We start from the raw sequence: 72,089 nt of genomic DNA, 5'->3' as shown, positions 1-72,089 counted from the left end.
TTGCATGGAGCTATGCAAATAAGGTCAGCGATAGTTAGAACTATAAACTATAATTGACAAAGACTTTGGTTGAACAGAAGGTCTTCTGTTTGCCAAGCATTTTGTTAGATGCTTGAGACAGAAAATTCAGTCAAGTGTGAATTTTTTTAAACTCAGAGTCTGAGAATTCTTCAGTAATAAAGTTACTGATACAAGGGACTAATCAGTTCAAATGGGAGAACCAAAATAAAAATCAGGGGCCACAAAGAACTAAGAAGACAGGGGCCTGTCAAGAGTTATGTGACTTCCTTGCTGAAGAGAGATTAGAGGTTCAGTTAACACCATCATGATGTCTGTTTTAGACTTTTCTCTAATATAATTACAATATTCATTTTGAGTAACCTCTACTTTCAATTAATTCTCATTCCATGGGGTGGGTTCTATTATTCTTAGTATTTCCAATAACTATAGAAATTGTAATTGTAAAACATTTATACAGAAATATGTATGTCAAACTATTTTAGTTGCTTGAAGTGAAAGTGAAGTCTCTCAGTCATGCCCGACTCTTAGCGATCCCATGGACTGCAGCCTACCAGGCTCCTCCGTCCATGGGATTTTCCAGGCAAGAGTACTGGAGTGGGTTGCCATTGCCTTCTCTTTAGTTGCTTAGTTGTGTCCAACTCTGTAGCCCCATGAACTGTAGCCTGCCAGGCTCCTCTATCCACGAAATTCTCCAGGCAAGAACACTGGAGTGGGTACCCATTCCCTTCTCCAGGGGATCTTCCCAACCCAGGGATTGAACACGGGTCTCCTACATTACAGGCAGATTCTTTACCATCTGAGCCACCAGGGAAGCCCACTATAGTTAATTTTTTAAACCTTTAGAACTAAAAAAAAAAAAAATTTTAAGAACTAATTTAGTAAATGTACATGCCCTGAACCTACTAATCTCTCTCCTAAGGAGATATCTTAAAGGAAAACTTTCCACATATGCACAAGAAGAAAATATATTTGGCTGTGTTGTTTATAATAGGCAATACTCGAAAGTTTAATGGGGTATTAAAGTATAATTTCTTTCATTGCTTTTCATTTTAGAGTTTGCCTAGTTGTTCTCACTTGTTTATTTTTCAAATTATCTTTAGATTCTATTTGTTTAGCTCTAGGGGAAAAGTTCATTGGCATCTTTATTTGGTTTTGCCTTAAATGTATATACTAACTTGAGAGAGCTGACATTTCTACGAGGTTAAGCTATTCCAGCCAAGAGCAAAGAATATCTTTCCATTTGTTTAAGTTATCTGGGTTTTTTTCTTTCATATAGTTTGTAGAGGCATCCCTCTCTTACTCTTAGATCATTGGCATGGGTGGCATCAAGCCTAATCAGACTGAGGACACAGAGTGGGCACACGGCCCAAGTTCTATCCACCAGAGCAAATGTCAGGTTCAGGACCAGATATATGACCCGACCTGGACCCAAGAGCATCATCAACTGGAGAACTGTTTCTGTATCTGTAAGGAAAAAGAGACTCTGCTAGGTTTGCTGAGGTGATAGAATGTAAAGCTCCAGTTGTTTGGAAAGAGCCTAAGAACAAAGTCAAAACCAAGGAAAAAACAAGACAAGGGATGGAATGAATCAGGTGGCTGACAACAATCCTTGCACACCAGGATCCGTGTATCTTGGAGTCAATACATTTATTTTTCTTTAAAACAATTCAACTTTAATTTTTATTCCATGTAACTGAAAGAGACATCATGACTAATATAAGACATTTAAAAATTTTATTTTGGAAGTAAATGTAGAGCATGATTCCATTGTTATCAAATCATGTCTGTTTTCTCCCTTCTTCACCCTCATTTAACTTTATCTGGATCAAAGTCTTGAGGTAGGGGAAAGACATAGAGGGAGATGACCAAGCCCCTTTCTCCTTCGAGAGAGCTCAGATGAGCGGTCCACACACATCATTTTCTCTGCAAACTCTTTTGTCTCTACAGCTGGACAAGAAAGTCTTTGCTTGTGTGTGTGTTCAGGCACTCAGTCATGTCTGACTCTTTGTGACCCCATGGACTGTAGCCCACCAGGGTCCTCTGCTCATAGAATTTTCTAGGCAAGAATATTGGAGTGGGTTGCCATACCCTCCTCCAGGGGATCTTCCTGACCCAGAGATTAAACCCATGTCTCCTGCATTGCAGGCGGATTCTTTAACACTGAGCCACTGGGAAGCCCCTCTTTGCTTAGAGATATGTAGTTAAACTTGCAGTAAAGATTTCAGCTCTGGAAGAAACAGCCCGATCCTTTACAGCTATGGGACACTGTCACACACATAAGACACCTGATAACAATGTCTGCCACATCTTTTTTTTTTTTCTGAACATAAAAATCACTCTTCTGGTTATCATTTTATAAAGCAAAGATATGCTTTGTATTAAACACATACAAAGGACAGAAGGTATGAACCTGGAGCTACTGTGTCTAAGTAGTTTAAATGCATGCAACCCAAAGCTACAAGAGATCTTTAATATAACTGTCCTCGTTTCACATATTCTGCTGCTTCTGACTTATACCACAAAACACAAAAGAGCCCAGCAACATAAGAAATCCAGCAAATGTGCAGACAGCATTTCCCAGCAGGGGCCTCAGCCTCTCACAGCATGGGGCTCTGCCTCTCATTGATGTGGAAAGCCTGTCACAGACTAACTTTCCAGCTGATGCTGCAGCCTTCTTACATTCTGAATAAGCACTTTCAATACTCTTATTTTCTCACATGAATTTCACAAGTGGTTCATATGAATCTGGCATAACCTGAAATTTTCAAAGAAATAACATTTCTATCTCTGGAAATATGAAGTAAATGTGTAGATGTATTTGAGGATTTTGCCTTAAATATTATGCTACATATTCCAGTTACATTGTATCTTGTCAATCATAACCTTGTTTCTCTTTATAACTTCTAGATTATATAACATGTACTCTGAAAAATATTTAACTTATATGCAGAGTAAATCATGAGAAACACTGGGCTGGAAGAAGCACAAGCTGGAATCAAGATTGCTGGGAGAAATATCAATAACCTTATGCAGATGACACCACCCTTATGGCAGAAAGTGAAGAGGAACTAAAAAGCCTCCTGATGAAAGTGAAAGAGGAGAGTGAAAAAGTTGGCTAAAAGCTCAACATTCAGAAAATGAAGATCATGGCATCTGGTCTCATCACTTCATGAGAAATAGATGGGGAAACAGGGAAACAGTGGCAGACTATATTTTTGGGGGGCTCCAAAATCACTGCAGATGGTGACTGCAGCCATGAAATTAAAAGACGCTTACTCCATAGAAGGAAAGTTATGACCAACCTAGATAGCATATTAAAAAGCAGAGACATTACTTTTCCAACAAAGGTCCATCTAGTCAAGGCTATGGTTTTTCCAGTGGTCATGTATGGATGTTGGACTGTGAAGAAAGCTGAGCACCAAAGAATTGATGCTTTTGAACTGTGGTGTTGGAGAAGACTCTTGAGAGTCCCTTGGACTGCAAGAAGATCCAACCAGTCCATTCTAAAGGAGATTAGTCCTGGGTGTTCATTGGAAGGAATGATGCTAAAGCTAAAACTCCAATACTTTGGCCACCTCATGCGAAGAGCTGACTCATTGGAAAAGACTCTGATGCTGGGAGGGATTAGGGGCAGGAGAAGAAGGGGACGACAGAGGATGAGATGGCTGGATGGCATCACTGACTCAATGGACGTGAGTCTGAGTGAACTCCGGGAGTTGGTGATGGACAGGGAGGCCGGGCGTGCTGCAATTCATGGGGTTGCAAAGAGTCAGACATGACTGAATGACCGAATTGAACTGAACTCTAAAAAATGTATCAGAATCATTAAAATTTGCTTCCATCCATTCCTATTTTAAATTATTAAGGATTTATGATGTACTCAATTTCTTGAATCTGCACTAGAACTATCTGTATTCCATTCTTCCTTTTTTTTTTCCTCCTCTTTGATTTTCCTCCCATTTTTATCCCCTCCATCTAGTAGTCCTTCCTTCTCATTATGCAAGTTCCTTCACTAGGCCCTGGATTACTGTTCCATATATGTGAGTGTGTGTGTGTGTGTGTGTGTGTGTATGTATGTACTTGTGTGTGTGTGTGTGTGTGTGTGTGTGTGTAGGTGATAGAGTTTAATCAATTTATCAAAGGTACATAATCTGTTTTATCAACCTACCCTAAGGTAGGTTTGCTTACTCAGAGATTTAGGGTGTCTTCATACATCTGGAGGGATTGTGGAATAGGCAAATCAGGAGTCTATTTGCAGCAGGAAAAAAAAAAGAATTTGTTTAAGAAAAAACTCATTCTAAGGGGAGAGTAGCAGTAGCAGTGAAGTCGCTCAGTTGTGTCTGACTCTTTGCGACCCCGTGGACTGTAGCCCACCAGGCTCCTCTGTCCATGGGATTCTCCAGGCAAGAATACTGGAATGGGTTGCCATTTTAGTGGTAGGGGTGAGGGTGATGAGTCCTAGAAAAAAAAAGGCTACAAGAAAAGAGTGAGAAAGCAGGTGAAGTCACCATCACAGTTGAGTAGGAGACTCAAGTTTCCACCCTCCCCCCAACAAAGATCAACAATTAAACAATGATCTGTGAACAAAAATAGCCCTGGGGGAGCTTGGAAGTCCACTGAAGAAACTCCAGCAACACAGTGGGACAAAATATCTTCTGAGAACAACCACACACACAAGAGGAAGAAAGAATAGCTTCATTTTCCCTGTATCATCCCATTCTCTGGGCCTACACTTCAGAGTACCAAGAGGGAACTCCCTGGTTCAAAAGAGTGCCTCCCACCAGGAAAGCAGGAACAAGGTGAGTGACCGGCTTCTGCAGACTTCCCTCTTTTGTAAGAGGGTCATACAAGACCCTCTTAGGTCTCGCTTCAGCTAGAGCCTAACAAAGCTAAGATATCTAGAAAGTGAAAGTGAAAGTTACTCAGTCATGTCTGACTCTTTGCAACTTCATGGACTATATAGTCCATGGAATTCTCCAGGCCAGAATACTGGAGTGGGTAGTGTTCTCTTCTCTGAGGGATCTTCCCAACCCAGGGATCAAACCCAGGTCTCCTACACTGCAGCCAGATTCTTTACCAGCTGAGCCACCAGGGAAGCCCAAGAATACTGGAGTGGATAGCCTATCCCTTCTCCAGTGGATCTTCCTGACCCAGGAATCACCCCAGGGTCTCCTGCATTGCAGCCGGATTCTTTACCAACTGAGCTCCTAGGGAAGACTGAGACAGCTAGGGACAGCTAGAAATAAGGAAGAAGAGCAAAGGCTAACAGAACCAGACATGCAGTAGCATCCATGAAGAAGGGGGCAACCATGCAGAGCAGGTTTCCAGCAGCCGGTTCTGCAGAAAACCCCAGCAGCTTTCACTGCTGAAGAAACCAGGGCCTTAAGACTGCACAGGCCCCCTACATATGTCATCACTGAGGTTCCCCAACAGGTTTTTCCACTTGCAGACACCAGCTTTTTCCCTGCTCCCTCCCCAGTCCTTCCCTCTCCCTTCCCCAACAGAGCTGGGACCTGTACAGGTGGCCACACTGGTCTCTGCTGCTTTGTGAGTGTGAGACACCAGCCTAGACACCAGCCATTGCCCCCTACTACAGGATTGCTTTGGGACTACCCTCCCCTGCCCCACTACAAGCTGTGCACCTGCAAGACCCTGGTTCAACTCCTGTCACCAGTCTCCAGTGCCATACACATGCCCCTGGGAGACACCAAAGCCACAGGAGTTTACACACTGACCGCCAGGGTCCCCAACTCTGATTGTGGGCCCAGATCTGGCCACAGTCTCCTGTCGCTGGCCTGCACTGCTGGCTCACCTGTAGCTAACCCCTCCAGCTGTGCACCTGCATGCCCCGGCCCAACTCCCATCACAGGCCTTCACTACTGTATGCATACCCATGGGGATACCTACAGCCATATGGCCACCAGGGCCCTCACAGCTACTAGAATACCCACAGTTAGCACCAGTACTTACTATTGGCCCTGGCCCTGATTACTATGTATATGTCTGCATCCAGCCCCTACCACTATATGGGCTGAAATGAGCCCGCATGGTCAAATATATGCATACCACCAGCGCTGACCGCCACTGATGCCCTGTCCTGATAACTGGAGGCCCTGCTAAAGACCCCAATGGGCCTTATAGCCACTGTAGAACTCCTGCAATGCTTGCCAGGGACCAAACAGTTGTCAATGCCATGGACCCCAGCATACTAAGCCAACAAGACATGATAGCCCCCACTGACCCAGAATCACCACAAGCACCCACATGTGGTGATCTGTACCACAAGGCCCTGGTTTACAGCATGCTCCAGCATGCACCCACCCTGAGGTGAAGTTCTTTCCATACCAAAGTTAGTCTATAAAGTCCTAAAGAGATGACTGCTTCTTCAAATGTGCAAATACCTATGCAAGGCCTTGGGATCATGAAGAACTAGGTAAACATGGCACCACCAAAGGAACCCAGCAAACTTCCGGTAACTGACCCCTCCCCCAGTGGAGATACATTAGTTTCCTGACAAAAGATTTTAAAAAAATGGCTGTAAAGATACTCAGAGACCTATAAATGAACAGAGGTAAACAATTTAACAATTGTCCATTTCAAATTATCATTTGAAAGTTGCCAGTCAGATGAGGCAAGAGGAAAAAGAGTCAAAAGAAATGAAAAAGTATATGGGACCTATGGAACACAATAAAAAGAAATAATCCATGCATTACAGGCATGTCTGTGGAAAAAGAGAGAGAAAGGACAGAAAGCTATTTTAAAAAATAATGGCTGAGAATTTCCCAAAACTGGGGTAAGATCTGGACATACAAGTTCATAAAGCTCATAAATTCTCCCAAAACGTAAACCCCAAATGATTTCCTCCAAGAAACATTATAATAAAACTGTCTAAAATAAAAGACAAAGAGAGAACTTTGAAACCAGCAAGAGAAAAGAAACTTGTCACTTATAAGAGAACCCCCATAAGTCTATGAACAAATTTCTCAGCAGAAACTTACAGGTCTGGAAAGAGTGAAATGATATATTTAAAGTGCTAGAAGAAAATAATTCCAACTAAGAACACTTTACCCAGCAGGCACTGTCCTTCAGAATGAGAGATAAAGCTTCCAAACAAAAGCTGAGGGAATTCATTACATTAGACTTGCCTTACAAGAAATGTTGAAAGGAGTTCTTCAAGTTGTAATGAAAGGATGCTGATTAGTAACATGAAAACATATGAACATATAAAACACACTGGTAATGGTAAATATATAGAATACTTTAGTATTGTAATATGGTGGTATGCTAATCACTTAACTCTAATATAGAGGACAGAAGTATTAAAAATAGCTTTAATGACAATAATTTCTCAATAGGTACACAACATAAGAACACATAAATTGTGACATCAAAAACATTAAACAGACTATCATACTTGTAAGATGTAAACCTCAGAGTAACCACAAAACAAAACCCTATAGTTGATACAAAGAAGATAAAGAGAAGGGAACCATAGTATACCACTCTGGAAAATATTCAATTCACATTGGAGACAGAAGGATAGGAAGAAAGGAACAGAGAAATTAAAAACGGTCAAAAAAAATTAACAAGATGTCATAAGCAACTCCTTACTTATCAAAAACTTAAAAGTAAACTAAAGTATCGAATCAAAAGGCACAGTGTGGCTATATGAATTAAAAACAAACTGCTGCCTACAAGAAGCTCAAGTCAGAACTTCGGCTTTAAGGACACACACAGGCTCAAAGTAAAGGGATGGAAAAAGATTTTCCATGCAAATAGAAACCAAAAGAGAGTGAATATAGCAAAAGCTATACTTAGATAAAACAGACTTTAAGTCAAAGACTGTAACAACAGAAGAGAGAGTTATTATATATTGATAAGGGGTAATTTTATCAAAATGTATTATAATAAACTATATAAATGGTATGGACCTACAGGAGAAGATATTAAGAAGAAGTGGCAAGAATACACAGAAGAACTGTACAAAAAGGATCTCCATGACCCAGAAAATCACAGTGGTATGATCACTCACCTAGAGCTAGACATTCTGGAATGTGAACTCAAATGGGCCTTAGAAAAAATCACTATAAACAAAGCTAGTGGAGGTGATGGAATTCTAGTTGAGCTATTTGAAATCCTGAAAGATGATGCTGTGGAAGTGCTGCATTCAATATGCCAGCAAATTTAGAAAACTCAGCAGTGGCCACAGGACTGGGAAAGGTCAGTTTTCATTCCAATTCCAAAGAAAGGCAATGCCAAAGAATGCTCAAACTACCACACAATTGCACTCATCTCACAAGCTAGTAAAGTAATGCTCAAAATTCTCCAAGCCAGGCTTCACCAATACATGAACCGTGAACTTCCAGATGTTCAAGCTGGTTTTAGAAAAGGCAGAGGAACCAGAGATCAAATTGCCAACATCCGCTGGATCATGGAAAAAGCAAGAGAGTTCCAGAAAAACATCTATTTCTGCTTTATTGACTATGCCAAATCCTTTGACTGTGTGCATCACAATAAACTGTGGAAAATTCTGAAAGAGATGGGAATACAGGACCACCTGACCTGCCTCTTGAGAAACCTATATGCAGGTCAGGAAGCAACAGTTAGAACTGGACATGGAACAACAGACTGGTTCCAAATAGGAAAAGGAGTACATCAAGGCTGTATATTGTCACCCTGCTTATTTAACTTCTATGCAGAGTACATCATGAGAAACGCTGGGCTGGAAGAAGCACAAGCTGGAATCAAGATTGCTGGGAGAAATATCAATAACCTCAGATATGCAGATGACACCACCCTTATGGCAGAAAGTGAAGAAGAACTAAAAAGCCTCTTGATGAAAGTGAAAGAGAAGAATGAAAAAGTTGGCTTAAAGCTCAACATTCAGAAAACGAAGATCATGGCATCTGGTCCCATCACTTCATGGCAAATAGATGGGGATACAGTGGAAACAGTGTCAGACTGTATTTTGGGGGGCTCCAAAATCACTGCAGATGGTGATTGCAGCCATGAAATTAAAAGATGCTTACTCCTTGAAAGGAAAGTTATGACCAACCTAGATAACATATTAAAAAGCAGAGACATTACTTTGCCAGCAAAGGTCCATCTAGTCAAGGCTATGGTTTTTCCTGTGGTCATGTATGGATATGAGAGTTGGACTGTGAAGAAAGCTGAGCACCAAAGAATTGATGCGTTTGAACTGTGGTGCTGGAGAAGACTCTTGAGCATCCCTTGGACTGCAAGGAGATCCAACCAGTCCATTCTGAAGGAGATCAGTCCTGGGTATTCTTTGGAAGGACTGATGCTAAAGCTGAAACTCCAATACTTTGGCCACCTTAGGTGAAGAGTTGACTCATTGGAAAAGACTCTGATGCTGGGAGGGATTGGGGGCAGGAGGAGAAGGGGACAACAGAGGATGAGATGGCTAGATGGCATCACTGACTCAATGGACATGAGTCTGAGTTAAATTCGGGAGTTGGTGATGGACAGGGAGGCCTGGCGTGCTGATTCATGGGGTCGCAAAGAGTCAGACACGACTGAGCAACTGATCTGAACTGAACTGAACTGATAGAAATATATATGTAACCAATGTCAGTTCAGTCAGTCAGTTCAGTCGCTCAATCATGTCTGACTCTTTGCGACCTCGTGAATCGCAGCACACCAGGCATCCCTGTCCCTGTCAGATTACCTAAATATATTGAGCAAATATCCAACATATCTAAAGGGAGTAATGGAAAACAATACAATAAGAGTAGGGGACTCCCCTACCTCATTTTTAACTATGGATACATCATCCAGACAGAAAATCAGTAAGTAAATATTGCACATGAACTGTACTTTAAACCAAATGAACCTAACAGACAGGTACAGAACTTTCCATCCAACAGTATCAGAATACACACTCTTCTCAACCACACACTGAACATTCTCCATGACAGATCATATATTAGGATACTAAACAAACCTTAGCAAACTTACAAAGACTATCCTCATGCTGAGTATATTTTCTGACCACAATGATATGAAACTAAAAATCAATAATAAAAGAATTATTGAAAATTTTCAGAAATATGTAGAAATTAAACAGCATACCCCTAAACAACCAAGGTGTCAAAGAGAAAATTAAACAGATCTTGAAACAAAAGAAAATGGAAACATACATATCAGAACTTAAGGGACACAGCAAAAGCAGTTTTAGGTAGAACTCGTCAGAAGCTGAGAAAGGCCAAAGAGTGCCTGTATTATTATCCCAACATCCAACACAATACCTGACACATAGTAGGGGTACATTGAACATTTATGGAATGAATGAGTGAATAAATGGATGAGAAATGAATAAATGAACAAACTAGAAAATATCAAAGTCACTGAATACACATTTTCAACTATGGAATAAACTTCAAAGGCTGTCTTTAAAAATGTATGAGGGGAATGTTTGTGAACATTTAAAATGCCAATCAAGGTGAGAGAACAGTCTCAAGGAGGCAGAATTGGCATTTGATTGTAAGTAGAATTCTAATTAAGTATATCAGGCTCATGTTTGAAAGAAAACCACATGAATAGAAGTTGATCAACCACATGAGCAGGGGGAAAAAACAGGATCCCAGAGGAAGAAACATAGAGGAAAAGGAATTCTGACTGAACACTACAATTCTGAATTTCTGGCAACATCATCCCCAGTGTACCTCAATCTGTTCCAGCTGCGGTACATTTCTTGAATCAAATCACTCCTAATATTTTCAGTCCTTGCTCACCAATCTTCTGCCAATCCAGGCATTTTTTCTTGACAGTTACAATGCTTCCTAAAATTTGACAAATTCATGCATAGGAGACAAGATTCTCAGAGCCAGGTTAATGGCACTGTCTCAGGGTGCTGGCAAAATGAGATTTCTGAGCCCCAGGGTTGAGGAGCAGCAACACCCTGATAGTAGTGAAACCCACAGAGTGAACGCCACAAGCTGTGGAAAGTGGTTGGTGGTAGGCTAATCTTCTAGAAGTGTCTTCTCTTCCCTGCTAGTGCATTTGCCAATATCATCTGTCCCCTTAGAGAGCCAGAAGAGCACAAGAGGAAAATGGTGAACATTTAGCAACCAGTTGTTTGTAATAAACACACAAAAAACACCCTGGGGTCCCTTAGAAATGTACAAAGAATTAAATCTCTGGATTTTTCTAAAAAGAAAATAGACATAGAACCAAAGAAAATCCATTTTGTATCTATTCCTACGATATGACTCTATACTTTGTTGGGCCCGTGTCTCTGGGGAATTTTGTTTACACCATACTTAGCCCAAATCTAATAAAATTCAAAGTCACTTACTATTTGTTTCAGTGCATCTCACCAAGTCACCAATTACCTCCAAATCACCAAGGTCACCTTGCCCATTGATTATCTGGCTATCTCTGAAACATTTGACATTGTAGATTACCAGCTCTTCACGGCAATTTTTTTCTCATTAAGCACAATGATAGGACAACATGCTGTCTCTCTCCCTAGCTCTTCAGGGGCTCTTTCACTAATTCCAGTTTTTCCTCCTTGTGCTCAGTGGAATTTGAGTCTTCCAGACCTCTACTCTATCTTTACTTCTGCTGAGCCCTGACCCATTCTGACTTACTCCACCACATTCAACCAATATCAAGCTATTGAGCAGTCCCTATGTGGTATGCTATCTTCTTCCTCACTGTGACTCAAGCTTCACCCTGACTGTCTGAAACATTAGATGCATGCCCTTAAACAGAATTTCTTGACCTTTCTGTGTCGATGGCCTACCTTCACCTCCAACAAGGCACAGTAGTGAATATGCAAATCAAAATAACTTAAATATAAATGAATAGCATTTGTTCAAGCCCAGGTGTAGAATGAATTTCAGAATTCTGGCTTCTCTTCTCTCTCTGCCTCAATTCTGGCTTGTATCATAGGCTACATTAATACTCAGACAGGCTATTGGCCTTACCACCCTCTTCTTTTAGAAACCTCCACACCATGAAAGCCAAGTGGAAGAAGCAAATGTGCAGGCTGAAGCCCAAAGGGGGAAAAAAAAAGATGAGTCAGAGGTCCAAGTAAATCACTATCTTGTACACCCGTTGGGACTACAAGAGCAGAAATATTGAAGGCAGGAGGCTGGGCAAACTGGCACAAGCTGTGAGACCCCACGCTATGGCCTGAATCTTATTTCAGTGGATCTAGAACTTCCATAGCCATTCTGTTGTCAGCCACACTGACAGCCCCACTTGCTCATACCAAAACAGGCTCTCTTGGTCCTGTGATGTTCTGCACTAGCCCTGTTCTCAGTTGTGGCTGAGTGTATCACATGTACAACAAATCATCCCTCTTGCTGGAAAATCCTCAGGTGGACTTTCTCATGGTAACAAATGGTTGCAGCAGTCCCAGGACTCAAGTGTACATCTCAGATTACGGAAGAAGATAACCTCTCTTCCACAGCCACTAAACAGAAGTAAGGGCTTTATCCTGACTGAAGAACAGGGTCAGCATCTACCTCTGAATGGTCACTGTGGCCAGAGAAATGCTTTGGCTGTTGGTTAGGCCATAGCTCTAGGCTCCTTCCTGAATCAGTTAGTGGGGCAAAGGGAAGTGATTATCATGATTCTGTTCAGTTCAGCTAAGTCGCTCCATCATGTCTGACTCTGCGACCCCATGGAATGGAGCATGCCAGGCTTCCCTGTCCATCACCAACTCCCGGAGCCTGCGCAAACTCATGTCCATCAAGTCAGTGATGCCATCCAGCCATCTCATCCTCTGTTGTCCCCTTCTCCTCCTGCCTTCAATCTTTCCCAGCATCAGGGTTTTTTCTGATGATTATCATGATTAGCTTAGGTGAAGCAGAGCCTTTCTCTGAAGCAAGCAGTAAGTCAGTCCCTCCAAGAGAATGGCTGCCAACTGATGGGAGAAGGGTAGAATGGATGCCAGAGACCAGTCAAGAGTTTTAGCTACATCTTGTCTATCTGGAACCCATAGAAAAAGAAGAATTCCGTATAGTCACGTTTCCAGACAGCTACAGGTTTACTGTATGCCTTATACATATTAACTGACTTGAATGACATAGTTCAAAAGTATATTCTTTATATTTGCTACTATTAACAGAAGTATACTGAACATAAATTAACCATTTGATGATGATTTGAGGTACTGATGTTGAAAATTTATTGTTGTACCAATTACATACAGGGAGTGATCCCAGGAATTACTGAACTGTGCATTACAGTCCATGAAATGATCCAGAGCACTACACACTTGAATAAGCTGTATCTGCTTTTTACGACTTTTCTTTCTCTTCCTTTTCTTTCAATTGCTGCTTCTAATCTATAGTGGAATTGGGAACCACATAACGAAGGTTTTAAAATTGCATATAATTTAAAGTAAAAAGAAATCGCCCAGGTAGAACTGTGCCAGAATGCAAACCATGGTTGCCTGTGGGTAGGGGCATTAACTTGTTTTATGCATCTTTGTTTCCTCATTTTTTCCATAATGATTAAGCATGACTTTTATGATCTCTCTCTGTCACACACACACACAAACGCACATACCACATACACACCCCATACACAAGCAAAGCTAAAAGTAAATAGGATATAGATGTTGCCTTAAAATTCCCCAAGTGGAAAAATGTCCCAGCTACTAATTCTTCCAGCCTGTGACAGATCATCTAGTAGATTTCAGGCCTTGTTGTTGATTTTCTGTTGCCTGGTGTGTTCTGGGTCAGGGAATATATACGCTTGAGAAGAAGAGATTATAGAAATGTCAAAACATACCAAGGGGAAGGTCAGCTACCTACCCACTGTGAGGCTTTGACCCAGCAGCTCACCACCAGGCAAAGACTGGCCCTCAGCCTCAAAGACGGGGAAAACCAGTTTTCCCTGTGCCTCGGGGTTGCACAGTTCAAGAGGGTGATGACTCAACACTGTGGAGACTCATAATTGACATGTGTGCTTCTTGCCCAGAATATCAATTTAATGACAGACAATGAAAAAAGATCTGCTACTCAAAAGGAATTTTTCTCCTGGCATAGAAACCATATGGGGAGCCAAAGTATATTTAGAAAATTGATTTGGTGAGCATAAAATTAGAACAAATTATGAAGTGCCATAAGGTTAAAAAAGGCTGGTACATCCATCCACCAACAGGCTGGGATCACAGCTGCCAATCACACCAGACTGTCTAAGGCCTCAGACCATTCCAAACAATGCTTTTGGGACACTGCCAAATTTTGTCTTCATGGCTCACCATTTTATTTATTTCATTACCAAATAACCCCCTTTCTAATGAGCCATTCTTTCTTTAGATGAGCTAATAGAGTCACAAGCTATGGACAAAGATTATTGTTCTTAAAGTTACTCTTCATACTTCCCTCTAAATATAGCTCTGAGAGTAGTTTTCAACTTCCAGGGCTACCTCATAGTTATCCCCCACTCTACATACTACATTCAGCTTCTCAGAGAACTGAAATCCAAATCAAAAAGAATTCAAATAAACATAAAACCAAACTTACTGTCTTACCCATAGCTCCTCCACCAAACCAAATCAGTTCTCAAAACTAACTTATCTTTTTAAAAAATAAAAGCTCTTCTTTGACTCTTCTTTCCCCGTTGCCCCTTATTCTTGAGGTGACAAGTCTTGTTTACTCCTCCTTCTCAAAGTTTCCCCTGTCCATTGCTTATTACCATTCCCATCACCCCACTTTTTTTGAAAAAAAAAAAAACAAAAAACTCAACCTGAATTACTGGCAACAGTCCAGTAATTCCTTTCCTTGCTTCCTGTTTCCTCTCTTTTCCTCTCATCTGCATATTATCACCCTATTAATCTTCTAGAAACTGTCTCAAAATATTTAAGAGCTCTTCATGACACAAAGAATGAAGTGCAAATGCTCTGGACTGGTGGTCAAAGTTCTCCCAAGTTTGGTCTTTATGTTCTGTTTGGCTTCGCTTTCAAGAAGGGTTTCCATTTCAGCCTTTGTACACTCACTGTGGACAAATGAAAAAGTCAGATACACACAGTGCTTATGTTTTACAAGGCAAACCTATAGCAAAGAAGTCTTAGAAATAAACACCAGTAGATACGGTTTGCAGATTTTCATTTTAGCAACTTATTCAATTTTTTAAAAATATTTCCTGTGTTTATGTTCACAGACACATACACACTTTCATAGAACCATGGCAAGTTACCAGGTGATCAACGAGTGTCCATAGCTGCAGTCATGCTTTTGAAGGAAACCTAAACTTGTCCAGTGTAGGCCTTAATACAATGACAACTTCAGGCAAGAATTGCTTAACTCGTATTGTCTTGTGACCTACCATCATTCAGAAATATTGTGGAATGTAACTATTTCAGACATTTCACATGATAGAAATTCTGCTTATTTCTAATGTAGATGTGACCTTGAGGGACATAATACGATCTGTCAGGTTTGATCACCTTTCAATAAGAACCCAATACAAAGTAATTTGAGCAATAAAGGGGATATTTTGACTCATGTAACTCAAAACATGGCAGGGTTATACCCAAGTATTCCAATATGAACACAGCTCAACTCTGCATTTCTTCGTGCTTTATTCCCCCGTAGATCCTTTCCAGATAGAAGGAAAGATAGTCACCAGCAGCTCCAGCCTTCGCAACCCCAGCAAAAAGATGGTGTCACTTTCCCAACAGTGTCAATAAACATGCTAGGGTGGGTTCTTATCAGGCCAGCCTGTGTCCATTAATGAACCAGGCACTGTGGCAGGGGGATACATTGTCTTGATTACCCAGGACTGTCTCCCATACTTCCGCTTCCTGCTGAAGACACAGGCTAGAGTCAGCCCCACTGTACTACGTGGATTGAAAACAGAGGAAATGTGGTTCTCCCAAGGAAAATCAAGACGCTGTTGTCAGAAGAAGTGAGAACAGATATGAAACACACAGGTGAATACTAGGAGTAGATTCTTGCATTCATGGGCATGCTTATTATCTGCTACTATCATATATTCATTAATGAGTCCTGAAACCTTATAATCAGATTTTAAGATTAACTTTAGCAATTTGCATCAACATTTTTAATATACATACCCTTAATCTGGCAATTCTATTTCTAGGAATAATAGCTATGCTCGGAAGTGTTTTCCTACATGCCCTCCGCTGGCCTGTATATATTACAAATGTTATTTCTTTTATTAATACAGAACTCTAAGATGGAGTGGTATTATCTCTGTCTTCGAGCTGAAGAAATTGGGCTGTTAAGGGACTTACACAAAGTTGCACAGCTAATAAGAGATAAAGCCAGAAGTCTGCCTTCAAATTCTTTACCACTATTAGTTATTTCTCAGCAGTCTCTGTGGCATATAGTCTCATGAATTTATTCTAAACAAAAATATGACAGGTGAGAAAAGATGAATATCCCAGGAGATTATTTATAAATATTTGTCCACAGAACTCAAATGTGAAATAAAGTTTCAATAAATTATATCAACCTACATGTGTCCCCCTCATTATCTGTAAATATATACTAAGTTTCTACTCTATAAAATGATAAAAGATTGATGACTTTTGGGGGGATGGCTGTGAAAGGACAATTTTGTTCAAACTAGCTATCTAAGCCATGGCAGCACTCACAGTCAAGGTTAATCAAACACAATAAGGCCTTATGCACTGTTCATATCTATCACCGTGTCAGTTTACCATTTAGGAAGAAGTTGGATACTTAATCTCTACAACAACTCAAAATATATCTTTATATATTATAGCTGTCTACTGTCAGGCCACAGAGAGTTTTAGGCTAAATTATTTAACCTTGATGACACTCAACACTGGAACGTTCCATCACATGGGAAAGTGAGTGGCTTGGAAACCCACAGAGCTACTGGTTTTATCTCTTGCACCAAAGAATGAGAAGCTTCTGTTAGCAGTCAGAAATGTTCACTCTGCCCTAGTCCTCAAATCAGGGCAAAAGATAGGGCAGGACAGCAATGACCCTGAAGCTCACAAAGAGCCTAGACCACTCTAAGGATGGCTGGAAATGTTGCCACACTGATCGAGGTTTCTGACAGCTGCCTGGACTAGCTGGCATGAGGGAGGAAACTGAATACTTAGAACTCTGTAACACACAGAAATTTCTGATGATCAATTAGCTTATAATGCCCCCTCTTCTTTTTACCGTGCCTCTTATTTCTCATTATCCTCAGGAATATATCCTCGGTAAATACAGCCCTAAAACACTCCGGAAAAGCACATGAAGGAGAAGCTCATTTGCACAAGAGTAATGATTTAGTCCTGTGAACTTTTAATTTGCATAATCCCCTTTCCTCCCCTCTTCCACCCTTTGTAAAGTTCTTTGATATTTTTTCCTCCAAATGATGTGGGTTGGGGAAAAGAATTAAGCAAGCATCAAAGTTCTCGCTCCCGTGTTCCCAGCTATTACATTAATCTTTAAGATTTTTCTCTCTCATTTATTAAAAATCAGTGACTCATCCAACTTTACACATAAATCCACATCAAAGTTAATTAGAATCTTGGTAAGGCTAATGTTTGTCTCTTCCTTTATTAATTCCTAGAAGCTTGAATCAAGGCTCTGTGTGTGACTGCGGAAGAAATGAAAAGAGAAGCCAGTGGAAGCAGACTGACCTGCCAGTGCTCCACAGGCAGTGTTCGCGTGGCTGAATTCAGAGTTGGGCCCAAGGCCACTTGCTGGGAAGGAGCACCAGGCCTCCACGTAGCCCAGCTGATGATCAGGCCAGCCTCCTCTGGAACTTGGGTGAGCTCTGAAACTAATCTGAAAGAGGGAAGATGGCGGTAAGAATTAAACAACGGAGGATAGAGTGTTGCCTGCTGATGAATTTTTCTCTCCCTCCTCTGTGATTAGGAAAAGCAGCCAATCATTCTTGTACATTGACCGTCTCTTCTTCCTTCCTATAAAGTTAAAATTATGTGTATATATATATATATATATATATATCATGCAACTTTACAGAACTTCTACAGGAAGCAGGGGGAATAATTGCAAGAGGTAGGAGGGGTAGAAGAGGAAAACTATTATACAGCAAGATATTTCCACATTTGGAAATGCATACCAAAAGCATTTCCATACCTGGAAACAGAATATAGGGAGAGGTACATGAGCAGGACAAGGGACTCAATCTAACATACTTATTAGTGAGAAACTGACAGTACCTGCTCTAGGATTTTTTTGCATATGGATTTTGCTTTTAGGAGGTTTGTATGAAAATCACATAAAACAAACTGAGAACACAAACTTTCTTCCCAAACCATTCTTGAAAATCTTCCAAAGCATTTTTTTATTTTAAAAACTTAGTTGCTTTATGTATTAACATTCCAAAGTCTAAAGAATATACAACAGGAAAGTTAAAATCTCATACTAGTGCCCCATAATAAGAGGCTTGAATCATCCACAGATAAGTTTGTGTTTTCAATCACTAAGTCATGTCCATCTCTGTGTGACCCTATAACTGCAGCACACCAGGCTTCCCTGTCCTTCACTGTCTTCTGGAGTTTGCCCAGATTCATGTCCATTGAGTTGGTGATGCTATCTAACCATCTTATCCTCCACTACCCCCTTCTCCTTTTGCCTCCAATCTTTCCCAACATCAGGGTTTTGTTTTTGTTTGTTTGTTTGTTTTTTCCCAATGAGTCAGCTAAAGTTTAGAGCATAATAAACTTATTTCACATTAATACATTTGGAACTACTCTTTATAAAGCCATATAATTCCATGCTATATGTAAAGAGATAATTTGAAGTCCTAGAAAAACTTATAAGCCAAAGAGTTAATATTGAGTTTAACCCCGCACTGGAAGGCTGATGCAGGCACTCCAACTCCCATCTGAGAGTTCCAACAAACCCCATCCCCAACCCAGGGGCCACCACTTCTCTGGGTGTGCACCTGCTCACCCTTTAACCCCTGAGCCCAGCAATGAACACCCTACCAGTTGGCAGCCCCCTGAATCGTCAGGTGATTACTGAGGATAAAAAACTTCTCTGTCTTTTGGCCTGAGGACAGGCTAGAGGAATCTGTTTGACCCCTCGCTAGAGGAATCTGAGCAGTGCCTGGTGGTGATAACAATTTAGTGCAGCAGCAATTCCCCTTATCTCCTCAGCTCTCCCCTTCCCCAGGAACCTGCCAGCACTGAAGGCCACTTTCTGAGAACAATCATGGCACTGTACTCAGAGCTTCCTACCTTAACTCTGATGACTAAGACTTTCTTCCAGGTCACATTCCACGTGCTCATATTCTTTCCTCCCAGGAAGTTTCTGACCCTTTTCCATCACCTTCCTCTCCCCTTCAAAACACAAGTGTCAGGCAGTCTCACCAGCTTGTCCAGAGCCGATGCTTCTGAGCCCCACTTAAGCTTACTTCCCAGGAGGCTCTTCTGCCTCCAATAAACAAGAAATCCAGGCAAGCTGAAACCCCAGAAGAACTGATAGTTCCAAGGAAGAGTCCAGGAAGAGGACAGGGAAGGTAAGAAGAAGAATCAAGAGCACTTTCAGTCCTACAGAGAGACAGCCGCAAGATTGATTTGGATCAATGGGCACTGGGAAAAATTGAAGGCGGGAGAAGAAGGGGGCGACAAGAGGATGAGATGGTTGGACTGTATCACCGACTCAATGGACAAGAGTTTGATTAGGCTCCGGGAGTTGATGATGGACAGGGAAACCTGGCGTGCTGCAGTTCATGGGGTCGCAAAGAGTCAGACATGACTGACTGAAATGAACTGAATGGGTGCTTCACTCCATTACACAGTATGGCTAAAATGCAGGGCTGGGGGTGAGTACAAAAGGCTCACATATGATAAGAAGTTTGTAATATTCACATTGTCACATAAGACAAGGTAAATCAGACTTGGGTTTGGAAATTTACATAGCCAAATTCAAGTCCTTGTGGCAATTCTGCCACTTTTCTGCTTGTGACTGTTTAGTCTCTTTGAGATACAAAAAGGTTGTTTTCTAGCATCCCTTGGGCCTTCCTTCCCTAGATGCTACATTTAAACTTCCTCTTCACTTTCCAATGCTGAACCCACCTGGTCTTAAGGATCTACTGCTGTTTTATATGAAACAAAATGATAAACATTAAATTTTGACACACCCTCTGTGCAACACTAATTCAACACCTACAAAATGAGACATTTGTTGTGATTCAATATATGTAATAGAAATCATCGAGAGGAGCCAAGTTTTATACAGGGGTAGGATCTGAAGAATTGATGCTTTTGAACTGTGGTGTTGGAGAAGACTCTTGAGAGTCCCTTGGACTGCAAGAAGATCCAACCAATCCATTCTGAAGGAGATCAGCCCTGGGATTTCTTTGGAAGGAATGATGCTAAAGCTGAAACTCCAGTACTTTGGCCACCTCATGAGAAGAGTTGACTCATTGGAAAAGACTCTGATGCTGGGAGGGATTGGGGGCAGGAGGAGAAGGGGACGACCGAGGATGAGATGGCTGGATGGCATCACTGACTCGATGCACGTGAGTCTGAGTGAACTCCAGGAGATGGTGATGGACAGGGAGGCCTGGCGTGCTGTGATTCGTGGGGTTGCAAAGACTCGGACACGACTGAGCGACTGAACTGAACTGAGGATCTAAAGTCAGCATGTAAAATCAAACCATGTAGCAGCTAAATTTGTTAACCCCTTAATTTCAAGTGCATAATGTTGTGTATACTTGCCCTACTTGGTAATATATATCACTTTCAAATGATTCCATTTAATATAAGTGACATGAAGAACATAATTTTCAATATTGTTTGATTTTGTAAGAAAAGAGAGTGAGAAGTTAGTATTCTTCATTGAGTTCTGAATGAGGCAGCTGGTTTGCATTTAGAGTACATGTTCTATTAAAAAACAAACAAAAAACGAAACCATGTCTTTAAGGGCTAGAATCCCACAGAGCAGCAAGATGCTGCTCTCTGAGAATCACACAAGAGCTGAGACAGTGCAGGGGAGCAGCAGTTGTTGGTGTCATGGTAGATGCACTATTAAAATGAATACTTTTGTCTTTAGCTCACTTTTATCTTGTTTTTACTGTTGTCGAGGCTGTTGGTTTGCTAAGCCAAGCACTTTTAGATAAATTCCAATAAATTTAATGTATATGTGTATGTGTATGAAATGGAACCCCACTGTAGAGGAAAAAACATATATCAGGTTGATTACCCAGTAGAGTTTACTTATTTGCCTATTTAATCGAAATATGAAGTTTGACTCCTTTTTACTGGGCAACTAAATCTCCTATTGCCACTGCTGCATGCAAAAAGATGTCCATATATACGCACGAACACATAGCATACTGCCACCACTGAGGGGGCAGACTATGAAACATCTCCATCCAAAATCTCAAGTTTTTATCAAATTTGTCCCACTAGTCGTCAAATGCCCTGGCATCTACAACCCTCATCCCACCCTTGCCATGTGGCCAGATGTCTCATCTACTTCCTGGAGCCCGTGAGATACTTACATGGTGCCGACGATGGCCCTGTGTGCACTGCACTCCTCTGGGGCCCCACCATCAGCCGGCCTGGCGCCTGGCCCTGCTCTGTGCCACAGTTGCTGCTGCCCTCACCATGACCAGCGCTATGGCCATCATCACCTTTCCGCCCCCAGCACTGTGCTCGTCTCAACTGCTGCTGCATTGCTGAGATAACAGTTCTGCTGGCTGCCTCTCCCCACAAAAAGCAAGAAACAGAGGAAAACAAAACCATTTTTGGCTACCAGTCAGCTCTCTCCTTCAAGAGTTCAAGGTCTGAATTCCTGGGTTATAAGGAATCAAAGACACCACCTCAGGAGCGAAGGAGGGACCTTGTCAGCAGAGGGCATATTTCAGGTTGGTTGATGATGAGAAAATCATTAACATGAGAAAATCATTGAGAAAATCAATGAGAAAATCATTAACACAAACACACTCATAGCACTTAGAACACTCTAGGCATTAAGTGCTTGACACACATGAACTCATTTCAAACAATTATTTTGGTCTCTTTCAATGCTAAGAACATGTTGGCACCTGTAATTTGGCCTCCTCACACACACAGAAGTTGCTCAGTCTTGACTGACTCTTTGCGACCCCATGGATTGTAGCCCACCAGGCTCCTCAGTCCATGGGATTTTCCAGGCATGAATACTGGAGTGGGTTGCCGTTACCTTCTCCAGGGGATCTTCCTGACCCAGGGATCGAACCCGGTCTCCCTCATTGGAGGCAGACGCTTTACCGTCTGAGCTACCAGGGAAGCCCATGAAAAACACAGAAGAGTAGTAGTAAGCTTCAAAAGGATGTCAGTTGAGATCTTTTATAGATGAAATCTACTTCCTAGAAGTCAACTCGCCAATTATATGCACAGCTGGAGACAAGAGGCTGTAAAAAAAGGTTCAACTGGAAAACATCCCAGGTACCCAATTGGATCCAGTTATTCTGCATCTGTGGATTTAAAATGATCATCATCCATGGTGGAATAGATGTGTCCCTTGTTGCTTAGAAAATCCACAGCTAGCTTGACTGAGGCTATGGACATGTGTTGGAGTTGGTTCTTGAGATCCTGAAAGTTCAATCCTTCAGGTCTTGGGCAAGACTTGATCAAATTCAGCACCTGTTTCTGGGCCACAGTGAGGCCATTTGAACTTTCCAGTAGGAGGGAAAGCCCTGTCTCTGTAATCATCAGCAAGAGTGACAGTTCTGTCTCCACAGTCAGGGAACACCCAGACTGCAATAATCTTCATAGCTGGCTTCTCCCAAATTCTGAACAGAACTAGCAGTCCTAGATGGCTAGATTACAAAATAAAGTGTAGACTTCCCAGGGACAGATCATATGTTCACAGTCACCTTTTTAAACGTCTTTAATAATGAAAATGAGTAGGGAACATTTATACATACACACATACACGTATTTGTATTTATATGTCTATCTCATATACATGAGATATACATAAGAAAACAAACGTATCATATATATAAAAAACATATATAAAAAGTAGATAGACCTTTTATACACGTTTTTCTCATATATATGTATATATAAAGCAGAAAACCATGTATAAAAAGTATTATTGTTGTTCAGTTGCTCAGTCGTGTCCGACTCTTTACGACCCCATGGACTGCAGCACGCCAGGCCTCCCTGTTCCTCACCATCTTTGGGAGTTTGCCCAAGTTCATATAAAAAGTAAAATGAACACTTATATACCTGTCCTAACTTCAATAATTATCAACATGTGAATGATATTGTTTCATCTATACCTACAGGACTATTTTGAAGCAAATTGCACACATTATTATATCATCTATAAAAACTGCAGTATGTGCGCTAGTTATCAACTTAACACTGTGCAGCTCCAAACCCACCCTTCCTTGTTCCAGGATGTGATCCTAAAGATAGACCCTAGAAATATTTCTCTTTTGGCAAGATGTTAAGCTTTGTCATTAGAGGACATCAGAGAGACACTGGAAGAGGAAGGGGCATCTCTTCCAGCTTCTACTGTGCTCTCCGCTGCTTGTCTGTGGTCGAGGGCAACCAAGCTCAGGAGCTTCACAGGGGCACTCACCTCCCATTGAGTTTCAGCAGCACCCAAATGGGTGGCTTCCTGATGAGTTCTGCTGGCATATTGGCCAGCCTCCAGTGAGTCTCACAGGTGCCCAGCTGTGAGATCAAATATTCTCATGATTTCATGTGTATGTGTGTGTGTATATACTACATATAAAACATTTCCATAATTCTAAAATTATAATCACAAAACAAAATATATTAGTGAAGTCTCATTTGTGTCCCCTTCCTTTTTCTTTAACAAGTAATTTTTTATTGTCATTTCTTCAGTTTAAAAAAATAAAAGCAAAAATATTCACATTCCCCTTCCTTAAAAAAGTAGCACATATATGGACTATTTTGTGCTTTGCTTTTTTTCCCACTCAAAAACATATCCTGAAAGTCACTTCATAAATGCAGAGATACTTCTAGTGCAGTTGCTTAGTATCCCCTGAGTGAACACACTGTACTGTATCCAACCATCCTTGAACTGGTGGACATCTGAGTTGTCCCCAGTCTTTTGCTATTACAGGCAATGCTTCAGTGAACATGTCTTTTGGTTTGTCAGAGTATCTTTAGAATAGTATCGGTTAGCTTTTGCTGTCTATAGCACATTACCTCAAAACTTGGTGGTGTAAAGCAACAATCTCATATATTAGCTCAGCATTCTGTAGGTCAGCAATTTTGGCAGCTTTCAACATGTGACTGACAGCTGACTTCAGTCACATGTTCTCACTCATGTGACTCAAGTCAGCTGTCATCTCAGTTGGAACTGGATAATCCAAGGTAGAGCCATTCTCATGTCAGCAGGTTGGTTGGCTGTCAACCAAGATGCCATGTGTGGCCTCTTACCACCCAGTAGGCTAGCTAGAACTCGTTTATGCCTTCTTGTGTCAATCTCAGGGTTCCAAGCACATCAAGAGAAAACAAGCCCCAGTGCACAAGTACTTCTCAATCTTCTGCTTCCATTAACTTTGCTACCATCCCAGGGTACTCAGACAAACCCACTGTTTGGGGAAGAGGGTGACCACCCAAAGACATGCGTACAGGCAGAGGTATTCTAGAAGTCATTTACAATCCACCAAAAGGATAGATTCCCCAGGGACTAGGATGTTGGGTCACAGGGCAAATTCCAATGTAAAACTTCCAATTCTCCCTACCCCTAACCCTAGGGATTAGGCCATTTGTATTCCCTCCCACTAGGAACACAAGTGCCTGTTTCTCAGTGTCACCAATAGAGTATATTTTCAAACTTTTATATGTTTTGATCTAAAAGCAAGTGATGAGTCTCAGTGACAATTTAATTTAATTTAATCTCCCAATATGAATGAGATTGAGCATTCTCCTCATATGCTTAAGAACCATTTGATTTTTTTGTGAACTGCCTGTATTTCTTGTCCATTTCTTTCATAGTAATTGGTCTTCTCTACTTTTACAAGCTTTTTTATATTAGGACTTTAGCCCTTTATCAGTGATATAAATTACAAATATTATTTCTATTTTGTCATCATGGTTTTTTTTTAAAAAAAAAAAAAAAAACATGTTTCTGGATGTTGAGCCATTGTTGGAATAACTTTTCTCCATTTCCAAACAATGAGGGAATTCACCCATGTTGTTCTATATCTGTGTGTTGAGAGGAGGGGATCTAATTATTCGTTTCCCTATCAAGATACCACCTTTGTTGTAGACTAAATTTCTTTAACTAATTGGGTGTGTATTCAGTTGACATTTAAAGTATGACTAATTCCAAGTGAAAATATGACTTATTCAAATTCTGTATTCTTGTTCTCCATCTCTGCCTCTATCTATAGCTGAATTTACACTCCCTTTTAAAACTAACTCAAACCCCAGCTCCTGTCCACACTGCCCAGTGAGTCAGCAGGAGCCTCCCAGTTTCCATATTACTGGGGCAGTTGAAAGTATAAATTCCTGATTGTGTGATCTCAGGCAAATTGCTCAGCCCTCCTAAATCTTAGTCATTTTTATCTTTAATCTGTGAGGATAAGAAAACATTCTTCACAGGGTCATTTAATAGGATCAATGAGATAATGTAGGGAAGTCATAAGTACAGTGCTGGACCATAGTAAGGGCTCAATAAATCATGGGTACCCATTAAAGAAGTGGAGAGACCAAGTAATAAAAAAAAAAAAGGCAAGTACCTAAGACTGAGAAATGTGGGCTTAATGCAGAAAAAATTTTGTTGACAGTGATTAATATGTGTGTATACATGTGTACATAAATTGGGAAAGTACACACAATAGTGTTTTCTTCAGTGTGTTTCTTCAGTGTGTTTCATTTGAGGATGCTTCCCTATAGATTGAGAGTGGCAGGCCTCTGCTTGGCAAGGAACTTTCACACTCTTTGAGTATGCCAGCTTTGAAGCCAACTGATGGGAAGAAAAGGCAAAACCATAAGAAGCAGAAGACACTTCTGGTCAGCTCATGCCTTAAGAAATCAGTTTTAGACTCAAGATCTGCTAAACAGCTGAGCATTTGACCTGCAAACACTGAAGTTCCAGTGTGTCTCTTCTATTCCTGGCACTCCATCCCAGAAGACTTCATATCATATCCTGCCAGAGGCTCCCCCTCTAATCCCTGACTCAGAGCTGCTCTTGGCAGTGGTGTGTTCCAGGTAACCAACTCCTTCCAGTCACATTCATAGGACTGCAATTCCTATTGCTCAGCTGGTCTTCATTCCAGCAGTTTCTGCCCCAAGAGTCTAGAGTGTCAGATGTAAATCTTGAGGGGGGAAAAAAATAGATTTTAGTAAGGCCAGAGCTAAACTGAAACAAGGAGAGAGACTTAAAAATACCAAAGTCATGGAATTACACTTGTGAGGTGTGTGAGGGTGCTGGGCTTGGTTATATTCTGGCATGGTTGAAACTGGAATTATGTAACTCAGTAAGGCAATCTAGAGCTGACCTTGGTACATGGGACTGTTAGCTTTAAGCTGAGTGGTTTTTAAAATATCAGAAAAGTGACTGCCACTGGGTCTGTGGGGATGAGGAATTCACTTGGGAAGCTACATGAGAGAACATTCTGGAATAATGACAATGTTCCATATCTCCACAGGGGTTGGAGTTACCCAGGTGGCACAGGCATTCATTAAAGTTCACAAATGTACACCTGAGATTTGTGCATTTCTTTGTAAATTTTACACTAAAAATCCACCTTAAACTCCATAATGAACAGGTATGCCAAAATAGCGAAATATTCAGTTCACTGATATCTGCAGTTAGTTGAAATGTATTTAACAGATTAATGAATAGAATAGGATGAATAGATGGATGGAATAAAAACAAGCAGAGTCAGATGGTAATATCTCACTGGCGAGTACACATGTCTACAATTCCTTCAACACGTTTGAAATTTTTCATAATAGAATGTTAGGGAGAGTTACCTAATGCTTTATCAGAAGCAAACCAGCAAACTCTGGGTATACAACAACACTGAGGGTGTCACTGGAAATACAGAATCCCTTCCAGTACCCTCTGCTTTCCCCTTGGCCACTGGCTTTCTCCCGGACACAAACCCTGGCCCACACATTCTTCTTCTTCCCCTGCACTTTCATAGTCATGCCTTCACTCTCTGGGAAAGGATGAATGGAAAAAAACAGTGCAAGGTACTCAGCTATTGGACAGATTTTGTGATGAAGACTCAACCCAACAACTGTCATGGTAAATTCTCAGCATAGTACTTTTCTGCATCCAGAAGACTCTAAAAGCTTTTTTTTCTTTTTTTTTTTTAAGTAACCTAATTGCAATTATATAAACTGCTTAATATTCCAGATTTTATAGAAAAGGTTGTCTCCTAATAATGGCATGGAGAAATGACCAGTATTTGCCTCTTATTTCCATTCCTCATGGGGGAAAAAAAATAACACTTGTTGAGCTCAACATATGGAACACATGTTTTGCATACATTGGCTCACAGAGTTCTCATCGCTCTGCCAGTATGTAGATAGCCCCTGATTCCTCTTTTTAAAATGAAGCTCATGATCATAGAGCCAGTTAATAGATCTAGGTCTCAAACCAAGATCTCCTCAGCTCAAAATCATGTTCTTTTCACCAAAGCACATTGTCTCTGGCAATTAAAATAGGTTATGTTCTGCAAAGCTAACATAACTCCAGGAACAGCAGTCACTTGGCCAGGATTTGACAAAATATCACTAGTAAAGGAATAAAATTTATAAGAGCAGTTTCACGTTCTACTTCCAACTGTTTTTACCAAACCACTGCCTACCCAAAGGTATTTTTAACAATTTACACTTCCCACCAGTATTATTGAAATATATAACAAGAGTATAAAACTTGGCAACAATTTCCATATTTTCTGACCCTTCAGGGAGCTGTTCATGGTTTATTTAATAAAGCTGCTTAACTGAAAGGAATCTACTTTTAATGTCATTGCTGCTTGTTCATCAGTTATAAACATATAGCTCAACTCCTTATTGACCTTCCACACATGCTTAAACATCAAAAAAAATTCCCATCTGATGGAATAATGGCAACTTTTCCCCACATTAAACCAGATTCCTAAATTACTGAAACGATTTAGTAACCATCCAATTCAGTTCAGTTCCGTTCAGTCGCTCAGTCATGTTCGACTCTGCGACCCCATGAATCCCAGCATGCCAGGCCTCCCTGCACTAATCATGCTGACTACAAGCAAAATGGCTGTCTGGGGAGGCCTGACAAATAGCTGTGAAAAGAAGAGAAGCGAAAAGCAAAGGAGAAAAGGAAAGATATAACATCTGAATGCAGAGATCCAAAGAATACCAAGAAGAGATAAGAAAAGCCTTCCTCAGCGATCAATGCAAAGAAATAGAGATAAACAACAGAATGGGAAAGACTAGAGATCTCTTCAAGAAAATTAGAGATACCAAGGGAACATTTCTTTCAGGATTTGAAACAGCTCAACTGGTATTCCATCACCTCCACTAGCTTTGTTCGTACTGATGCTTTCTAAGGTCCATTTGACTTCACATTCCAAGATGTCTGGCTCTAGATTAGTGATCACATCATCATGATTATCTGGGTCGTGAAGACCTTTTTTGTACAGTTCTTCCGTGTATTCTTGCCACCTCTTCTTAATATCTTCTGCTTCTGTTAGGTCCATATCATTTCTGTCCTTTATTGAGCCCATCTTTGCATGAAATGTTCCCTTGGTATCTCTAATTTTCTTGAAGAGATCTCTAGACTTTCCCATTCTGTTGTTTTCCTCTATTTCTTTGCACTGATCGCTGAAGAAGGCTTTCTTATCTCTTCTTGCTATTCTTTGGAACTCTGCATTCAGATGCTTATATCTTTCCTTTTCTCTTTGCTTTTCGCCTCTCTTATTTTCACAGCTATTTGTAAGGCCTCCCCAGACAGCCATTTTGCTTTTTTGCATTTCTTTTCCATGGGGATGGTCTTGATCCCTGTCTCCTGTACAATGTCACGAACCTCATTCCATAGCTCATCAGGCACTCTATCTATCTGATCTAGACCCTTAAATATATTTCTCACTTCCACTGTATAATCATAAGGGATTTGATTTAGGTCATACCTGAATGATCTAGCGGTTTTCCCTACTTTCTTCAATTTGAGTCTGAATTTGGCAGTAAGGAGTTTATGATCTGAGCCACAATCAGCTCCCGGTCTTGTTTTTGTTGTCAGTATAGAGCTTCTCCATCTTTGGCTGATAAGAATAGAATCAATCTGATGTCGGTGTTGACCATCTGGTGATGTCCATGGGTAGAGTCTTCTCTTTTGTTGTTGGAAGAGGGTGCTTGCTATGACCAGTGCATTTTCTTGGCAAAACTCTATTAGTCTTTGCCCTGCTTCATTCCGCATTCCAAGGCCAAATTTACCTGTTACTCCAGGTGTTTCTTGACTTTCTACTTTTGCATTCCAGTCCCCTATAATGAAAAGGACATCTTTTTTGGGTCTTAGTTCTAAAAGATCTTGCAGGTCTTCATAAAACCATTCAACTTCAGCTTCTTCAGCGTTACTGGTTGGGGCATAGACTTGGATAACTGTGATATTGAATGGTTTGCCTTGGAGACGAACAGAGATCATTCTGTCATTTTTGAGACTGCATCCAAGTACTGCATTTTGGACTCTTTTGTTGACCATGATGGCTAGTCCATTTCTTCTGAGGGATTCCTGCCTGCAGTAGTAGATGTAATGGTCATCTGAGTTAAATTCACCTATTCCAGTCCATTTTAGTTTGCTGATTCCTAGAATGTCGACATTCACCCTTGCCATCTTTTGTTTGATCACTTCCAATTTGCACTGATTCATGGACCTAACATTCCAGGTTCCTATGCAATATTGCTCTTTACAGCATCGGATCTTCCTCCTATCAGTACGAACAAAGCTAGTGGAGGTGATGGAATTCCAGTGGAGCTATTTCAAATCCTGAAAGATGATGCTGTGAAAGTGCTGCATTCAATATGCTAGCAAGTTTGGAAAACTCAGCAGTGGCCACAGGACTGGAAAAGGTCAGTTTTCATTCCAATTCCAAAGAAAGGCAATGCCAAAGAATGCTCAAACTACCACACAATTGCACTCATCTCACATGCTAGTAAAGTGATGCTCAAAATTCTCCAAGCCAGAATTCAGGAATACATGAATCGTGAACTCCCTGATGTTCAAGCTGGTTTTAGAAGAGGCTGAGGAACCACAGATCAAATTGCCAACATCCACTGGATCATGGAAAAAGCAAGAGAGTTCAAGAAAAAAATCTATTTCTGCTTTATTGACTATGCAAAGCCTTTGACTGTGTGGATAACAATAAACTGTGGAACATTCTGAAAGAGATGGGAATACCAGACCACCTGACCTGCCTCTTGAGAAATCTGTATGCAGGTAGGAAGCAACAGTTAGAACTGGACATGGAACAACAGACTGGTTCCAAATAGGAAAAGGAGTACGTCAAGGCTGTATATTGTCATCCTGCTTATTTAACTTATATGCAGAGTACATCATGAGAAACGCTGGACTGGAAGAAACACAAGTTGGAGTCAGGATTGCCAGGAGAAATATCAATAACCTCAGATATGTGGATGACAGCACCCTTATGGCAGAAAGGGAAGAGGAGCTAAAAAGCCTCTTGATGAAAGTGAAAGAGAGCAAAAAAGTTGGCTAAAAGCTCAACATTCAGAAAATGAAGAACATGGCATCCGGTCCCATCACTTCATGGGAAATAGATGGGGAACCAGTAGAAACAGTGTCAGACTTCATTTTTGGGGGCTCCAGAATCACTACAGATGGTGACTGCAGCCATGAAATTAAAAGACGCTTACTCCTTGGAAGAAAAGTTATGACCAACCTAGATAGTATATTCAAAAGCAGAGACATTACTTTGCTGACTAAGGCCAGTCTAGTCAAGGCTACGGTTTTTCCTGTGGTCATGTATGGATGTGAGAGTTGGACTGTGAAGAAGGCTGAGCGCTGAAGAGTGGATGTTTTTGAACTGTGGTGTTGGAGAAGACTCTTGAGGGTCCCTTGGACTGCAAGAAGATCCAACCAGTCCATTCTGAAGGAGATCAACCCTGGGATTTCTTTGGAAGGAATGATGCTGAAGCTGAAACTCCAGTACTTTGGCCACCTCATGCAAAGAGTCGACTCATTGGAAAAGACTCTGATGCTGGGATGGACTGGGGGCAGGAGGAGAAGGGGATGACAGAGGATGAGATGGCTGGATGGTATCACTGACTCAATGGACGTGAGTCTGAGTGAACTCCAGGAGATGGTGATGGACAGGGAGGCCTGGCATGCTGCGATTCATGGGGTCACAAAGAGTCGGACACGACTGAGCAACTGAACTGAACTGAACCGAAGGGACCATTTCATGCAAAGATGGGCTCAATAAAGGACAGAAATGGTATGGACCTAACAGAACAGAAGCAGAAGATAGTAAGAGGTGGCAAGAATACACATAAGAACTGTACAAAAAAGATCTTCATGACCAAGATAACCATGATGGTGTGATCACTCATCTAGAGCCAGACATCCTGGAATGTAAAGTCAAGTGGGGCTTAGAAAGCATCATTATGTACAAAGCTACTGGAGGTGATGGAATTCCAGTCGAACTATTTCAAATCCTGATAGATGATGCTGTGAAAGTGCTGCACTCAATATGCCAGCAAGTTTGGAAAACTCAGCAGTGGCCACAAGACTGGAAAAGGTCAGTTTTCATCCCAATCCCAAAGGAAGGCAATGCTAAAGAATGCTCAAACTACCACACAATTGCACTCATCTCACACGCTAGTAATAATCAAAATTCTCCAAGCCAGGCTTCAGCAATACATGAACCATGAAATTCCAGATGTTCAAGCTGGTTTTAGAAAATGCAGAGGAACCAGAGATCAAATTGCCAACATACGCTGGATCATGGAAAAAGCAAGAGTTCCAGGAAAACATCTATTTCTGCTCTACTGACTATGCCAAAGCCTTTGACTGTGTGGATAACAATAAACTGTGGAAAATTCTGAAAGAGATGGGAATACAGGACCACCTAACCTGCCTCTTGAAAAATCTGTATGCAGGTCAGGAAGCAACAGAACTGGACATGGAACAACAGACTGGCTCCAAATAGGAAAAGGAGTACGTCAACACTGTATATTGACACCCTGCTTATTTAACTTATATACAGAGTACATCATGAGAAACGCTGGGCTGGAAGAAGCACAGCTGGAATCAAGATTGCCGGGAGAAATATCAATAACCTCAGATATGCAGATGACACCACCCTTACGGCAGAAAGTGAAGAGGAACTAAAAAGCCTCTTGATGAAAGTGAGAGAGTGAAAAAGTTGGCTTAAAGTTCAACATTCAGAAAACGAAGATAATGGCATCTGGTCCCATCGCTTCATGTCAATAAACGGGGAAACAGTGGAAACTGTGGCTGACTGTATTTTTTGGGGCTCCAAAATCACTGCAGATGGTGATTGCAGCCATGAAATTAAGACGCTTACTCCTTGGAAGGAAAGTTATGACCAACCTAGATAGCATATTTAAAAGCAGAGACATTACTTTGCCAACTAAGGTCCGTCTAGTCAAGGCTATGGTTTTTCCAGTAGTCATGTTTGGATCTGAGTTGGACTGTGAAGAAAGCTGAGCGCTGAAGAATTGATGCTTTTTAACTGTGGTGTTGGAGAAGACTCTTGAGAGTCCCTTGGACTGCAAGGGGATCCAACCTGTCCATTCTAAAAATCAGACCTGGGTGTTCATTGGAAGGACTGATGCTGAAGCTGAAACTCCAATACTTTGGCCACCTCATGCAGAGTTGACTCACTGAAGACTCTGATGCTGGGAGGGATTGAGGGAAGAAGGGGACGACAGAGGATGATGGCTGGATGTCATAACCGATTTGATGGACATGAGTTTGAGTAAACTCTGGGAGTCGGTGATGGACAGGGAGCCTGGCGTGCTGCGATTCACAGGGTTACAGAGTCGGACACGACTGAGGCACTGAACTGAACTGACCATTTTCATTGGTTTTCTATCTTAGTCTTAGGTCAGAGGTCTTACTCAGCTTCCTACTAGGCTTATAACTATTTGAATCAAGACTAGCCTCACCTGGCAGGCAAACTATGCCTTATTACTCATCTATGTAAAATATTTATGATACCTGCCCCTCTGAAGAACAGGATTGGTCAATGAGGTTAGGTTTGGAGGTATTCTCAGCAATGTTTATCAGGCCTCCAATTCCACTAATTTTCTATTTGGCCAGCCTCTCCACACAATAAAGGGAATTGAGGAATGCTTTGGGAGACAGAAAGGCAGATGCTGCTGCAAACAGGCTTGCTGAAATAAACAATGTTAAAATCTATTTTAATTCTTTTAAACAGAAAACTAGGGTTTGAAAAGGCATATTTTCACTTTAATCAATATAAGTGAAAGTGAAGTCACTCAGTCGCGTCCAACTCTTTGTGACCCTGTGGACTGTAGCCCGCCAGGTTCCTCTGTCCATGGGATTCTCCAGGCAAGAATACTGGAGTGGGTTGCCATTTCCTTCTCCAGGGGATCTTCCCAACCCAGGGATCGAACCTGGGTCTCCCGCATTGCAGGTAGATGCTTTATCCTCTGAGCCACCAGGGAATCCCTTGATCAATATAGGTCCAGAGGAATCCAGGCAATTCCACTATGGATAACCTAAGATATTCTATTTGAACCTAGTTCAAAACTCGAGTGCTGACAGGCAGTACTCAAACTCTATCCTGCCTGGAATTACACTGCTTTACTCATTAATTATGACTTTTGGAGGAGTATATGTGTAAGTACTATTTTTCATAATCTAGAACCTTGTACATTCTAACCTTACAAAAATAAACTGGTATGTGCATGTGTACATTTATTTCAAGATAAAGTTATTTCTGCATTAATATCAAGGACAGGAGACAAAAATCTTCAGGGACTTTAAGTGCAGCTCTCTCCAACCTACACTTACACATTCTTCTGGTGGAGCACAGAAATTATCCATACACCTAACAAGTTCCTGGGGAAAATCTTATAGGTTTATAAACCATCCTTTGAGAGTTTTATTCAGTACCAGTATGTGGACAAAGAAACTGGACTCGCCATGTCCAGAAGTATAAATTTTGTTGTCATGAAACAAAAATGTACTCAAATTTTGGTTAAAGATCTGATTTTTAGACATGTGTTACTTACCAAGGCCTTGAAAAAGATAAATGGAATGTCTACTAGTCAAAACTTGTTTAAATGCTCATTTTCATCATACTGATTATCTCAATGGTAAACAGGTCTTAGGAGTATCTTTGGACCTAATGTTCTTAATGAGGAAACACTACATGAATGGCTTGTCAGATGGTCTGGACTTGATTCTCTCATCTGTGATTAGTGCTTTAAGAAACATCATTATACACTTTTAGCTCAGAAACCTGGAGTACTGTGATCACAGCATTGGAACAAATTCTGGTGCATCCCTTATGAAGTAAACCTGAAGAGACCTGGAAAAAACTTGAACACACCTGGAAAGTTTTCCTAGTTTCTCCCCCTCAAGTCCTAACAACATACCATTCAGGTTAGTGCTGTTTTCCCAAGGTCACAATTAGATTTCCTCAAAAGCGTATCTCAACTGTTAGTCATTATGACTACTTTGTGAAATGCGGGACTGTTTACCCCAACATCTATTTAATAATTGGCTGGAACCTCAATACTCAGATTGTCACTATGGCCAAGTATATCTGCTTTTACTCATCATTAATCCTGTACCAGAGAAATGTGACTCTCTTCTACTAGAAATGTTCACTTCCATCGGACAGGGGACAAATTGGTGTGAAAGTCTTATGTTAACAACTGCTTTTCACGTGGTTTTCTTGTTTGTTGTTTCTAGAACCTTTGTGAATAAAGTCTCTTTAATTAAGGGTCACAGCAGCCTACAATTGCTTAGAGCAATCTGTCATTATGGTACATTATGATAATTATTATTAAGGTATAAGAAAAAGGAAGGCATGTCAGTAAATTGGAATGTCTGATCCATATAAACTAAGAACTGCTACTATGTCTTAAGACTGATGTAAAATACTCTCAAATTTGTACCTTCTGAGAAAACTTTCTAGGGCCGGTTAACCACCTTCTGATTACTTTACATGTTCATACAGATCATTGATCTTACTAACCTTGCATCTATTTTAGTATCATTCCCTCAGCATTATTACTCAATCAAGCAAATTAAACATTCTCTTAAAATGTTAAGAGATAAAACTACAAGTGACAAATACTCAGTTCTCAGTGATAGGGGAGTCTCAAGTTAAACTGTCCTCAAATTTAAAATGCAATTACTAAAACTATAGGAACCAAACAAACGTAAGTTGGCAAAAATGTCCATGGGAAAGCATCCTGCAGGCTTCACTAATATGTAACACCACCTTGCTTTATGGGTTTCATGTTTCCAAGTCTGTATTATAGTAACCCCCCAATGAACCTACCCAGAGAGAAGGGGCCACCTGCCTAATGAGATTTCAATTCACTTCAATCCACTTCAGAACTGACTTAGAAATATAAAGTGGGACCCAAACCCAGTAGTGTGTATTTCTATAATCAAATGGCCTTTGTTTTCAGTAGGTGTTTAAACTTAGGAAGTTGTTAGCTGAAAGCGCCAGGAAGGGGGAAGGTGGGAAACTTTCTTCCTCTTAACTTCTTGATGAGTACTGTCCAAGCAGGCTGAGAAGGCAAATATTCAATATGAATTGTAACTCACTTTGCTTTGGTTTTGGAGGCTTCCCTTAAGAAAAAAGAAATTTGTTAATAAATGATTTTTTAAAAAACCCACAGAACAGCAAGGTTAAATTATTGAGGCAAACATCAATCACAAAAGTAAAATGTAAGGTCTTTCTCTAGTTAATCTCAACACATTAAAGGGTAACAATACCTCCACACCTAACTCCTGCATTTTTTTCTATTCTTGAGACATGATTAGACAATAAACATTTGACTGCTTATTAGGAGCTAGAAATCATTCTAATCATTCACTTGGAAAAATCTTAAATAACTCTAAAGGGGTAATATCACTTACTTATTTTTATAGTTCTGGAACCTAAGGTTTACAGAGGTTTTAAGTGAACAGCTTGTCCAATATCACAGGTGAAGAGAATCAGGCCAGGATTAGCATCTCAGCAAGCCATTGCCTGATTATTTTTTTAAAAACTCTAAAATTCTTTCATTCAAAATCACCTTTAATACTAATCTCCCACAAATAACTCAGTCTTAGGGCTTCTACCCTTACGTAAAGATTTTAAAAAAAACTAATTTGCAATTTTTTTTACTTCAAACATCTGTAATTTTGTGAACATCCTGAAAAGGTACTAATCACAAAGCTAAATGAACTATACTAATCAGTATGTGAATAAAGGGAAAACTTATTTCTATAACGTATCATCCCCAGTTACTTAAGTACCATAAAGAAACTTCTTGAGCTTATTCATTACTTGCTTTACCCCTTAACACTACCGACACAGTGCCTGACATGTGGCACACTGTTAGAAACTGGATTAGAGCAAATAAATATCTGGCACAGATTTTTATATTCAAATGCCATGGCACTTTCAGAAAACAAAGCCTACTTAAACTATTTTGCTATTTTAGGTGAGAGAAAAAAGACAAAGTGACAAATACAGAGCTGAGTAGTCACCCAGGCTAAAGTCATGACTACAGTTACAGTAAAAAAAAAAAGTACTGGCTCTCCACTGTAAATCATGAAAAGAGCAAAAATAAGGTAGGTCTGTTAACATTAATGCAAATTTTATTCAAGAGATAATTTTGAAGAAGAGTTTAATTCTGACAAAGGAAAAATTTTCCAGTTATCCACACTACAGTGAAAAGTGGAACTGGACACCATTTAACATCACATGAGTAAATTTAACCTTTATATTTCTAAATAAAGCTGTATTTGCTTCTTTGAGAGAGCCATTTCTTAACTTCTGCTGATAAGGCTTTGTGAATTGTGTTCAGAAATTTTGACAATAAACACACATACACAGTCCCTTCAAATAAGTAAGAACCTAGGATTTTCACTCCAGGCTGATTTTCTGCAAGTACCCAGGACCCTATAAGATTGAATATTTCTACATAAATTCAATTTGAGTTGCCTTCACTATAATGTTTATCTACCATAATTTGTAAAAGTTAGATCAATGTTTATTATCACTTCATAACTCCCTCAAATTAAACTTCAATATTTGACATGGTAGTTTCAAAAAATAAACATTCAAGGCCTCAGGTTTAAATTTCCATTCAGTGTAATGCACAAAGCTGATAAATATTAATAGGACTACCCTAAAATAAATTTAGATTCCTTCTAAAAATTTGTCATAATACAGATCACATTCTATTCCATAATTCTGATAAAGAATATGCTTTTTGGTAACAAAACAAGAGTTTAGGATGATTCAGTCCTTGGAAAATCTTAATGGCAATCACTCAAGAAGTCAATCATTCCCTGGAGTCACACTCAAAAATTGCTGTTAACATTGACCAGATTTTTGTGTTTTTTTGGTGGTTATTGCTTTAGTTGGCAATATCTGTATTTAAGACAAAAGAACATCTCCCACTAAGCCTTATTTTAAATATTACAAAATTTATATAGAAGACAGACTCATAGAGGCTAAAATGCTGATGGCATAAGTAACTCACCCATGAAATGGGTGCAGGTTTTTTAGAGGATATCCAAAGATCTTTTTGCTCTAAAAATAAATGCCCCTATTCTTCAGAGTGTTCCCATTCTTCAATAGGAGACTCGAGCAGCTTAATAGTTCTTCTATAAAAAACAAACCACTCTTGTTAACAAACCAAAAACATAAAAAGAAACAGATAAAGGACAGTTTTCACAGTTAACAATAAATAAAAGTGCAATAAGTGTTCAAGTAGGGCATGTAGTTTAAAAACTACATGTGAGTATTTGGCATAGGTCATCTTTTAAAGGCTCTCCGAGGGTCCCTGCCATTACTTATTGTGGTCATGACTGTTTGATTATTAGCTGTTCCTGGTAGCTGTGGATTTATAGGTCCCCGGCCATTGCTTCTACCAGCATATGAAAACTGGCATCCCCTCGCTTCTGGGCCAGTCTGAACCCCATTTCCTGAAAAAGAATATAAAAAAATCACCATTTTCAGACAGAATTACATCTATTTGAAGTGGTAACACATGCTATTAATGCTTATATTATGGAAAACAAACACCTTTATTTGTAAACTACTGGAAAAAAATCAGTGTGAGTTCTAGGTTTTTCCAAATGTGTAATTACTTCAAATGTATTAACTTGACGCTTGTATCAATAAGGAGTGAGGGAAAAGAGCAACTTGGGCAACTGAATGAGATAATAACAAAGTAGGAAAAAAGCATAATGTACTACCTGTATTGAGGGCAAGAGTAAAAGAAAAATAGTATATGAGTATTGGCATTTGATTCAAATAAGGTTAGTAGTGTTTTAAGAGAGAGACTATAATTCTAACTTTTTAAAGGAAAAAACAGCAAAGTGTCCCACAACATAACAATCATCAGAGCTGTGCCAAAACATGTAGCCAACAGGTCAAGTAAATTCCAGCCACATTGTGCTGTGTGCTCAGCTGTGTCCAACTCTGCGGCCCTACAGACCTCAGTCCGCCAGGCTCTTCTGTCCATGGGGATTCTCTAGGCAGGAATAGTGGAATAGATTGCTATGCCCTTTCTCCAGGGGATCTTCCCAACCCAGGGATTGAACCCAGGTCGCCTACATTGCAGGTGGATTCTCTACAGTCTAAGCAGCCAGAGAAGTCCTCAGCCACCCTAATGAATTACAATCACAAAAGATTTTTCCCTAAGTCTTTAGAATAAAGGCTTCAAAAGACCTTTAACAAGGATATAAGAGCCACTGACCTTTGAGGGTATTTGAGGGGTAAAGGCCAGCTATTAGCATATGAAAAACTAAGGTGAGCTATTAATCTGCGGATAAAATGCTTTCAGTAAACAAAAATAACCAGTTATTCTGCATCTACTATAAATATTTACTAGATTATAGAAATTCTGTAAAAATCAACAAAAAACAGCATAATGCATCATCAAAACTTAATTTCTTAATCACTGTGTTCGCAGTAACTGGTCCAAATGTTTAAATACAGAATGTGCTCAATAAATTAGCTTAATAAGAGGGTATGTTTTTTTTCTAGAAAAAGTAGTTATTTGAGAATTCCCTCTTTCACAGTACTTTCCCTTTTAGTACTAATTTTTGCCTAAAGACAATTTTTTTTGCATAAGAGATTCCCTTAATTCTTATACCTGATTACAAATAGGCCCAAAAAAAAAAAATCTTACCCATTGGTCCAAATGTACCTGTACCCACATTGTTACTATTATTCATGGAATTATTCTTCTGTTCATTGTGTGCCTATAAAAATAAAAAGTTTTAACTTAATCAAATGGAGATTTCAAAATAAACATAGAACATGCATCCATCCTTTTTTTAACTTTCAAGGCTTTTTAAAACAATTTTTAAATTTTATTTTTCATTGGAGGAAATTGCTTTACAATGTTGATTTCTGCTGTACAACTCAAATCTGACATAACTAAGTGTATGTGTGTGTGTGTCCCTCCCTTTTGAACCTCCCTCCCACCAGTCACCCAGTCCCACCCCTCTAAGGCTGTCACAGAGCGCCAGGCTGGGCTTCTTGTGTCATACAGCAGCTTCCCATTAACTGTTTTACACACAGTATAGGCTTCCCTGGTGGCTCAGACGATAAAGCATCTACCTACAAGGCGGGAGACCGGGGTTCGATCCCTGGGTTGGGAAGATCCTCTGGAGAAGGAAATAGCAGCCCACTCCAGTACTCTTGCCTGGAAAATCCCATGTACAGAGGAGCCTGGTAGGCTATGGTCCATAGGGTTGCAAAGAGTCGGACACAACTGAGCGACCTCACTTCAGTGTATATATGTCAATACTACTTGCTCAATTCATCCCACCCTCTCCTTCCCCCAGTCTGTCCACCGGTCCATTTTCCACATTTTTGTCTCCATTCCTTCCCTGCAAATAGGTTCATCAGCACCATTTCAGATCCTATACAGACTCACAAAACACATAAAATGAAAATAACCTTTAAAAGATTCTTTTTAAAACTGTCTCCATTACACTTAGGATATGAAAAGCTTGGCAACCTGGCCATAGAATTATACTACACAGTCAAATTAGCCTAATCATAAAAACAGACAATACATTTGGATTAATTACCCCTTTGTTCTGCTGTCCTCGATAATCTGGGTTAGGTTCACTGAAATTTGGCAATTCTGAATAAACCATACAAAATCTGAAAGACAATAAAGGACAATTTGAATGATTTCTGAAATAATCAACCTTTATATAATATGCATAACTGACAGGAATAAAGAACTTAGATGTCAATGAATTAACCAAACAGCAACATCCTAACTAACTCTATTCATTTACAGTAAAACTTCCTAAAAGCTTTGTTTCATTGAAAAAAAAAAACCTCAAATACTTGATTGTCTACAATGTTAAAAAACATTCTAGTCTGTATTTTAGTTCTAATTCTGTACTGCAAAAATTAAATGTCAAAGATCAAGGACACAGGAACATATCTTTGTCCTATTTTTCCACAGAGGCTGATTGATGCCTCTGAACCATGTACAGGGTTGCAGAGTGGTTTTTCCAGCAGTGGTGATGGATTTGCACTGATCCACTCACACACTCATCCAGTCATAGTCATTCTTTGACCAATCACTGTGAATCTGCAAAAATAATCATTCAAGGTTAAAAGTGGATTTTATAGGCATTAATAAAAGACAACAGGCTATCAAGAAAACAGTTTATCCCAAGACTTATCAAATGACTATGGTGTATATTAATTAACATTACACATAAGCATTTTCTTAGCTCCTTAACCCACAAATTAAAATCAGTTTTGGTAACTCCTATACTGACCCCAACACAAAGTCACTATGCATTGAGTGACCTCCAGTGGTTCTTCATGTAACTGACCTCCATTATTATAAATACTGTACATGTATGTGAAGGCTGAGTCAGAATCCTGCATCTTTCTGTAAGACTGATGCTAAGATCTCTCACAGCACACTGCTCTAACATTACTCTAAATATGAACAGAAGTGAACTCTAATTTTCCTTCTAGCAGAAGCAGTGTTACCAATTTATTATCTTTAAAAGCTTAAAAAAGCTCAAACACTGCTTATTTTTCCCAAAGTATCTTATGCCTGCAGTGTAGAAAACATTCTTCCTTTGTTTTCTGGTCCCATTTGTGGCTTCTCCCTTTAGATATCCTCTATTTTTATAGATATTAAGTAGGTGTCTTAGGCATAAACCAAGTAGAATGGACTTAATGGTCTGGTTCACTGCCTACACCATACTTTATGAGTACATCCCAAATATCTAGGCCAGTGTGGAGACTGAACTACCTTTACACCCCTAGAGAGGATGGTTCCTCCAAGTCAAGGTGGAGATTACTAGGGTAGTGGTTTATGGAAGCTCACACTGTGGCAGCCTGTCCAGTACCTAGACTGGATAAATATAGGACTTCAATCGTCACTGCTTCAAGTCCTTTTACATATGGGTACATATTCACCCATAAACAGAGAAAAAGAAAAATTAAACTTACTGCCTAAAACTAATACTCAGCTTCTTAACTGAAAACTCACTAGATGAGAGGTTACTTCAAATGGTACTTGTGACACCTGAAAGACACATGTTTCCAAAGCCGACAGAAATGGTCCCACCGGGGATCATCTCAAGTTCAGCTTCTTAATGCTCTTTGCCAGGAAAAACTGACAGTCTCAACCACAGGAAACAGTCCTGATAGCTGTTAAACTAGCACATACACAGAAAGTTAAGCTGCTGGAAGCATTCAGTTTACCAGTCAAAATAGGTCAGGGAAGAGGTGCATACTTCATACCTACCAGTTATTCTGTTGATATTATTTGTAATTTATTTGGTTATATGAAACATATTTTAATACTTACTCCCCAATTTTCTGAAGTTCTCCACCCCTTCCAGTATAAAGTGTCAGACATCCTTTCCACATGGATGCATACCTAGAAAGAAAAGAAACAGTTCTATGGAAATATGTATGTTTCCTTCAACTTTTTATACTGGGGTGCAGGTGGGGGTTAAGCCCTGTCTCTGCCATTGATTAACTTGTTACCTACTAAATAATAATATGAAGAAAAATCTACTGCTAAATTTTGATACAATTAAACAATAACTAACCCTAGAAAATAGAAGTCTTTTTGCAAAGGAAGCATTATTATACTCCAAACATCTTTAGTGAATTAACAAAGGGAGAACTTTCAAACTGCAGAGACTTAACCTTATTCAATCACAGGACATATAAAATCAATATCCTAGTGTTTAATTTTACACTTATGTAATTGGTCTACCAGATATTGGTAAAATAGTTTTTCTTTTGCCTCTATAAAACACAGGCTAGTATGTGTTATTCCTAAGTTACTAAAAATTAAGTAAATTTAATCAAGGAAGGGGCTAAAACACTAAGATCATAATCTTACACTGATTTGTTTTTCCAAATTCCCTATTTTTAGCAACAATGGCTGAACATTTAAACAATTTTGAATTCAGATAGTATCATTAGACAAAATAATCCTATACACAAATCTATGAAAAATATAATTTAGTATTATAAAATAAGCCCAAGGTTTGTTTCTTTGTACAACTAAGTTTCATGATTTAGAAAGATACATTATAACCAAGCATTATTTAATGAACTACAGTGATGGTTTATCTTTTAATACAAGTTAATAAAACTCTTCTAGTCTCACACTATGTATTTCTTTTCATTTAGTAAATGTTATTTATTAAAGATTCCATTCATCACTTTGTTACACAAAAAACTGACTGAGGAGACAGTGCACTAATATCTTCCCTTATTAAGGTAAAAATTAACACCTATTTTGAGAGAAAATTTGAACTTACTGCAACTAAAACATTTCAGTCCAGTCGCTCAGTCGTGTCCGACTCTTTGCGACCCCATGAATTGCAGCACTAAAACATTTAACTTTCACTTATTTCAGGAATGAGATCAATGTTTGCAAGATTTTCTGATATACATGTCACTATCCAAATTACCATTATTGAGATGTATACCTTTCTTCCAAAGCTTCTGTTGTTAGATTCAACAAGAATTTAAGGGCCTTACAAATAGGCCAGACTGCACTGGGTATGTTACTTTAATAAGTAAGGTATGCGTGCTAAGTTGCTTTAGTTGTGTCCGTTCGTGATCCCACGGACCCACGGACCGTCGTAGTCCGCCAGGCTCCTCTGTTCATGGGATTCTCCAGGCAGGAATACTGGAGTGGGTTGCTATCTCCTTCTCTAGGGGATCTTCTCAACCCAGGGACTGAATCCATGTCTCTTAATGTCTCCTGCACTGGCAGGCAGGTTCGTTACCACTAGCGCCACCTGGGATTCCCATTTTATAGAAAGTTGAGAAAACGTAGTAACTTCAAGATTAAACAGAAGTTAGAAAATATTATATTTCTTTGGGTTTGAATTTTACTTTACACTGTACTCCTCAGTAACTATACTCCTTAAGATCCTACAGATACTACTTGGCTACTGACTTAGTTTTTCCACAGGTTTTTTGATGGACACATCTAAGTATCTTCTGTGACTACAAAATAAGCGATAATCAAAATGAGAAGCTGTTTACAGTGTATAAAATAACTTCTAATCACTGGATGAGATACTTCAGCAGCCAAAAAACTTTAATTATGCTAATTTTCACCCTACTCTCCCTGGTAGAAATTCTCTTTTGTGCAAGTTAAAAATGTGGAAGTTTAAAAGACTTAACCAGTGTCATAATGAGTCACAGTGTATGAGAAAAAAATGTCTAAGTCGTGACTCTCACTTCCTCCTTTGATGATACTCTGCCTCACTTCCTGAAGGTGCTGTAAGACCTGTCAAATACTATCAAAGGGCTCTTAGGTTCCTACTTTCAGGGTGATCCAACACTTTTCAGAGATTCTATTCACTAAGCTAACATCAATCTCCACCTACTTTTCCTATAGTTATGACCAATGAATTATTATAATTCTGTAAATCAAAAAGCTTCCAAAATCTAAAGATCCTTCTCTAGCATTTTATCTTCCAAAGTTAAAAACTTGGTAAATCTTGGTAAATACAGTCTAACTTCTAACCTCCCCCACCAACCCTCCAGAAGAATGTACTTATTTTTAAAAATCAATCTGCCAACTAACTCTTGGACAGAGGTATCATAGATATCTGTCAAACATTTTCTGCACAACATTCTGGGTTTTGCGCAACACTGACTTACAACAGTAGGCAAAAGGAATCATTTTCAAGAATGCACCTTCCAGATATTGTAAACTTCCTTTCAATTTTTAACATCTGTGTATAAATTTGACACACTACAAAACTGGCTAAATTCTCCAGCTACAATCTCAATTTAAGTACACACGGTCTAAATGTGTATACAAATAAAATATGGGTAGGACTTCAAAAGTTATTAAAAGGGGTAAAGGTTGGGGAAATAAACTAAGTGACAACTACATTACATAGTTAATGAAAAAAGATGAAGTATTAACTATGTCAGTTTTAATAATCTACTAAAAAGACTGGGTAATTCTAGAACGATATTTAAAAATCTACCTAATTTGTAAACAAGGTGTGGCTATTTAGATTCCCAGCTGAAACTGGGAAACTTTTAAAAGCAAAGGTGTTACACCCCAACGCCGCCTACCATCTCAGGTAAACATGGATGGGGCTCAAAAATCCTTGGAGTGGCCCACAGAAAACACTAAACTTTATCCAGAACTTGCCAAGGTGCCGGGCGTCCGCCAATTCGGATTCTGCAGACTCCTACTTTGGAGGCGCACTCATTCCCCAACCCTTTTAAGCACACCTACCCTCTGGTCAACCGAATAATATCCCCTGGCTGTATAAGACCTCCGATTTCATCCCACACGGAAATAGTGATGCTGCCAGTTTTATCTGCTACTTTGCATGATCTCACTTCATGGCCGTCTTTGGTTTTGGTCACGCGTCCTGTGAAGATTTAAAAATCAAAAGGGGGAGGGGTGTATTAGATAATGAGGACTTCCAAAAAGCTAACTCCTCCTCCGGGATCAAAATGCACCTGAAAGGTGGGAAGAGGCAGAGCCCCTGGTTCTCGCCGCAGGCGGGCTACCAAGGCTGCGGGGGCCAACGGGGCCACGTGGATGGGGGAGGGGAGAAGCGAGGGAGGAGAGGGGGAGGGGAGCCCCCGGCTCGCAGCGGCGGTGCCCTTCCCTCCTGTCCCGGGACGCACAGGGCGGCGGGGCGGGCTGCGGACCCCACTTACCTATCTCCAGGACAATAAAGACGACATTTAAGTTTTTCAGTCCGGGCTTAATATCTTTTATAAAAAGAGGGGGGTCCCTGACCCCGTTCATATTGAGGCAGGTGCGGCTACGCTGCGGAGACTCGGGTGGGGAGGGAGCCGGACAAAGCTTCCCACCCACCCCGGGCCAGGGGCGAGGGCGGAGGGGCGACCTTGGGCGGGGGTGGCGAGAGAAGGGGCAGAAAGCGGTTAGTCAGGGACCGAGGAAACCAGTCCAGACGGCACTAAGCCTAAAAAAGGGGGAGGGAAAAAAAAAAAAAGCGCTCACAAGTTTAAAAGAAAAAAAGACGAACCACTCCGCACACCAACCCCGCTCCCAACGGGGCGACAGGAAAGCAAGCGTGAGAGCTGCCCCCTTCTTTGGATAAAAGGAAGAAAAAAAGGCAGCGAGAGGACGCTTCTGTCCTGAGTCCCGCTGACACACAGACACGGGCGCGTGCCCTGTCCGTCCCGGACTCCGGGGAGGGTTGGGCTGTGATCCCAAACCCAGAGCAGAGACCGAGCCTCCGAACACCCAGCGTCCCAAACACCGACTGCGGAACGCGCCCGCGCGCCGGCAGGACCCTCGGGTCGCTCCTCCCCTTGTGACGTCACACGGCGTCGGCACGCCCTACGACCCGCCCTCCCCGCTCCGGAGAAGGGAAGCCAGGGTGCAGAAACCAGCGAGCGACGCGCGCGCAGCTTCCCTGGTTCCTCCCTCGTTCTTCCTAGCGCTGTGAGCGCGGGCCCCGCCTCCTCAGCCATCCAATCGGCTCTCGGCCTCACCCCACCCTCCTCCCGCTTCCGCCGTCGCTACGTGCGTCAGTTTTACCCATCCGTGTCTTTTTCAGGTTACTGCCGCTGGCTGTGGAACTCCTGGGCTTACGCACATTCTTTTCCCCCTCAGAATTCAGTCTTCCACCCCCTCTGTGTCACGGGGACCAGTTGCTGTGTTTTAAGATCCAGCGGGTACGTCACAAAGTACGCAGTTGAGTAAGAACAAGGTTTAGGCGAGGGTGGTGGTTCTGGGTTGAAAGAAAAAGTAGGGATGGGTTCTTAGGCATAAAGCTGTGATTTTAGGGCCGGAAGAGAAGTTCGAGATAGTTTAACCGACACATTTTAAAGCATTTTGAAACGGAGATCCAGTAAGGTGGGGGCTTCCCCGTGGCTCATCGGTAAAGAATCCGCCTGCAGTACAAGAGACACCGGTTCTATCGCTGGGTCGGGAAGATCCCCTGGAGGAGGGCATGGCAACCCACTCCATTATTCTTGCCCGGAAAATCCCATGGACAGAGAAATCTGGTGGGCTATAGTCCATAGGGTCGCAAAGAGTCAGACATGACTGAAGCGACTGAGCACGCAGACACGCCAGAAAGGTGAAGTAGGTTGCTGAAGGTCACCTAGTAACTTTGTGAGCAAGCAGGGCGTCCGCATAAGTTGTCCGACTTAGACTTCGTGTTTTTCACTCTATAGCGCTAGGCAGATAAGTTCTTTTGCAGATTTATTTTTCCTTACTCTTCTCTCAGGTTACACCGTTTCACTATTTTGCTTTTCTTTATGCTTGTTTTTTAGTAGACTTTTTTTGGCACAGTTTTGTGTTCACAGCAAACGTTACGAAGGTACATAGATTTCCCTTGCACTCCACACCTGCACATGCATAACCTCTCCCCATTATCAGTATCCCCCCCAGAGTGGTACCTTTGTTGCAGTTGATGAATCTATATTAATACGTCACCCAAAGTCCATAATTTACCTTAGGGTCAGCTCTTAGTGTTGTACATTGTCTAAATGTATAATAATACATTTATAATATTATACATTGGATAAATGTATAATGTGTATTCACCATTATAGTATCATACTGAGTAGTTTTACCACCCTAAAAATATTATGTGCCACTTATTCATCCTTCCCTCTCCCCTAATCCCTGACAACTACTGGTATTTAAAGGTCTTCATTTCCCAGTATGTCATGTAGTTGAAATCATACAGTATGACGTTTTTTCATATTGTCTCTTTCACTTCTTCCACATTTAAATTTCCTCCATGTCATGACCTACCAAGTCACGCATTTGTTTTCTACATGCAAAACAACTGTAATAGCAGTGGGAAACCCTGAAACATCATCACCTGGGGAGGGCAAAGAGTAAATTTTTCTTCATGTTATGTAGTGAAAGGGACATATGCTTTAGAAACAAACCTGAGCTTAAAGTAGTTACCAGCTGTGTGACCTTTAGGACAATTGACTAAGCTTTCTGGTCATAATTGAATCATCCAAAAATAAAAGGATGCCTACTTCACAGAGCATCACATGGGCTCATAAATTTATCCGACGTGTGTGTGTGCAAGCTAAATCACTTCAGGTGTGTCCGACTCTGCGACCCTATGGACTGTAGCCTGCCAGGCTCCTCTGTCCATTGGATTCTCCAGGCAAGAATACTGGCATGGGTTACCATACCCTCCTGCAGGTAATCTTCCGACCCAGAGATCAAACCTGCATCTCTCATGTCTCCTGCATAGACAGGCGAGTTCTTCACCACTCTGCCACCTGGGAAGCCCCAAATTGTCCAACAGTGCCTAACAGATGGTAGATACTCAAGGAATATTTTCCCCCTTGCTATCCTATAATTCTGTGATTGCTAATTTTTAATCCCCATTTTACAGATGATGAAATTCACCTGAGACCACATAGCCAGGGAAGGCCAAAAAGAAAGAAAGTGAAGTCACTCAGTCATGTCCAACTCTGGGAGCCCGTGGACTGTCTCTTCTGTTCATGAGATTCTCCAGGCAAGAGTACTGGAGTGGATTGCCGTTTACTTCTCCAGAGGATCTTCCCAATCCAGGGATCAAACCCTGGTCTCCCACATTGCAGGCAGATGCTTTACCCTCTGACCCACCAGGGAAGCCCGGAGAAGGCCAAACTGAATTTTGAATCTAGTCAGTCTTGACCCCAGAGCCCTCCAGCCTGAAGGTAATTTTTAGAGTTAGATTGCAATGGTGGAATTATGAGTCAAAAAGCAGACTAAAGAAATGAAAGTATTAGCAGTGAGATAGCACTTTAGAGAATTATCTCATTAACTATCTGAGATGGTAACATGTTAAGAAGAATATCAGAGAATTTAGTTGGCAGAAGACTTAATTTTTCCTTGAATCTTTCTGAATATTTTTATCTCAACCACACCATTTCCCAAACATCTACAAACAAGCAGCATAGATCTATTACAGCACAAGAAATGAGTTTCAACAATAATCACAACATTAGCAGGAGAGTCAACACATTCTTAAGAAACTTTCAGTTCATGGACAGATAAGGTCCAGTGTGCCAAAGACACTGATGTAATGTTGGAAAATGGTATAAAATAATATAAGCATAATTTCAATATCAAATAAATAATGAAACATGTCAGTTAATGGCAGAACTACATCCAACATTAGGGCTCCCATAGACTACCAGTCTGGATCAGAAGCTCTCATTCTATCATTATTATCTGATGTGACTTGATGCTTCAACTAGGTTTTTCTCAAGTTATATTCTTCAACACAGACCAAAAAAAAAAAAAAATTCTCACAGAAGCAACATTTAAATTAGACCCTCTTTCCCCCCCCCCCCCCTTTAGGTTTGACCAAATCTTTAAAGTTTTTATGGATAGGAAACCAATTAAGAATATTCCTCTGAGTTATGGCCCTGAGTTTGGGGCAAAGAAAGTTAGCCACTCCCTAAACGCGGGGTCATTTGTAGGACTCCTCAAACCAATTTTACAGACATTTATAAATTGGAACCAGCTACTTGGGAAGCCAGCCCCGCAAAAGCAGAAGCTGGTGCTCAGAGGCACAGCCCAGCCCTGTCCTTCCCCCACAAGACAGAATTGAATTGAACATCTCTCACTTCCTTCCCTACTAACTCAGCAGTTCTCAGAAAGGAAACAAGTGCTTTCTCATTCACCAAAACTAAAGGCAGTCTTAAGAAATAAACTGAAGTGGGTATTTCAGTAATTCTTCAACCTAGGTCAGTTTTAAATTATTGATCACTCCTCAAGGGTGATGTTTAATTTTTTTTTTTTTAAAGAGGTATCTGGAAGAGTGACTATTGCCACACCCAGATAATTTTTCTTAATATTTCCATTCAGTGAAATAAAGATTCATCACTCTGCCAAGCCAGTTAGATCATAAGGACTATATTGCTGATTCTTTACTGTAGTTACAAGATTACTTCAAGGTGTTGCTTCTAAGACTAGTTTTCTGTGGGGTTTTCTCATTTTCATAGCCCAAACACAGACTTATTCTGAGATGAAATAAGTTTATGCCCAGAACCTCAACACTACTACTCTGCATAAAGAAGATATTGCTTAGTGAGATCCAGAACAATACAGAAGTGCATCCATTAAGATCTTGTGCCTAAGTTTGGCCAGGACCCACTACCCATGCTCACTACTAGGTTCTGGTTTCTGGGACCCGAGTGGTCATTTTCACTTTCCTTGTACTATCCATCTCCTTGAAACTATTACAACATGAAGAGAACACCTGGCCGTGGCCTGTTTGGTACTAGACATATTGTGTGGTGAGGTTAACAATTAAAAAACTAACAAGAACTAAAGTGTTCTCACACATTACAGAGATAATCCACTTTGTAGCATGATTGGCAAGGTCCAAAGAAAGGCCTTGTGTGCTCCGTTGTGTCTGACTCTTTGTGACCCCATGGATTGTAGCCCACCAGGCTTCTCTGTCCATTGGATTTTCCAGGCAAGAATACTAGAATGAGCTGCCATTTCCTACTCCAAGGCATCTTATCAACCCAGGAACCAAACCCTTGTCTCTTGTGTCTCCTGTATTAGCAGACAGATTCTTTACCACTGTACAACCTGGGAAGTCCAGTAAGTGCAGTGACATTTTATCTGATCTCTAATGTCTAATTGTGTGGGGGCAGTGAAGGTTAGTTTGTGATGAATAACTTTGTAGTTTCCCTTGGGAAGAAATGCATCCCTGAATGAGTTAATTCAGCTCAGCTTCATGATCTTTTTCATGACAGTGAATGACTTTCACTTTTGTGTTCTAAACTTTCAAGTGTACCACACAGGTAAATGTCTGCCTGAATTTATTGTTTATTCAGCTGCAAAAACAAAATATTGGCAACTGACTGAACTCAAAACTAATAAAATTATTTCTTTATTGGTGGAAGGTTTATCTAACTGGAGTATATATCATACTCCTTATCCTTAAAAGGATGTTGTAGAAAATGCTACAAATCATGCGCACAAATTGAGCATAAGAAGGCTTCTGTAAAATCAAAAGTCCTTTCATACTATATACCTAGACACTTTAGAAAGAATTACTTGTTGTTTTCTCAGCATCCTATGTTGCTGTAGACTTCATGTTTGTGTCCTTAGTGTTTGTGTTAAAATCTAGTCACCAATGTTTTAGTATTTGGAGGTGAGATCTTTGAAAGATGCTTAGGTATAGAAGACAGAGCCCTTATAGGTGTAATTAATCCTCTAATTAAAAAAAGACACCAAGGAGCTTCCCTGCTCCTCTCACCATGTAAGGTCACAACAAAAAGACAGATGTCTGTGAGCCAGGAGGCAGTTTCTCACCAGATACCAAATCTGCCAATACCTTGATCGCGGACTTTCCAGCCAACAGAATTGTGAAATATTTATATTTCTCAATGACTATTGTTTAGAAATTAAGCCACCAGTTTATGGTATTCTGTTACAGCAGCCCCTACAGACTACGACATTTATAAAAAATAATAAATGACAATTAACACAGCTCTCCTGGTTTCAGAGACCTGTTTCTTGCTCTAGCTGGCCCTACAATAAGCATGTAACAGTTTACTCTAACATCATGCCTGACACCTATTGGAGTGGAAGACTTGATGACTCTTTATGAAGTTTTGATTTATTATCTCAGTTTCTCTATAATAAAAATAAATGTTTTCTTCTTTCCGAGCATTATGACGTTGCTTCGTGTGCTCTTCTTTCACACACATGTGCACACACACACCAATAAACCAGTAGGAAGAGATGGCAAATATTCCTATAATCTAAATAAGAGATTTTCCTGTATGAACATAAAGTATTCCAGTTGCAAAGATGCTTATAGATAATGTACTCTAACCCCTTAATTTTGTTTGTGAAAAAATACAGGCCCAAAGATTTGAACAGAATTACCATCTACAGCCCCTAATGAATTAATGGATCTCAGTACTAATCATCAAAGGCTGCTAATCTATAACAAAAGAGACAACTAAGCCAATTAAATCAGAATCTCTGAAGGTGGGATTCAGGCATAAATATATTTTTAAACCCCTCAGATAATTAATATGTTCTCAAACCAAGTTTGAGAACCAAAACAGGTTAGATTTCTGTCACTGTTCAGAATATTTCCTTTCTTTTTCATATACCTATTAAAAGTCTGGAACAGTACATATTTTATTTATATCAGCTTGGAAAATCCAAGATAAACTGAGATAAATTTCTAAAAGTGAAGTTACTCAATGTATAGTTAAGTCATAGTTAGTCTTCCATATCTGCAGGTTTTCTATCTAGAGATTCAACCAACCTGGGAGGCACATAGGTTATATAGAACAGGGAAGCCTGGTGTGCTGCAGTCCATAGGGTCACAAAGAGTCCAATACAGCTTAGCAACTGAGCAACAACAAATGTGACAAGGACACTTAAGGGGAAAAAAGCTGCTGGGTAGGTGGGTTGATTGGCTTTTAAATACTATGTAACAAAGAAAAACCAAGGAGAAACAAAGAAAGGAGAACAACAGCAACTATGTGCCAGCAGTGGAACTGCATCAGTAAAACTAATACAAACAAAATCCCTGTCTTTGTAGAGCTTACATTCTAAGGTAAATAACAGGCAATAGACCAAATCATGCATGCATGCATTGGAGAAGGAAATGGCAACCCACTCCAGTATTTGTGCCTGGAGAATCCCAGGGACAGAGGAGCCTGGTGGGCTACCATCCATGGGGTCACACAGAGTCGGACACAACTGAAGTGGCTTAGCAGCAGCAGCAGCAAACCCAATAAATCAGTAAAATTTTATTTGTGGTTCAGATGCTCAGTCATGTCCGACTGCAGTCGCATGCACTGCAGCAAGCCAGGCTTCCCTGTCCTTTGCCAACTCCCAGAGCTTGTTCAAACTCAAGTCCGTTGAGTTGGTGATGCCATCCAACCATCTCATCCTCTGTCGTCCCCTTCTTCTGCCTTCAGTATTTCCCAGCATCAGGGTCTTTTCAAATGACTCAGTTCTTCAAATCAGGTGGCCCAAAGTATTGGAGCTTCACCTTCAGCATCGGTCCTTCCAATGAATATTCAGGGTTGATTTCCTTTAGGATTGACTGGTTGGATCTCCTTGCAGTCCAAGGGACTTTCAAGAGGCTTCTCGAATATCACAGTTCAAAAGCATCAATTCTCTGGCACTCAGCCTTTTTTGTGGTCCAACTCTCAACGTCCAGACATGACTGCTGAAAAAACCATAGCTTTGATTATATGGACCTTTCTTGGCAAAGTGATGTCTCTGCTTTGTAATAGGCTATTTAGGTTTGTCATAGCTTTTATTCCAAGGAGCAAGTGTCTTTTAAGTTCATTGCTATAGTCACCATCTCCAGTGATTTTGGAGCCCAGGAATATAAAGTAGCTCACCTTTCCATTGTTTTCCAATCTATTCGCCATGAACTGATGGGACTGGATGTCGTGATTTTAGTTTTTTGCATGTTGAGTTTTAATCTAGCCTTTTCACTCTCCTTTTTCACCTTCATTAAGAGGCTTATTAGTTCCTCTTCACTTTCTGCCATAAGCGTGGTGTCATCTGCATATCTGAGGTTATTGATATTTCTCCCAGCAATATTGATTCCAGCTTCTGCTTCATCCAGCCCAGCGTTTCTCATGATGTACTCTGCATATAAGTTAAATAAGCAGGGTGACAATATACAACCTTGATGTACTCCTTTCCCAATTTGGAACCAGTCTGTTGATCCATGTCCAGTTCTAACTGTTGCTTCTTGACCTCCATACAGGTTTCCCAGGAGACAGATAAGGTGGTGTGGTATTCCCATCTCTTGAAGAATTTTGTTGTGATCTACACAAAGGCTTTAGTGTAGTCAGTGAAGCAGATATAGCTGTTTTTTCTGTAATTCTCTTGCTTTTTCTATGATCCAACAGATGTTGGTAATTTGATCTCTGGTTCCTCTGCCTTTTCTGAATTCAGCTGAAACATCTGGAAGTTCTTGGTTCACATACTATTGAAGCCTAGCTTGGAGGATTTGGGGGCATTACTTTGCTAGCATGTGAAATGAGTGCAATTGTGTGGTGGTTTGAACATTCTTTGGCATTGCCCTTCTTTGGGATTGGAATGAAAACTGACTGTTCCAGTCCTGTGGCCACTGGTCAGTTTTCCAAATTTGCTGGCAGCACTTTCACAGCATCATCTTTTAGGATTTGAAACAGCTAGTTGGGATTCCACCACCTCCACTATATTTGTTCACAGTGATGCTTCCTAAGGCCCACTTCGCATTCCAGGATGTCTGGCTCTAGATGAGTGATCACATCATCATGGCTATCCGGGTCATTAAGATCTTTTTTGTATAGTTCTTCTGTGTATCCTTGCCACATCTTCTTAATATCTTCTGCTTCTGTTTACATAGTGCATTAGAAAGTAATGAGAACCAAGGTGAAAAATGAAGCAAAGAAGGGGGTAGGGATTTATCAGAAATGGCTAAAGTGAGTGAGTGAGGAAGAAGATATTTGAAGATACAAAAAAGGGAAGGGAGCCACTGAAAAGGCTCAAGCTGCCTAGCTTTTTTCCAGGAACAGTAAGCCATCTGCTGGGATTGAAGCAGAGTGAGCTAGGAGAGAGTGTAAAAGATGAGGATGAGGAGGGGGCGATATCATACATGAAGACTTCAGGATGTGTCAGCAAAAACCTGGCATGCTAATCTGACTTAACAGCATCACTCTGACTGCTGGGTGGAGAATAAGAGGAGCAAGTGTGGATGCAGGGAAATCAGTTAGATTATGTATTAATCCCTGGAGATGTGCCCTGGCTTGCACCAGAGTGGGAGCAGTGATGATGGTAAAATATGATCAGCACCTGGATCTATTTTGAAGATACAGCCAACAGGTTCAGTCTGGATGGAAGTGGAATATGAGAAAATGAGAGGAGTTAAATTTGGCTTTCAAATGTATGGCCCCTGGAAAGATAGAGTTGTTACTCACTGAAATGGAGAAGACTACACTGGAAACAGCTTAGGGGGTTGTGAAAGATCAGGTGGGCCATTTAGACATGAAAAACAGGGAGGCAGGAAGAACACGGCCAGGAGAGTGGTGTTCTGGATGCCAGATGAATCACATATTTCTGGGAAGGGGTGATTGTTGCATCTAGTGCTGCTGATCTTGTGAGAGAAAACTCAGTTGATCATTGGGTTCAGCAATAATGAAAGTCATTAGTGACGTGGACAAGAACAGTTGCAGAGGAGTTTGTGGGGATGGAAACCTCAGTGGATTACGTTCAAGAGAGAACAGAAGTTAAGGAATTGAAAATGTTAAATCAAGTGTATGTAACTCCTTCTGGAGGGATTGTTCCAAAGCAAAGGGAAATGACACAATAACTTGAGGGAAAAGTGGGACAAGAGATCTTTTTTTAAGATGTGAAAAAATATGTGACTGGGGCTGAAGGGAGTGTTTCACCAGAGAAAAGGAAAAATGGAAATTTCTGGAGGTAGGTTTTTGTCCGTGAATAGTTGAGAGGGATAGAAATCAGTGCCTTTGTGAAGGTGTTAATGGGAGCACAGAAGATTCTTCTCCAACACAAGAGATGCTACTGGGTGGGATGATATGGTGGTGTAAATATATGTAAATCCTCTTCTGATTGCCACCATAAGCAAGATCATCAAATTAGAGTGAAGATGCGGAGACGATGCTGGATGAGAAAGTGTTACTAAATAGTTGTCAGGGAACATGGCAGAGTGATTGACCTAGGGAAATGTGTTACAATTTTAGAACAGGACTAAAGTCTCCCTTGAAAGCAATTAACAGTAAACCAGTGCACACAGTTTTCTATTTCTCTGCAGACACACTCATCTATAAAGGTTTAGGCATAAACTAGGTTCCAAATAGGAAAAGGAGTATGTCAACACTGTATATTGTCACCCTGCTTATTTAACTTATATGCAGAGTACATCATGAGAAACGCTGGACTGGAAGAAACACAAGCTGGAATCAAGATTGCCAGAAGAAATATCAATAACCTCAGATATGCAGATGATACCACCCTTATGAAAGTGAAGAGGAGCTAAAAAGCCTCTTGATGAAAGTGAAAGAGGAGAGTGAAAAAGTTGGCTTAAAGCTCAACATTCAGAAAACAAAGATCATGGCATCTGGTCCCATCACTTCATGGGAAATAGATGGGGAAACCGTGGAAACAGTGTCAGACTTTATTTTGGGGGGCTCCAAAATCACTGCAGATGGTGATTGCAGCCATGAAATTAAAAAATGCTTACTCCTTGGAAGAAAAGTTATGACCAACCTAGATAGCATGTTGAAAAGCAGAGACATTACTTTGCCAACAAAGGTCTGCCTAGTCAAGGCTATGGTTTTTCCAGTGGTCATGTATGGATGTGAGAGTTGGACTGTGAAGAAAGCTGAGTGCCGAAGAATTGATGCTTTTGAACTGTGGTGTTGGAGAAGACTCTTGAGAGTCCCTTGGACTGCAAGGAGATCCAACCAGTCCATTCTGAAGGAGACCAGCCCTGGGATTTCTTTGGAAGGAATGCTGCTAAAGCTGAACCTCCAGTACTTTGGCCACATCATGTGAAGAGTTGACTCATTGGAAAAGACTCTGATGCTGGGAGGGATTGGGGGCAGGAGGAGAAGGGGACAACAGAGGATGAGATGGCTGGATGGCATCACGGACTCGATGGATGTAAGTCTGAGTGAACTCCGGGAGTTGGTGATGGACAGCGAGGCCTGGAGTGCTGTGATTCATGGGGTTGCAAAGAGTCGGACATGACTGAGTGACTGAGCTGAACTGAGGCTAAGAATTGGATTTAACCAATTCTTTTGACAAGCAATAGCAACACAGGTTTTTGCAAAAATGTATATTGTACAAATATTTCCCAGTTTGGGATTTGCCTTTTCCTTTTACCTATGTATTTTTTAGATCCACAGAAATTTTATATTTTTATATGGTAAAATCTATTATCTGTTCCTGTGGTTTCTTCCATTGCTTTCTGGCTTGAGGGAGTCCTTCTTCATAAAGGGATGATATACCATCTGAGCCACCAGGGAAGGCCATGAACTTCTATACCTACCCTAATTTTTTAGGGTTGAATTTTTCTCTTTAATCTATTCATATGTATTCTGTGATGCAAAATTTTAATAAAGTAGTCATCAAAAAGTTCCCTTTTCTCTTAGGTTTGTAATTTCTTTAAAATATGTTCTTACATTGTTTTATATTTTATAAACTCTAATTCCACAGTATCACTTCTGAGTCACTGATTTGACTATTCTCAGTACTTAACATGCTTTAACTCTTATATATTTATAATTCTTCAGCATCTGATAAGGTAAATACCAACCTCCAGTCCCCTTTTGATAAACATTCTTTAACCATTCTTATTTACTTATTTTTCTAGAAAAATTTGTTATGATTCAAAAATAGGCCCCTCTCAGGGTTTGTTTGGAATTGGAAGAAGCCTAAACATTAGTTTGGGAAATATAAATTTCTTTATAGTATCCAAGTTCCCCATTCAGGAACCATGCTATGATCTTCTACACTAGTCTTTTAAATTTTGCCAGATTAACCACTCATTCATGAGTTTATACATTGTAAATCCCCCTGAGATATAGTTTTGTTTTGCTTTTGATTTTGCTAGAATGATTTCTCAAGTAAAATTCCCCAGAAAGAGAAACAGTACTTTACAGATCCAAAAATGTCTAATTTTTTTCTCATACACATATCACATCTTCTGTGTGTGGACATGGTCAGTGATGTCTAACTCTTTGGGACCCCACTGCCAGGCTCCTCTGTCCATGGGATTTTCCCAGCAAGAATACTAGAGTGGGTTGCCATTTCCTCCTCTAGGGGATCTTCCCAACTCAGGAATCGAACCCACATCTCCTGCATCTCCTGCATTGGCTGGCAGATTCTTTACCAATGAGCCACCTATCATATCTTGGGCAAGTGTAGAATCTTGAGATTGTAATCCTTTTCTCAGTATTTGTTACCAAGTCCAATGGATAGAATGTTCTTTGAAATACTACTATTAGAAGGGAAAAGAATGGAAAACAACCTAAGTGTTCAAAGGGAAGAGATTTAGGCTTCCCTGGTAGGTCAGTGGTAAAGAGTCCACCTGCCAATGCAGGAGATATGGATTTGATCTCTGGTCCAGGAAGATCCCACATGCCGCAGAGCAATGAAGCCTGTGTGCCAGAGCTACTGAGCCTGTGCTCCAGAGCCGGGGAACTGAAACCACTGAGCCCATGCAGAGCAACTACTGAAGCCCATGGGCCTAGAGCCCATGCTCAGCAACAAGAGAAGGCACTGCAATAAAAAGCCTGTGCATCCCAGTGAAGAGTAGCCCCCACTCTTTGCAACTAGAGAAAAGTCCAAGCAGCAACAAAGACCCAGCACAACTAAAAATAAATAAATAAAATTATAGTAAATGGAAGACATTTATTAAGGGAGTTAATGTATCCTTAGTAGAGAAGTCTATAAACTATTTTTAAGTTAGGTAAATCTTTATGCATAATAAGGGGAAAAGTCCATATGGAAAAAAGGATGCTGCATGACAATACATATACTGTGATTAGATTTTTTGAAAAGTAAAATGGATACATTCATTACATGGATATATATTCAAATTTATTTTCCTATCTATACACCTGGAAGAACATGAACTAAAAATTAATGAAATAGATGGGGAAACAGTGGAAACAGTGTCAGACTTTATTTTGGGGGGCTCCAAAATCACTGCAGATGGTGATTGCAGCCATGAAATTAAAAGATGCTTACTCCTTGGAAGGAAAGTTATGACCAACCTAGATAGCATACTGAAAAGCAGACATTACTTTGCCGACTAAGGTCTGTTTAGTCAAGGCTATAGTTTTTCCAGTAGTCATGTATGGATGTGAGAGTTGGACTGTGAAGAAGGCTGAGTGCTGAAGAATTGATGCTTTTGAACTGTGGTGTTGGAGAAGACTCTTGAGAGTCCCTTGGACTGCAAGGAGATCCAACCAGTCCATTCTGAAGGAGACCAGCCCTGGGTGTTCTTTGGAAGGAATGCTGCTAAAGCTGAACCTCCAGTACTTTGGCCACCTCATGTGAAGAGTTGACTCATTGGAAAAGACTCTGCTGGGAGGGATTGGGGGCAGGAGGAGAAGGGGACGACAGAGGATGAGATGACTGGATGGCATCACCGGCTCGATGGACGTGAGTCTGAGTGAACTCCGGGAGTTGGTGATGGACAGGGAGGCCTGGCGTGCTGCGATTCATGGGGTCGCAAAGAGTTGGACATGACTGAGCGATTGAACTGAACTGAACTGATGGGTATTAAAATTAGTATGTGTAGAAGTAAGAACTTCCACTTTTTATTTCACAAACTCTAAATTATTTGAAGTTTTAAAATGATGTCTTACTAACAGGGTATTTATGCAGCCAATGTACCCATTTACTTGGCCTTTTCCATGCCTTTATTTCACTTGGCCACACTCCTGTACAAATGCTGGGTTAGGTGCCTCTTCTGAGTCTTCCCACGACATACTGTATTTATTCCAATTTTAGAACTTTGCATTTTAATTTAGGATTGCCAACTTAGTCACCTACTTTCTCCAAGTAGACTGAAAAGTCAAACACTTTCCCTGTTTCATCACTGTACACATTATAGAGTGCCATTTCAATGGCTATTTGTTGAAAGTGTCTTGCAATTTGAAAGGGAATGTGTATTATCTGGTTCTGTGGAAGGTAAAAGAGGCAGTGCTCAGAAGGTAAAAAGGGAAGTGATAGAGGCAGGATGGAAAGTCCTGACGATGGGCTGTGTCCATTGGCTGAGCAGTTGAACTACCAGGCGAAAGGTTCCCTTCACTGCAGTCTAAGTAGATCAAAGGAACAAGGTAGAGATGTGTGGGAGAAACTATGCAAAAGGGGAAGGGAGGCAACTAGCGTTCTCCTTTGGGGGAATTCCACACTTAGGTAGGAAACTCTTCTGCAAATGTCTGTCTCTGGTGACCTAGTAGTATATGCATCTCATGTGGGTGGGATACATAGCAGCAGCAGGGGACTTCTGAAGGGGAAGTTGGAAGGCAAATATGACCATAAAAGCAAGATAAAGCAGGACTTGCTTAATAGGGTAAAGATTAAGCTGTCCCAAGAAAGAAACACCAAAAAGAATACATCTATAGGCAGAGGCTTAAATAACTTGTTTTCTTATGTTATAATAAGGTGAACCGTGCAGCCTGTCAAGGAATCTCTACTCTACAGAGTCATTCAAGGACCAGATTCCCTTCATTTATTGCTTCATTGTCAAAGTTCATGTGGGCACATTCAGGGTTCCAACCTGTGGAAAGGGAAAAGAGGAACTCCAAGGCAAGTTACTTATAGAGATGGTCCAGAAATTACATATAACATCAGTTTACATATTACTTCCACTTACATTCCATCAACCAAAACTTAGCCACATAATCACATCTAACTGTGAAAAGAGGATGGAGGTATAAAGTCTTTAGCTGAGTAGTCATATACCTAGTGTAATCTCTTTCTATGGAAGAAAGCAAGTATGGATTTTGGAGAATAACTAGTTTCTGTCATATAAAGAAATAAACTATTGTTTTCCTAACCTAACTAATAAAAGTTGCCTTGAAACCCTGGCGGCCAACAAATGCTAGTCAAATGCTACTAATGCATGTGCAGTGCAAAAACCAAGGACAAGGAAGAAACTTAAAGCTAAACATATTCAGTGTAAGAGACTATCTATTATGAGAAAATGTTAAAATATCTTTAATGATATGCACAGCATTTCAAATGTCCTTTTTAAAAACAGGTAAAATATAACATTAGCAAAACTGCTATCAATATACCCATTTCTCAAATTCTCTGTGTTTGTTTGTTGAGATTTTACTGATTCTTGAAATCCTTATCTGAGACCAATACGACAACCAAGCACAGAGGTTCAGCAGAAAGGCCAGTATTTAGGAGTGTGATCATCTCTATTTCTCCTTCGATACTGAAGGTGGCATCTCAACACAGGACAAGTTTCTTAAACTCTCCGCTCTGGATCTGCCATCATCTCCCTCTCCACAGCCAGTCAGGTCCCCTTTCTCTGGACTCCAATAGTATTTTTTATATGGTCCCACCACAGCATTTATCACATTCAGTTCAGTTCAGTTCAATTCAGTTCAGTCGCTCAGTCGTGTCCGACTCTTTGTGACCCCATGAATCACAGCACGCCAGGCCTCCCTGTTCATCACCATCTCCCGGAGTTCACTCAGACTCACGCCCATCGAGTCCGTGATGCCATCCAGCCATCTCATCCTCTGTCGTCCCCTTCTCCTCCTGCCCCCAATCCCTCCCAGCATCAGAGTCTTTTCCAATGAGTCAACTCTTCACATGAGGTGGCCAAAGTACTGGAGGTTCAGCTTTAGCAGCATTCCTTCCAAAGAACACCCAGGACTGATCTCCTTTAGAATGGACTGGTTGGATCTCCTTGCAGTCCAAGGGACTCTCAAGAGTCTTCTCCAACACCACAGTTCAAAAGCATCAATTCTTTGGCACTCAGCTTTCTTCACAGTCCAATTCTCACATCCATACATGACCACTGGAAAAACCATAGCCTTGACTAGATGGGCCTTTGCTGGCAAAGTAATGTCTCTGCTTTTCAACATGCTATCTAGGTTGGTCATAACTTTCCTTCCAAGGAGTAAGCATCTTTTAATTTCGTGGCTGCAATCACCATCTGCAGTGATTTTGGAGCCCCCCAAAATACAGTCTGACACTGTTTCCCCATCTATTTCCTATGAAGTGATGGAACCAGATGCCATGATCTTCGTTTTCTGAATGTTGAGCTTTAAGCCAACCTTTTCACTCTCCTCTTTCACTTTCATCAGGAGGCTTTTTAGTTCCTCTTCACTTTCTGCCATATCAAAAGTTACTGTCTCTCTCTAGCTTGAACATGGTCACCTCAAGAATCAGGACCATGTGCTCACTGAAGGTGCTAGTGTTTTGTCAGGATGAAAATATCTGTATTTGGCAGGGCTACTCTAACAAAATACTACAAATTGGGTAGGTTGATCAAGTTGTCAGCAGGATTGGTTTCTTCTGAGGCCTCTCTCCTTGGCTTCCAGATGGCCACCTTCTCACTGTGTCCTCACATGGTCCTTTCTCTGGGCACATGGATCCTCGGTGTCTATGCATCCAAATTTCCCTTTCTTAGAAGGACACTGGTCAGACCGGCTTACTATCATTCTTTGTACCAGTCAGATTGGATTAGGACCCTAATTACTTCATTTTAACTTGTCCCTTTAAAGTCTCTATTTTCAAAAACAGTCACATTCTTAGTTACTGGAAGTTAGGACTTCAACATACCAATTTTGGGAGACAAAATTCAGCCCATAACATGTTTATGTTTACTTTGTTGATTATAAAAGTAACCTATTTTTTTTTAAGTCAAATCATATAGAAATCAGAGAAGGCAATGGCACTCCACTCCAGTACTCTTGCCTGGAAAATCCCATGGACAGAGGAGCCTGGTAGGCTGAAGTCCATGGGGTTGCGAAGAGTCGGACCTGACTGAGCCACTTCACTGTCAATTTTCACTTTCATGCATTGGAGAAGGAAATGGCAACCCACTCCAGTGTTCTTGCCTGGAGACTCCCAGGGACGGGGGAGCCTGGTGGGCTGCCCTCTGTGGGGTTGCACAGAGTTGGACATGACTGAAGTGACTTAGCAGCAGCAGCAGCATATAAAAATGTATAAATAAAGTCAGTCTCCTATCATCTCACCCCTCACGACAGTGTCTCCTAACAGTTAAGGATAATCAGTGTTTTTCTTAAATGAATGAGTGAGTGAGCAAGGGGTGGGCTTCATTTTGTTGTTTAGTTGTTCATTTGTGGCCTACTCTTTGCGACCCCATGGACTACAGCATGCTTCATATTGAAAAAACATTATGCACCAAGAGGCTAAGCAGATTTTTCTAGGCTATAAAGCTAGTTAATGAAAAGAGAACCATATCCAATTCTACCAATTTCTCACTCAACATTCCATCTACTATCTTATGCTACTCTCTTTAAAAATTTATAATTTTTTTAAAAAAGATGTGTTCCTCATTTTTAATGTTAAAGTCAATAAGCTGAAGATTTTATATTTCTCTTTAAAAGTTGCCAAACTTGGGAGTTCCCTGGCAGTCCATTGGTTAGGATACGGAGCTTTCACTGCTGGGGCCCAGGTTTCAAATCCTATTTGGGGAACTAAGATCCTACAAGCCAAAAAAAGAGAAAAGTTGCCAAGCTTAGGTACTTTTCACTTATATTTGCCTTTGTCATAAGATCTTTCTGCAGCAAGAAATAGATATTCACTTAGATTAATTTTCATGCTCCTATTGCTGAAAAGCAAACCTTGCCAAAATTTAGTGACTTAAAACAGCAGCCATTTCATTTTCATGATTCTGTCGACTGGCCATCTGAGAGTGACTTCTGACTGCCTGACCTGCCATCATTTATGTGGCCTCATTCACATGTCTGCCAGGTGGTGCTGGCCCTGCACTGGGGTGATTCTGTTCCCATCCACAGGGTTTCACATCCTCTTATGAGCTACACCAGGCTTCAGAGCTTGGTGATCTCAGGATTTCAGATGGCAACAGTGGAAACTACAATGTCTTGTACAGACTAGACTTTGGAACCGTCATTATGTTACTTTTGCCACATTCTGTTGGTCCAAGTCAGTCACAAGGCCAAGCCAGATGCAAAGGGGGTGGAAAGATAGGCTCCTTTTCTTGATGGAAGTTGCAAAAAAGTATGTGGACTCAGGAAGGTGTGAATCACTGGGGGACATTAGTATAATGCTTTCCCACAGCTGCCATTTCCTACAGGATAACATTCTGCTTGCTGGCCTTCCTATCATGCCCACAACTTCCCTTTAAACAAGTGAGTGAATAGTGTGTATGTTATCATGCTCTGTACTTTGTAACTCTCTACCTGGCTCTAAGAAGTCAAACTGGAGATGCGTGCTTGTATTATTAGGGTTAGAGCAAATTTCAAGTGAGAGAAAACCATTCATGGCTTAAAGAAGATAAAAGTTTATTTCTGATTCTTGTCAAAGAGGTAGGTTCTTCAGAATTGGCATTGGACTCCACATTATTTGGTCTCTTCTTTCTTGTTTTGCTCCATTGACTGTACCTTATACCACCAAGGTTGCTCATGATCCAAATGGCTCCCAAAACCCCAACTATTACAGTCTGTTTCACCCAGCAGGAAGGAAAAAAGGTAGGTAAAATAGAATCCACTCTTATAAGGATACTTCCTAGGTATTGTACATTCAACTTCCATTCATACCCCATTGGCCTGCACTTATACCGCTACACCTATCAGCATAGGGGATTGAGTACTACACTCTCTATTTCTGATAGCTATGTGCCAAGCCAAAACTTAGGGGCCCTATTATTACAGAATAAAGAAAGAGTAGATATTGATGGATCATCAGCAGTCTGCCACAATGCTCAGCCTAAAGGCAGACATCAGTACAATGTCCATGGGCATATAATGTGGCCTGGTATGAGACATATGCCCAACAGAGATGTGGTATCAAGTATTCCTTCTTCAAACAGTATTTACTGAGTCTTTTCTATGTGCCAAGCGCCTTTCTAGCTACTAAAAATTGAGCAGTGAATAAAACAAAGTCGCTGCCTTCATTTAGTTATACTCTAGTTTGGAAAGACAGGCAATAAACAAACAATATAAAGTTAAAAAAATTGATAATTGCTATGAAGAATTCATCTAGAGGAAGGAGTTAAGAAATATGAGTGGGACGGGACAGCTATTTTAGGTAGGTGGGACATGAATGAACACAACCATGCAGATAGCTGGAAGAAAAGGCATAGGCAGAAGGAACAGTAAGTACAAAGGCCTTGGAGCAGGAGCCTGCCTGGAATGTTTGAGAAACAGCAGGCAATCTGGCATAACTAGAATAAGGGGTGAGGGAGGGATAAAAGATGAGGATGAAGAGATAGCCAGAGTCCAGATCATAATGAGGACCAAGTAGTAGACTGGGAATAAGATATTCTCTCTTCAGGAGCCTGAAAGCCAAGTTGTGTCCGATTTCCTCAAGATCACCCCCAGTTTCAACAATTTGCCTGGAGGACTCACAAGCTTAGGACTTAGCTTATAGTCATACGTAAGTCTATGATATCGACAGAAATAGAGAAAAATCAGCAAAGGCAACAGGCATATAGGGCAAAGATTGGAGGAAGCAAGGTGCAAGCTTCCAAGAGTCCTCTTCCAGTAGACTCATACAGGAGATTTTAATCCCTCTAGCAACAGATTGTGAAAGCAGGTATGAAATGCTCTCTATCAGGGAGCTCATTAAAGACTCAGTGCCCAAAGTTTTTATTGAGAATTGGTCACACAGGTAACCCTCTTCCTAGCATATACCAATTTCTGACTGCCAAAAGGAAAGCAGATGCCTAGCATAAACCATATTGTTTGTACAAACTGTTTAGGCACAGTGAATCATGCTTATCGTTTAGCAAATGGTCAGAACTCTGCAGAAACCTAAATTCTCAGATGCCAGTCAAGGACCACCCTTGCAAACAGATCTTTCTAAGAACGGTAGTCTTGGACTTGTTATTAACTCTTTTCTACATAAAAGCACAGAGAGAGAGAGATCTCTTTGAAGCGAAGCAGAATATGAGCCAGGAAATAAACAGAGACTAAGCAGACTCTATGAGTTAGTTCAGTTCGGTCGCTCAGAAGCCATGAGATAAATGGCGGAGTAGCCAGAAGGCAGAAAAACAACAGCAGGAGGAAGAACCAGAGAACAAAGAAGGCAGATTAAATGAATGGCAGGACATCTTGTGCAGGGAGAATAAGCTCACTTACATGATGACCACCCCAGTGTTCCTTTGCGGAAATGGGAATTACAAGGTGATAAACAGTCCTCTTCAAGAGCCCTAATTGTTTCATCAAAAATGACCTCCCATATATTTGCTTCCTAGTTTCCTCTTGTGCGTGTGTATGCTTAAGTTGTGTTCGACTCTGCGACGCTTGGACCATGGCCTGCCAGGCTCCTCATACAGTAAATGCCCGTCACCCAAGATCAGCGTCATGTCTGTGCTCCTCATAACCTGAAAGTGCCTCATTAATACACCTTTTTTAGCCATTCAGAGGACAGATGTTAGAGAGAAAATCAACATAGTGATCAAGGGATCACTGGCCAACAGGTGGAAGGACTCAGATTTGTAATATAGCATGAACTACCCTACACCACCATGAAACTATGTTCCAGTTTTATTAAACTGCAAAGGTGCTAAGTACACTTTTATCCTTTTAAAATTTTGATCATGTACTTCACTATGCCCAGAATTCCTGTTTTTTTCATCCTCAGAAAATACCTAGCCTGGATGCTGTTCATATCCTCTATGAAGTGTCTCTGACCACTTCTCTACCCATATTCTTGTCTGCCATCTTTTAAAAGACTTCTCCCCTTTGCACTCCTCTTTTAGCTATGGCTGTATATTTCTGCAGTAACACTTGTAAAACATCCTGTAATTAATTCGTTATGCATCTATCTCTGAAATGAATTAAGTTCCTAGTACCTAGTACTTTCGCCACCTGATGTGAAGAGCCAACATATTGGAAAAGATCCTGATCCTGGGAAAGATTGAGGGCAGGAGGAGAATGAGGCAACAGAGAATGAGATGGTTGAATGGTGTCACTGACTCCATAGACATGAGTTTGAGCAAACTCTGGGAGATGTTGAAGGACAGGGAAGCCTGGCATGCTTCTGTCCATGGGGTTGCAAAGAGTCAGACACAACTTAAGAGACTGACAACAACCTACCATAATGCATCACAAATGGTAATTTTAAAAATAAATGTGTATTTGGTAAATGAATGAATGAATGAACCAAGAAACAGATGTATTGAGTCACTTATTGAAGAGTTCTGATTCTAGAAGTAATGGACAAGACCCCTTGACCAAGACACTCAATTCTCAGTTCTCATGCTTGAAACAATAAATATCTCTTGGGATGTTTTATTATTTTTCAAAGTTATATTGCTTTTGTGGTACATTATTTCTTTGAAGATGTTATTGTTTTATTGATGTTAAATAGCCATATTAACATTGATTCACGTTATTGCCCTAGTGAGGAAGCTTTGAAGTTTTATTTTTTTTAATTATGGGAGGACTTAAATACTTCCCAACTTAAAAAGCATGTGATAAATATACTCAATGTTGTGGTAACAGTATGTTTATACAAGTAAATAAACACACAGAATTGCTCTCCTGCTATAGAAGTACTTCTTATTACTAGCACCTCATATATGCATGTATATTTTTAAATTAAACTTATCAAAGGGGGGTATTTTAAAGTAGTACTAAGTCTCAAAGGGGAATAATTTCAAGCTGATAAAATCCACCACTTATGGCACTGACAGTCATTTCCCTAAGAAGTTTTACAATAAAATCAGTTCTAAAACGCTGAGTCATGGTCATAGCAAACATCAAATAGAATCTAAACTGTTACTCTTCTCGCAAAAACTCTTTTGAGTATTGGACTTTTAAAATCCAGTTGTATGTTTTTATAGCTTTTCTTTACTTCCCTAGAGAGTTAATCAGAATTATCAGAATTAAAGCCTTTGCTTGAATGCTTTGATGACATGTCCTGGCTGGCTGTTAACATGCAGGAGTTAGAAAGAGCAAAAAAAAATGGATTCCCAGAAACTGAAAACAGATTTTTAAAAATAGCGTAATCTGAAATTAAAGGTAATTAGATTTAATTTTTAATTTCCAACATTAGCCATCTAAGAGAGGGTTTGAAAAATATGTGTGAATAAGGTAGGGTATCAGGAAAGGCAATGGCACCCCACCCCAGTACTCTTGCCTAGAAAATCCAATGGACGGAGGAGCCTGGTTGGGCTGCAGTCCATGGGGTCGCTAAGAGTTGAACACTTCATTTTCACTTTTCGCTTCCATGCATTGGAGAAGGAAATGGCAACCCACTCCAGTATTCTTGCCTGGAGAATCCCAGGGATGGGGGAGCCCAGTGGGCTGCCGTCTATAGGGTCGCACAGAGTGGGACACGACTGAAGCGACTTAGCAGCAGCAGCAAGGTAGGGTATTGCCCAATTTGCATGTGTTTTTGTGGGGGAGGAGAGGAAACTAAAATGTTTTGATCATTTTCTTTGTGTCAGATATTTAACATACACTTTCATTTAATCGTTACACACCCGTCTAAAACAGGACCCTGATCCACATTCCACAGATGGGAATATAAAGCTAGGAGAGAGGAACTCCAGGCCACATAGCCACTGCAGAGCAGAGCTGAAATTTCAACCTAGTTTCTCTGACTCCAGAGTTTGTGTCTCTACCACCCAATATAGGAGGCCAGGTTATCAGATCACAAGATATAAATAGCTCTAATTAAATGTAGCCTATGCTGGATATCATCCCCCAAATGGAATTTTCTGCTTAGAAATTGAATTTAAAAAATAAAATAGAACAGAGGTCAGCAAACTATGACCCCAAACTTTTTTAGTACATGAAGATGTGCTGGAATGGTGCCATACCCATTGCCAAAGGCTGCTTCTAAGCAAGGACAGAGTTGAGTAGTAGTTGTGACAGAGACTACTCAGAGCCCAAAATATTTACTATCTGACTTTTTACAGAAAAACTGTAGCAACCTCTGGAATAGAACCTTTGCCAATCAATATCCAGTGCTGTGTCACGAGTGAGGTTCAATGTCCGACAGACACTTGGAAAGCTGTACTGCTAGGGAGGTGCTGGGGAATCTGTGGACTCTTCCCCATTCTGGAGGAAGCATTTTATAAAATGAGTCAGTTCTTCTTGCCCTGACCTATTGTCCATCAAGGAATTTCATTACAAAGACTTTTCTCTAGGTAACGTGATAGCTAAAAATATGTATGAAGAAAAACATTAAATAATATCATTGCTATAAAAGTGTAACCTTACCAATAAATTAGTAGAATTGAAATAGAAAACTAATACATACAGAAAAACTTTTCAAGTTTGGTTTAGGCTGCCCATTCCTGAACCAATTAAATATTTGTAAGGAAGATGACATTACAGCACTTGTTTTTTGTTTTGTTTTTCAGCCATGTCGGGAAGGATCTTAGTTCCTCAACCTAGGATTGAACCTGTGCCCCCTGCATTGGGAGCAAAGAGTCTTAACCACTGAACCATCAAGGAAGTCCCTGGTAATTGTTTTATACTACTCTTGGCCACCACTGGCCACCCAACAATAGGACAACTAATCTTAAAGGTGGAATCAAATGGATGTTGACAGACCATCACCATATTCACTATAATAAACACAATTTTGTAATGGAGGGTCTGCTAAGATATAGCATAAAAAAAATACAATCCTAATTAAGCGTATTTGTTTGTCATTATTACTCTCTCATTTGACATTCACAGATTTAACTGATCATAAATGACCAAAAATGTTCATCATACAAGTTCAGCGTCATTGCTTAACATTTCTAAAGGGTATTTCTAAAAACGTTTGAAATTTACAAAATTGAGAAAAACAGAAAAATTTCATGTATATTTTTGGCTTCTGCCTGTTCCTCAGGTAAACATGTCATTTCCTATACACAAAATCACATCCTACAAATCTACTGCCTTTTCTTTAATTCCATCTTTAATAAAAAATTTAATCTAGTTTATTTTTGAGACAATAATATGCTCACATGATTAAAAAATTTTAAGGTAAATTGTCTCTAGTGAGTTGCCTTTCCTATCTCTGTCCCCAGTCACCAAGTTTCCCATTCCCCTCTACCGCCAAAGTTACCAGTGTCTTCTGTGTCATTACAGAAATAACCTGTGCCTTTATAAGTAAATATGTATATATATTTTTTCCCTCCACCTCTTTTTTACAATATTTGCCCCTTGCTTTTTGTCCTTTATAATATGGCTTAGTGATCTTTTTCTCTGATATATAGCTTGCTTATTCTTTTATAGGTCTTAATAATATTCCATTGATGGATATACTATAATTTATTTGATTAATCCCACGTTGATGGATATTTGATGGGCTTCCCTGGTGGCTTAGATGGTAAAAAGTTTGCCTGCAATCTAGTTTAGGAGACTCAGGTTCAATCCCTAGGTCAGGAAGATCCCCTGGAGAAGGGAATGGCTACCCACTCCAGTATTCTTGCCTGGAGAATTTCATGGACAAAGGAGCCTAGTGGGCTACAGTACATGTGATTGCAGAGTCAGATGGATATTTGAGTTATTTTTTCCAATTTTTAGATATTACAAACAATGCTGTAATGTGTAAGCTGAGACATATGTCATTTTGGGAAGATATCTATTGAATAAACTACTGCCTTTTCATTTCACCAAAATTTTATTTTCACCTGATGAACAATTTTTGAACTGGGAATACTCACTAAAACACTTTAATCTCGTTTGTTTGGTATAAAAGACTCATTCATGTCTATCATAGACTGAAAATACCTCCAAATTATACATTCTACATACTCATCTACACCAAAACTCTGCTGCCTGGCTAAGAACAATCATTTTCTTAGAACTTCAAGTGCATTACCAGAACTAGCAATTGGGAGACACACAAAATAATAACACCATTGACTGCCTGTTAAATGAGTTGAGAACAATACCAGAAAGTTGAGACACACATGCCAGGCAGTTTTCTGGCCTTGTTCATCAGCATAACAACTTATTTACTGGCCTCAGAAAACTCCTTTCAGTTTAAGTTGACATCTCAGCAGAGTCTCTTGGTTTGTGGTCCTTCTGGGGAAGTGTGTATATGTCCAAAACTTTGAAAGTTTTTCTTGTCAGAGTTTGTAAACTTATAAGCCCCTGGATTATAAGGATCTCATTATCAAGGGTCAAGAAAACTAAATGTGTTGCTTTCTAGTTACCAGCCCAGAAGCCAGTAGACTCTGAGCAAGCCCCAAGCAGTTTATTTAAGGTGGATTATACCACCTTCTTATCAGCGAATGTTCAGTTGGTACCCTCAGGAGCTAAGTGATAGGATCCATAATGATAAAATTACAATAAAAATACTAGCTAACATTTGCTAATTTTCCACAAAAACTAGAAAATTCTTAAAGAGATGGGAAGACCTCACTACCTTACCTGCCTCCTGAGAAACCTGCATGCAGGTCAAGAAGCAACAGTTAGAACCAGACGTAGAACAACAGACTGGTTCCAAATCGGACAAGAAGTAAGTCAAGGCTGAACATTGTCACCCTATTTATTTAACTTATATGCAGAGTACATTATGCAAAATGCCAGGCTGGATAAAGCACAAGCTGGAATCAAGACTGCCAGGAGAAACATTAATAACCTCAGATATGCAGGTGACATTACCCTTATGGCAGAAAGCAAAGAGAAATTAAAGAGTCTCTTGATGAAAGTGAGAGTGAAAATGCTGGCTTAAAACTCAACATTCAAAAAAGAAAGATCATGGCACCCAGTCTCATCACTTCATGGCAAAAAGATGGGGAAACAATGGAAACAGTGACAGACTTTATTTTCTTGGGCTCCAAAATCACTGTGGATGATGACTGCAGCCATGAAATTAAGAGAGGCTTGCTCCTTGGAAGAAAAGCTATTACCAACCTAGATAGCATATTAAAAAGAGACATCACTTTGCCAACAAAGATCCATATAGTCAAAGCTGTGGTTTTACCAGTAGTCATGTATGGATGTGAGAGTTGGACTATAAAGAAGGCTGAGTGCTGAAGAATTGATGCTTTTGAACTGTGATATTGGAGAAGACTCTTGAGAGTCCCTTGGACTTCAAGGAGATCCAACCAGTCTATCCTAAAGGAAATAAGTCCTGAATATTCATTGGAAGGGCTAATGCTGAAGCTGAAACTCCAGTACTTTGGCCACCTGATGTGAAGAGCTGACTCATTGGAAAATACCCTGATGCTAGGAAAGATTGAAGGCAGGAGGAGAAGGGGATGACAGAGGATGAGATGGTTGGATGGCATCATTGACTCAACTGACATGAGTTTGAGCAAGCTCCAGGAGTTGATGATGGACAGGGAAGCCTAGCGTGCTGCAGTACATGGTATTGCAGAGCTGGACATGACTGAGCGATTGAACAAAAACATTTATTAAGCATTCATTATGTGCCTACCACTATGCTAAGAGCTTTACAGCATTCTTGTTTTTGAGTTCAGTTCAGTCACTAAGTAGTGTCCAACTCTTTGTGACTCCATGGACTGCAGCACACCAGGCTTCCTTGTCATCACCAACTGTCAGAGCTTGTTCACTTTCTGTCCATGAGATTTCCCAGGAAAGAATACTGAGTGGGTAGCCATTCCCTTCGGCAGGGGATCTTCCTAATCCAGGGATCAAACCTAGGTCTCCTGAATTGCAGGCAGATTATTTACCATCTGAGCCACCAGGGAAGCTCTCTGAAAGAGAGAACACTGTAAATGGAACCAGTTATAAATCATTTTGCTTGATGTTATCATATTCTTTACAGGACACCATTTTAATGGGGGAGCCCTATGGAT

The 72,089-nt window shown here is 40.4% G+C and overlaps 1 protein-coding gene and 2 long non-coding RNA genes across 7 annotated transcripts; 1 reads left to right on the top strand and 2 right to left on the bottom strand.

Moving 5' to 3' along the window:
• Nucleotides 1-13,314: 13,314 nt before the first annotated feature.
• LOC138434058 (uncharacterized) lies at nucleotides 13,315-21,655 on the bottom strand. The gene is made up of 3 exons (XR_011254625.1): nucleotides 21,469-21,655; nucleotides 17,630-17,777; nucleotides 13,315-14,997 (listed from the first exon to the last, which is right to left on the bottom strand). It is a non-coding gene; the product is annotated as an uncharacterized lncRNA (long non-coding RNA).
• A 13,896-nt stretch (nucleotides 21,656-35,551) lies between these two features.
• NABP1 (nucleic acid binding protein 1) lies at nucleotides 35,552-46,096 on the bottom strand. 5 transcript variants are annotated; one of them, XR_011254622.1, is made up of 8 exons: nucleotides 45,343-46,066; nucleotides 44,909-45,047; nucleotides 41,987-42,058; nucleotides 40,227-40,302; nucleotides 39,317-39,389; nucleotides 37,974-38,105; nucleotides 37,661-37,784; nucleotides 35,552-35,753 (listed from the first exon to the last, which is right to left on the bottom strand). XR_011254622.1 is itself a non-coding variant. In XM_069577899.1 (7 exons), the coding sequence occupies exons 1-7, from the start codon at nucleotides 45,431-45,433 to the stop codon at nucleotides 37,711-37,713; spliced, it is 657 nt and encodes a 218-aa protein (XP_069434000.1). In that variant the 5' UTR covers nucleotides 45,434-45,925; the 3' UTR covers nucleotides 36,753-37,710. The 5 variants fall into 5 exon arrangements, 3 of the variants coding, with proteins under 3 accessions (XP_069434000.1, XP_069434002.1, XP_069434003.1); XR_011254623.1 differs by having other exon boundaries at nucleotides 35,552-35,748; nucleotides 45,343-45,925; XM_069577899.1 differs by lacking the exon at nucleotides 35,552-35,753 and having other exon boundaries at nucleotides 36,753-37,784; nucleotides 45,343-45,925.
• A 53-nt stretch (nucleotides 46,097-46,149) lies between these two features.
• On the top strand, nucleotides 46,150-51,124 carry LOC138434057 (uncharacterized). Its single transcript, XR_011254624.1, has 2 exons — nucleotides 46,150-46,329; nucleotides 48,024-51,124. It is a non-coding gene; the product is annotated as an uncharacterized lncRNA (long non-coding RNA).
• Nucleotides 51,125-72,089: the final 20,965 nt, after the last annotated feature.

Source organism: Ovis canadensis, chromosome 2, assembly GCF_042477335.2.
Source record: "Ovis canadensis isolate MfBH-ARS-UI-01 breed Bighorn chromosome 2, ARS-UI_OviCan_v2, whole genome shotgun sequence".
NCBI classification, from domain to species: domain Eukaryota; kingdom Metazoa; phylum Chordata; class Mammalia; order Artiodactyla; family Bovidae; genus Ovis; species Ovis canadensis.
The sequence above is the reverse complement of the archived record's forward strand: the minus strand, read 5'-3'. Positions and strand labels throughout refer to the sequence as shown.

Excerpts from the sequence above, each read along its gene's own strand:
- NABP1 (XM_069577899.1), bottom strand. The coding sequence starts at position 45,433 with ATGAACGGGGTCAGGGACCCCCCTCTTTTTATAAAAGATATTAAGCCC. Across the intron at positions 42,059-44,908 it reads ATTATTCGGTTGACCAGAGG|GTATGCATCCATGTGGAAAG; the intron begins GTAGGTGTGCTT and ends TTTTCTTTCTAG. Across the intron at positions 37,785-37,973 it reads AACAGTCATGACCACAATAA|AAGAACTATTAAGCTGCTCG; the intron begins GTAATGGCAGGG and ends TGTTTTTTATAG.